We start from the raw sequence: 72,089 nt of genomic DNA, 5'->3' as shown, positions 1-72,089 counted from the left end.
GGATAGTCATATCGGTAGATTCCTTTGAGTACTCTCAGGGGAGAGGTTGGGGATGCCGACGGTACTCACCTGGGACTCTCCTGTCAATTGCAGAGCTTTTACTTTACCGCTATTCTTTTGTTTTCGCAGTTTTGCAGAAATCTTTGAGTGTTCTTGTATTATTTCTTTCTTTTTTATTTGTAACATGGAATAGGATATGGTTGTATGTGGCCAGATATCTAAATGTTCTAATTAAAATATCATATCTTTATATTGATATTTTATCTTCACCATCGTTTTACTGAGAGGAACTAAATATGGTATTACCATATTACTATAAGCATTTTTTGCTAACTTCTCTTGCCGAAAGTACGTTTTTCATATTTATAAATATTGTATACACTGCTTTATTTACATTGATGTCAAAAACATTTAACAATAATAGCCGGCTAGCTGAATGTCTAACGGCTACCGTAAGACGTCAGCAAGTCCCAAGGGATAACAAACAGTCGGCAAAATATCTTCAATAAATCCATCAAAAGAGACGACTGTAGACGGTAGCAAAATCTTGTTATTTGCATACAAATTTAATAACAATAACATGCTTTGTTCGCTCTCAAAATTAGCAAGAAATTTTTAACTCTTTCTCGACTGTCACGCGTTGCTAAAAGGATTATTTTCTTTGTTTTGTTTTTTTTTTCGTAAGTCCTTTTAAAATGACATATTTGAAATTTGCACTGACGCTCATTCCTTTCTTATCTTTATTGTTTTATTTCATATCTTAGTAAGTAATTATTTAGGTTACTTATGAAAGTACTGATAAGATAGCATTTTTGTTAGGATCTAAATTTAAATATAATCATTTCCATTGGATTGTTTTAAAATTTGTGCCTTTTGGCGAAGAGATAGGTACTGGGAGGGTTGGTGTAATACTAATTGTTAAATAATTCCAAATCGATAGGAAAGTAAAACTATATTTTTTCATGTCTCTGACATTTTATTTAAAGCCAGTTTCAAATAAAAGAACTTCATATTCTATCAGTGCACTCTCCGCAACATGTTCCATTTGTACAAATAAAATTAAAAAAGTCAAAGACACAGTAACGCGGCTTTGTATCGGAATGATAAAACTGTGCTGTAGATATTTCGAGCTCGTGTAAGGAATAAGTAGGAGATTCACGTTGCGTGCGGCCACACAATGAGCCGACGACGTTGATTGATGACTTCGCATTGAACGAATACATTACGATTTTTGCTTTCGTTTCATTCGATATGAATCGCGCAAGGTTATGATATCGACGCCATGGTTACGGATCATCAGTAAATGAACGGAGACGATATCGACTCTATTGTTATACTGCGCGCAGAATATTGACTTTGAAAATTACATACATTCTTTATTCACAGAGCCTTTGCTTTAACGTCTTGTTTGATCTAAAGTATACCTCAGAAGGACATACTGCCGGTTTTAATGTTTTTTTTTTATTAAAACAAAATATTTGAACAGCTCCATGCAAGTATACATATATAATACCTTTCTTAGATAAGCAATAAGTATATTACTAAGGGTATGGAAATAAATATACTAAATTTTCAATACGATGCTAAATTTATTGGTTTTTGTATTCACATTTTCCTATTGTTGTTACAAAACTGTTGTTTTTAGTTTTTAAACTTAATTTTTACAATTTGTACCTAAACCTAAGTCATTGTCTAGATCACATACGTAAGTTTGATTAAAAAAATACCATAATTTAATGTACAATTAATAAGGATGCAGTTTATAAATATCTGAAATACTTAAGCACTCTTAGCTAATATTTTACTAACATTTTATTAACTATTGGTATCGATTGCGAACAAAGAATTGTTGATAAAATTAGTAGTACCCATAAAAATTACACATAAAATTTTACAATGAAACCATTACAAGACTATAGCTTCTATAACATTCCTATAAAAATAATTTAATTAATGTTTTTAATGAAATAATTTTGAACATTACATTTTAGATTGTCTACAATTATTTTACACACTTATTTATTGGTAACTAAGATAAATACACGTCAACCAAGCATGTTGACAAAGCAATGAAACTTTAGGCCTAAAGTAACAGTTTATAAGGACAATGACATGTAGGAAACGTACAAATCCAAAACATCTAAACCTACACTAAAATAATCACACTTTTTGACATTGTAAAGTTTTCCACTTAGTTACGCAAACATCAAATAATGACTGGTAGATCTATACTTATTCTTAAGTAATTAAAAATTAATCTTAAATAATACAAATTAAATCACTTTATTACACATTATCGACACAAGGGAATGGTAAGAATCGCGGAAAATTCATTAGTGAAAATATAGTATTCTTTTCTATACATTTATAAGGATTATAAGGCGGTCAGTCCGTAGTCAGATTTGATGACTGGTGGGTTAGAGCTCATGCCGGTACCACAGCCGGAGTTACCCACTGGGGATCCGTGAGCTGAGAGATTGGCCACCATACTGGGGTCCATGCCCGCGTGCATGCCCATCATGTGCAAATGATGTGGCGTCATCGGATGTCCCGGAGTCATTTGACTACCTGGATGAGTCATCGGACTTATCGCCGGGTCGTGCGATAGGTTCTGCGCGCCAACACAATGTAAGTCATTCATAATATTATCAGTAACATTCTCTATGCTATCTGGTCGACCATTGTTATTCGACTTTTTCTTATCATTGTTATTAGTGTTCTTACTAGATCTACTCTTTGGTGTGGCTCCTTTAGTCGTCGTGGTGGTCACCCCGGCTGGATTTGTTTTTCTTCTAACGTTTTTGGTATTAGGCAATTTGTTATCCTTCTTCCATTTCATCCGTCTGTTTTGAAACCATATTTTGATTTGCCTTTCAGACAAGACTAGAGTGTGGGCTATTTCTATCCTTCTTCTTCGTGTCAAATATCGATTATAGTGAAATTCTTTCTCGAGTTCTAATATTTGGTGTCTTGTGTATGCTGTTCGTTGTCTTTTCGGTTCCATCCCGGGTTGAAATGTGCCATTCGCTGTTAAACAAAAAAAACAATATTAACTTCATTTATTGGCATACTTGAACAATGAGGAAATATACAGAATTAGGAATGATGACTCGGAAATATAAAACATTAATAGTTATAATAGTTTAGTTCGTTTAGTAATAAATATTTCGGAAGAAAATTAGATGATTTATAAAAGAACTAAATGAACAACTTCAACTTGACATCACAAAACAAAACACTATCAACGCCACGTAATAAAGTTCTAGAAACATTTTCACAACAAAATAAGACTCCATAACATATAACTAGACGTAAACTACAAGATTGCTTTAATAGAACGCTGAATAAGGTAGCTTGCGTGCTAGGGACGGTGGGTACTTGAATAATTTATGCAGTAACAACCTCGCGGGGCACGTTGCGTTAATTAATGTGCATAATAATTACACGTGTACGAAGCTCGAGCTTCCTTTTTTGTTGTGATTAATTGCCGCTAGTAAATTAGCTGTTTGTATTAACAATATGGCCGCTGGTTGAGTTTAGATAAAAAGCCAGCCAACCTGTGTTAGTTACACTTTATTCAAGCTATTTCGTTGATCTTTAACTTCTACTTGATTATATTTCAACTATTTTGTACTAAAATCATAACAAGTATTATGGAACTATTTAAACTTAAAGCTCCACAAGTTCTATATTTTACGTATTAGTAAGCTTTCAAAGGAGATAAACATTGTATATTTGTTTGGTTTGTTAAAAATATCTAAACATGAATATTATATAATGTTACCGATGTAGTAAACTTATGATCCTGACAACGGACGAACATATGTGAGTGTTTTAGTCGTTTTCATAATTTTACGATAATGTCTCAAGAAAGTTTAAATAATTTAATAACGATGAACTAGATAAAAATTTAATTATAGTAGCAAATACAATCATAGCTTTTGGTCTAAAATCACCGCTAATATAAAACAATAATTTGTAACAATAATGACACATGAATACAGATATAACAATTGAATACGGCCTAAAAATATAGTAAGTACATTTATTTTTTGCGAACATAATATAAATCACATATTAAAAAATGGCAAAGAGAAAACATCCATCTATTGTCGTAATAATTGTTACGTGTTCGAATGTTATTGTGTTTTATTCAAAAAATGAAACCTATTTGTACGACCTTACGTGATAAATGCTAGGAATTCTCTGTCGTACATTGTAAAGGCTATAGTAATTCCAAAGTAATTTCTTAATTTCCGTCAAAGGAAATTGCTTTTCGAGCAAAGACCGAGTTCAAGGGCCACCTGAAAAGGTTCTATTCAATTACTAACATGACTAGAGTTTTACTTTTAATTTTTCACAGGTTAATAATTATATTTGAAATTGAATGGCAAATAAAAAAAAATTAGCACAAAAAAATGCATTGAAGGCTTTTAAATATTGTAGTTTTTCTTATTTTTTTTAAATCCGTTCATGAATAAAAATGTACGTATACTAATTACTAGTATAACAAACATTTGTATCTGAAACATGAATATGAAATAAAATCTGATAATATATCAATACTCTATTTCCATTTCGATTTATTAAGGTCTCGCAAATGAACGGACGTCAAGAATTTTAGTATCATGCATGTCAAAGCACTGCATAATCTATCCACGTGCCTTCTAATAAAGAGCAAGAGGTATGCAAGAATCTAACTGATATTATAAATGCGAATGTTTAGATGGATGGATGGTTAGATATTGGTTAGAAGGTAGGTATGTACCTCTAGAACGGCCGTAAGGATCTTGCTGAAGTTTGGAATAGATGTACAATATGGCCAGGAAGAACACAGACTACTAATTACTTTTTTAATTTCGCAAGAACTAGTATACATTTCATGTTAAAAAGATGACCGTATTTAATATATTAACTACATCTATATATACTACATATAAGCGTTTGCAGAAAAGAGATAGAGACTAAGTATTGGGTCCGTCGGGGAATTTCTTAGAGAATGTCCGCGGTTCGGGCGAGCCCGGTATGTGCGGTCGGCTGAGATTTCTAGTGGTCGCACTGACTCGCCCGTCACATTGATCCGGGTGCTCAGCTCTATGTACAAATATAACCTATAGTAGAGCTTGTATATATTACATTTAGAATGGATTCAAAGTAATGTGAAAATGAAAACACCATTTATGTTAGTTTTTTCTGGGAAATATGCAAATCGAATCTAATCAATATCCCTTGAAATAATATCAGCGAAATTCCATCCATTTATACTTAAATTTAAAAAAGAAAAGTATCTATTAAATCCACATTATTGATAACTACAGCCATCGCATCTATTTTTATGGATCATTTTTTTTATTTAAATCTTAATTATAAAATACATTCGTAGCAGAATTCGCTTACTAAACACGATATAGCGATATATCGCTACCGTTACAACGTTCCATCTTCACTTCGTTAGGCTCGCTATCACATCATCGAGACGATGACAATCTGAATTGAATTACGGACTACCTGAGAGCCGCGAGCAACGTGTGGTCTCGCCAGCGATCTGTTAATCTCGGGACCATCGCGCGCATGCGCTATCGCCGCGCGGTGGTCCCGCCTCATTACGTATCTCCTCCCTACTACACTATTATGTGGGATTGAAAAATATTCACTCAGTGACATATAGCGATAACGTATCGCACACTTCGCATCCATATTAAATTGCCTCAATATATTTTGAAAGCACAAAGAATACTCACAAGACGAGTCTGCACTGAACGGCTTTTTTAACAGATAACTTGAATTGTATTCGTTTGGATTCATCATATAAATAATATTTTATATTTAAAACGTCTAACGCTGTGTATACACATTTATCAATCATAAGTAAATCTTTCAGTATAACTTAGATATCGGTATTTCATCGCCAAACAGTTTGTCTATGCTATAACCTGCCAAAAACTACTCGTATAATCGAATTTAATATATTAATAAAAAGATAAGTTAAACGTTCTTGTATATCCTTCGAAACAGACTGTATAAAGATGTGAACTTTAACAGCATGTAATATTGTAGTTTTTATAATTGTAAGACATTGTGACAGAGTCGACCTGAGGACTAAATTCCAAGTCGCGACCTTCAGGTCACGTTCATAATAGACCGAACACAATGTGCATAATTTACGTACGAAGCTATTGACAACGCTGTCAACGGCGCAAGACTAATGTCGATTAACACGACACAATAACATTAATGCGGTCTCTTCAAAAACTACGCATAGCAGCTAATAGCTTTTTTACTGAACATGTTGCTATGCTTTTTATAGAATTACTAGGTTGAATGTTTGTCATTTTCACGTAGTTTAATATTATGTAAATACCACCAAGTGAAAGCACCTCTGGACATAAATCTAGTTTGCTCTTATTGAATCTATGGCAGGGCAAATTTTACAGATCATATTTGAGTTCTATCAGTTCAACTTGATAGGTGAGAGAGTTAAAATATGATTAAAACTCAATAAATCGAAACGGACTTCAAACATATGTGAATTGAAATCGGTTATTATGAAAAATCGATAGTTTACATTGATTTTTATTAATATCCCTAATATTTTTAAGTAAAAAGGGTTCACTGACAAAACATTTTAACGACTTTGGATGGTCATTACAATGAAAATATAATGGAAATTTGTAAAAAATTAAGTTATTGTTAAGTTCTAACTTAAGGAAAATAAATAATATTTATTATTCACAGTTACAAGGCTACGTTGTTGAATTTTAATTTAGTGTCAAATGTAATCTTGTAAATTGGCCCTACAATAATTTGTTTAACTAAATCCTGATAAAAATATTTAAAACGTAAAATGTTGAGCGGTTTTTACTTATAAAAAAACAAATTTACTTGGTTGTTGAGAAAGCAAAGTTCTAGGTTTATTGAAAGTACTAGGTTTATTAAAATCAAAAATGAATATTGGCACACATTGACTTTTTTTAAGTTATGAAGTTTAACACATTGAATTTAATACTTTAAATATGCGGAAGAATCAAGATCTACTATTATTCGCGCTACTAGCTACTTCACCAGCAAACACTTTCAATGTAACGAAGGCATTATTATTATAAAAATAACATTTTTATCTATGACTACAAGGTAAAGGAAATCCGAATAAAATAAGATGGATTAAATATGTGAAGGCTGATTAAGATGTATGGAGTAGTACATACTGGGCCTTCCTTCCATTTTTTCTCACTAGAAAATTAAGACGCATTTTACCATTTTTAAAGTTCCATTTACTAATAAAAGAATTCTAAAAAAGTCAAGTTGATTAAAATTGTGGTATAAGTTTGGGTTCGGTTTATCTTATTTGTATAAAAGAAGTAATAACTGTTTATTTTATTTTTACACTACTTTTCGAAATATGCACTCTCCTTTATAAGTCTCTGCGTTGACGACGATTTTATTGCGAAGGACAAAAATTGCTATAATAGATAAAAAAAAAACCATTTGAAATATTTATAACTTATTAATAAACAGTAAACTTACAAATTACAAACTATTTGCACTCATATTCGACAAAAACTTACAGTGTAAAATCTTAAGGGCTCTAAACCCCTATTCGTAATCAATAATCTCTGCGGCGAATTCCCGACCGCAAAAATCTATTTAAAGTCTATTAAAATAAATGTCCCTCATTAACATAAGTGTTAGCTCTATTGTATAACAAAAGTTGTGGCGTCCCCGCAGGATTTTAGTAATGGTACCCCATTAGTAAACTGTCACAACACATCAAAAGACATCCTTAAAGGATCTCGAGTATCCGTAAACATTGTGTTATTAATTGCTGGCAATTTGTTAATTCTTTCATTTTGAACCGCGAACATTCAACGTATAACGCACACCCAACTCGTTTCGACAATGCAAGATCAACCGTCAAAGAGAAGTTAATGTTATGATATCGATCACGAACCTTTTTTTTCTTTTTAAATACTTTCTTATTGAACGTTTTGAATTGTGGCTTTTATATGGAGTACCACTTGAAGACAATTAGTGGATTTGTTCTGCGCTTTTGAAGGTATTACAATGTGATGTTAAATATATTGTACCTTAATATCCAATAAATTGTGAGTGAAATTAAATTTTACACCATTTTTCTTTAATTTTAAAGAAACATGAGTCAAGATATGACCAGCACTGGTTGTAAAAGATAGAAAGAAGAATCTGTAGAGTGAGAATAATATTATTATATTAAAATTTACATTCATTAAATGACAAACAGTGGGTTTCTGAGTCGGAAATCCCCATTTAAATATATTCTTATCTCTGTTTTCGTTAAAGATGACGATACATTTGTTATAGAGATTTTGATGTCAGAAACCCACGGTAACCAATTAAGTAAGCATCAGTTAACTCGACTGTGAACAATTCATTTTTTCCTACTAATAATAATGTGTAAAAAGTCAATGAAAATGAGTTTTCCTTACGGAAGTCTATCAACAGCATTAAGTATAGATAAAAACAGTTTTTTTTTACATTTTATAATAAATATTCCTCGCATATTCCGTATTGTGCCACTGCCGAAGCTCGTATATAACGTAATTATTATCTTTTTTTGTTCTGAAAGAGTTAGATGTATGACAAAATGTATTTGTATACTTTGATGCATGTATGTATACAAATACATTTGTCATCCATCTCGTCACAGCAGAATCCATACTCGTTTATCCTGTACTTGTAACCATTGGTTTCGAGAACAAAATCTCTGTATAATACCTATCGACATCCTTCTCATTATCTTTGTCAGAACTGTTAGGAAGAAAATCCGACACTGTGCCGGTGTACTGGCGCAACTAGCCTTATTAAAATGTTGATGTTTATGTCACCTCAATAATCATTCTTACACTTGACTTTGTAACGAAAGCACGTCATTCACGGCCAAGGATTCTAACTAATAATGTTTAAAACAACAGAGGTTATAATATTTTAATAGAAGGATTTTTGTCTAAGAAACCAACGATCAGCCGTCTAACTTATGTTGTTGTTCCTTTAAAGCTTTCCTATTATTTACGACTATATTATGGAATACTCAAATTAACATTTGAAAGATATAGTAATCTTAGTTAATATAAAAAACGTAAAGTGAAAACCCGCGCGAATATGTATTTGTGAAACATGAAATTTACAAAATGGCGGACCGTTATACAAAAACAGGAGTATTTATGTATTACTATTATACCACAGTGTAGAGGGATATTGCTCAAATATGTGGGTATTAACATTTGATTCCACACTTTGTCCCCTTAACTCAACTCTGAGACCCTCTTTTATTGGGAGTACGGTTGGTTCGTTCTACTTATAATTTAATTATTGTTACCCCGATTGAAAATATGGCTGCCGTTTCATATAAATGCTTATAAAGACGCTCGAAGCGATTTATTCATACGTAAAAAATATTTAATCGGATTAAGATAACTCATAGAAATATTAAGGAATTCCATTATGGAAGATTTTCTTTTTTAATGTAACGAAAAAATTGAAAATTAAGAATGTTACTAGTCCTTCCGTCTACTATTTAAACATTGTTAGTATATTACGAGAATGGTCTCCTACGGTATATATCTAAATATCTTTCACCCGCGATTCCGTTCGCGCGGAATAAAAAAAACTGAGACAGTAGTCTATGTGTTCTTCCAGACTATGTCCTACATCCATCTATCCTTCCAAACATTCGCATTTATAATATTAATAGGATGTAATTTAAATTTAACAAGCCCCTTTTGTATTGCATCTTTAAATTTGAACATAAAATGTTGTTATTCTCGTAGATGTTTCTAGAACTTTTCTTTATATTTGTAATCTATATCTAGTGTTAACATCTTATAAACAGATAAATACTCACAAGCACCAGCAACGTGAATCTTTTTCATCCAGGGATATATAACTCTATCTGTATTGTCCGAACAAATAGAGGAGTCATCGTCATCTACCGGAGGGCTATCTAAGAGAAGTCTTTCATCATCCATCTCGGATACAGGTGATCCTTCGCGACCCAATGCGTGTAGTTTTCTACCGGCAGGCGCTGCTTCTTCGATATGCCTCTCCAGACGTAAGCCGAGCTCCGCAAGACCAGGTGCAGCTTCAGTACCATGGGAAACATAGCCATGATCCGCGTCTGATGGGTGTGACGGCTCCGGCGGTCTTGGCGGCGGAGCGACTGGTGGATGCTGGGGTAATGGATGATAGTAACCACCGTATCCATACCCTGTTCCAATCTGAACTGGCGCATATTGGTGTTGGTAACCGTATTGTAAGTGCTGATGTTGGTAGTACTCTCCTGGTGGTATGTAGTCCGCTTGGCTGTATTCTTCGGAAGGCGGGAATTTTGGATCTGGCTGCGGCTGGTATCCACCGTTCATGAGGAATGAGCTCATCGTGGTATCCGCGCCGCGCATCACCGGGTTACCGCTCGCGACAATATGGCCGACATTCAAACGTCGTACGATCTTATCATTTTCTTAATTAACATGCCTGGAAAATTTATCCTTTTTTATTCTAATTATAACGATCAAGAGAAACTATGTGTAGGTAAAACTTTGTTATAAACAAGTAAGGAAATTATTTCCAGAATTAATTATTGATCGACAAGTCTACGATCTAGTTTGCATTTATCTAAGAATTTATTGTGATATTTCTTCCAGTAAGATAGTATCTGCTTTTGTGATTTAAGAACATAGAATAATCTTTACTTTTCAGTCATATTAATGTTGCAAATATTATCTTAAAATACAGACTAGGCTTTAGTTTTCTTGATCTATGTTGTTTGATCTTTATTACTGTTTCGAAAGTAAAATAAGATACAGTACAAATACAGTAATTACCATTTAAAAATGTCTTTAAAAACTCAATAAACACGCATTACAATCACTTACAGGTCTTTAAAGTTCACCAATAATAACCACTGTCACATAACGTCAATGTAAGCTTACGCGAAAATTTCACAAGAATATTTTATATTTATTAAAATTATTGCAAAGTCATTTGATTTATCACTTTTTGATAATAAACAATAGAGGCAAAGGCGCGCAAAGTCCCAACATTTTGAGACAATATACACTGCCCAACACGCCAGCGCAGTCTGTCACTTTAACGACTGGCTATACGTGTTCATCAATTTTTACATACCACCTTCCATTTTTAAGGCGGAGCTGCCTTACTACCTCTTTTATATTAGCATGCAGTACAATATAAACTCTATTGCAACAGCTTACGGTTTAATTTTACATCTTAGCTGTTTTTAAAGTCTCTACAATTGATGTGTGTTGTCTCTTTTTCGCTCGCTTGTTAGCGTAGAGGAGAGAAAGAGATAAGAATATCGAATATAGCAGCGCAAAGGTCCTAGAACGGCTGCAGCCATCTTTATTACTCGTAAGAGCTTTTCCGTTTACGTAGAAGAGAATAAAGTTCGACGCGAACTTATTGCGTAGAAGATTAAAGAGCCGTTTCAATAATAATATCGAATAAACATGGAGTGTATTTGTCGTGGCTTACCGCTTTAAATATTTATTACTAATTTTCCAAATTTCTACTCCAAGACATTCTTAGTATTCTTATTATGATTACTACGATGTTTTACCAGGGCAAGAAGAAATTATACACCGTTGTTTGTTGTGAGATATAATTTTGTAGAACAAAAATAGGCTCAGATGTAGTAGCCCTTCTCTGGTATTTTTTATCTTTATTGTACACAGTGTAAAATATAATTTGTGATTTTTTTAATTTACTTAAAGTTAATTTTTTTTATTCCTTGTTCTTTCTTGTTACATAGATTTTATTGATACGAACTATGGCAGAAACATTACTAAACTTAATTTAACTGTTTGTAAATAATTATATTTTCTGCTTACCTATAATTGAATACAAAGTATGATGTTACTTTCATTTTACTCTCCTTAGCAATTGGTCTAGTTCTACACAATCTCTATTGTTTTTAGCAAAGAACAAAAGAAGTCTGTAATCCCAGATCTTATCATAATACAATCACTAATTTGAAAAGAAAAAGATCTTATAATAATAATAAAACATGTCATACGTAATAATCCTCGAGACGAGCCGACCATCTCCATGGAGAATCGTCTAACTAAGCCAACAAGAACAAAGGTACAGTCACGCTCAAAGTATCATGCAGCTTTAGCCGCTAATACAACACTAAGGAGCTCCGACAAGGGTACCGACAAATAAACGAAAATGTTTGGTGATTTTATTGAATTAGACGATCACAATGCTACCTATCACGGTCATCTGCCGGTTGTGCTGAGTCACGGCATCGGCTTCCAACCGGCTGCGGCCACAAAAGGTGGGAACATCCGATCAATGGGTGTCCGATCAATAGGTAAACAGACTCAGATCTGAGATATTGTACCGAAGCGGTTCGAATTTTAGAACAGACGAACAGACAGTAATTACAAAAAAAATAGTTTTTAATAGGATAAGGAGGAAAACAGTAAGTGATTATTTTTCTTCTCTTTCTACAAAAACTGTATATGCGTTGCACCTTTAAAATAATGAATTAGTTACGTTTTCTTCCTAAAGAACTCTAAATAATATTAGTTTAGAAATTAACACTTGCGAATCCATAGGTAGTGAAGTCAGCGTCAGGTTGAGTGAAGGCATAAATCAGCAGTTCAAACTGTTATGAACAGTCCTCACACCACTGCTTAGAGCAGATGCAGAAATTTTTGGAGGATCTCTTTTCGCACGAACGGTAACAATTTTATTAATATGTTTGCTGTTAAAATGAGTTATGAAAAATATCTCACATTTTATTCTATAAATTTAAGGCTACTAAATGGAATTTCCTCCAACGTCTTAAGCTATTTAAATCAAAGTCATTCAATGAAGACATTGCTATCACGACGACGGACGAAGTTTCTTTGATAAAGTTTCTTGTGCCCTCGGCCTGCTGCTTCCTCGCTAACCGGCTGCTCGTTCCGGCCCGCGCAAACTTAATCCAACTTTAATGAACAATACGACAGGCCCTTTATCAAACTTCGCGTTTTACAATTCAATGAAATTTAAACCTTATCACCTTTAGAACTGTACCTATTTTCAATGCACATTTTTACGCACTTCGAATGTTATTATTACGGGATTGTTAAAAAACCTATTTAGCTGCCTTGATCGTATTATTTGTTTCTTGTTTTGCTATGAAACTCAGCTTTAAATTCAGTCAATTCACTTGGAAGTTTTCATCGCAAAATTTCCCGTTTCTCGTTTGTTTTGAATTTCTTATTTTATGTATCCTGATTCAAATATTCAAATATTTTCAACTATGTACCTTTTAGTATATAGTTAAGCCTTTCTATATATGGATCATACTACGTAATTTTCAGCCTTATTTGGGAATTAAGTTCAGGTTGGTGAATCCTAGAATATTTTGAAGTATAATATTCAAACTAAAGCTAAGCCTTTGCCTACACTGTGGCATACGCCATATCTTATTGATATTTCTACCTGCCTAAGAATGCAATATAGATAAAAAAACTTATTCGCTCAAACTTATTTGGAATTTCTAAATATCCATCGTGAAGGGAATCGTATAGCCAATTTGGTGTAATAGCGGGTTCGTTGTTTCCTATCTTTGTAGGGCCGAGAGCCGACGTTTTTTGCAATATCGCCCCTCCCATATCGAGGGTTGGGTATGTTAAATTTATGTGATTACTTTCAAACATATATTGTATTTATATACGATAATATTTTAAGAAAATTCTCTTAATGCCAAGTAAGATTTTTTTGATATTTTGAAATTTACTTGCCTTATAAATGTTACATTTTAGAAATAGGTAGATACTGTCTTAATGTAAATTAATTTTATCACTTTAGCTTTTAACGTAGAGTTAGCAAAAACAAACGACTGTTTATGTATACAGTTTGTTATGTTGAATAGTTCTGAACATAAACTTATACAGTATTATATCCGTTATCATTCCTATAGTTACCTAACATAATGATATATCTCCAATATTGTAAGAAGCTTTCCAAAGCCACGCGTAAGTTTGTGACGTGAAACGTCATCGTATGTCAGACTTGTGACAGCTGACAGCGCGCCCCCCGCTATTTCCATTTCACCACCCCCTCCCCGCTACCTCCCCGTTCTTCCCTGATCAAATGACGTCAGCTGATGCCTCATACGTTCCAGTTTTGAGTTCATGACTCCCAAATGCTTAGTCAAATACACTGTAAATGTATCTTCATACGTTAAACAAAAGATGTGTTCCAATATTTGATATTCCTTTTTGCCTATTTCGGGCTTATCTATAGAAAATTATATTTACGTAGATATAGGCTTCGTTAAGTATCCTTCGAAAATTAAGGGAAAGTGACATAAAAGCGTTAATACACTTTTATTTCAAAGTTTGTCATTTGGCAATGATGATTCTCTAGTATATTTTGATTCAAATTTTTTAAATATCTCACTACACAAACATAATAACTTAAAAAACAAGTTTCGTTAATTTAAGAACGCTTTACTAAAGATTGCCTTAACATTTTAACAAAAGCGAATAAATCCATATTTTGCCATTCTTTACTTATGTATATATGTCGCACGAGGACGTCAAATGTTACAGCGTTGAGGGGAAACGTTTGGTATTCTTGATTACATCATGATAAAACACCATATCTTTAACAAAATATCAATGAATTTCAAATCTTGAACGTGAGCAATAAAGTCTATTATTTTTTGTATGACTGTATGTCGCTTATGTCGTTTTCCGGTTGAGTGAGCAGATGTTTCATTAATCAGAGAAGTCTCGACATGCAGCGGCGGCGCTGGCGTCGCGGTACAATTTTTTTCCTCGTGCGCCCTTACTCTGCTAGTGGACGCGATTTCCTGAGAATCTCTGTAGAAGCTGGGTGGTCGTCTCGTAACTATACATGAAAATAATGTTTTCTTTTATATCTGCTATCATTGATTTTCTTACATTAAGTGGAAAGTTTTATGAAATTATTTTTTACAAATATTTTTATTAGAGTCATAAGAAAAAAATGCATCCTCAAATCTTTACCACCATGAGATGATAAATAAGAAACTTGTTAAATTGAAAAAGAATTTACACTAATCTAAGTGCTGAACAATTAGTAATTAAATATAGACTGTCTTTTACCTTAGTTGGTTAGAAGTTTTAAAGCTTTTTATCAAAGTAACTATTGCTTTTTGTGTATTGGCATTAACAATATTGATATCTCACTCTCGTAAATGCTAAATAAATAACTTTATATAAACTAGAGCACAAAAACAAAAATATTATAATAGTTTATATCTAAGAGTACTGATATCTGCTCAGTGGACCAATGAAAGGGGGGAGCGGGCCGATGAAACGACAGGGGACTCGAGGCATTTACATTCCAATGCATAATTTATGTTATATACGGGAGTTAACGGGAGACATCTCCGAGTCGGGATAAACATTCCCCTTTATCTCCTCCCCTCAGTCACTCTTTGCACTCCATCCCGCGAATAATCCCAATGGGACTGAGGATTCAGCGAGCTTTTTTTAACTCATCGTTTCACTACACTTGTACTAGTTGCGATTTCCCAACTCCCACACATATAGTAAAAATAGGCTAAAAAAGTGTCAAATGTAACTAGAGAGCGTCGGTGGCTCAGACGTATAAGTACTTGACTCGCAATCTGCAGGTCCTGAGTTCGAATCCCGACATGTACGAATGTGTTTTTCGATTTCCGATTTACATATTTACATTTATCCGACGTTCTTACGGTGAAAGAAAACATCGTGATGCAACCTGCACATATCTGAGAATAAATTCAAAGATATGTGTGAAGTCAACCAACCCACACTTGGTCAGCGTGGTTCACTATGTCCCAATCACCCTTAACTTAGAATAGGTTCCGAGCCCCTTGGTGGGGACGAATGACCTGATGATGATGGTGATATAACTAAGCTGATTAAGTTAGATTATTTCATAAATTATACAAATGGACATCAAAAAATAAAAGATCCATGGGTTACTATTATTATAAACTCCATTAGCACAGAATTGTGTCGCATTAATGACGTCAGCTTTTGTAAGCTTAGAGAAGGCTTGTTTTAGTATATATGTCCTTATATGGTCAATTCATTCAATATTGTACTGCAATGATTATAATCATTAAGCCTCTATTAATTGTATCTTGCTCTTAGTTATTGTATATTAACATATTACTTATAAAATATTTGTATAATCATTCTGTTTAGATACAGCCATTTAATAAAGATCACAATACCATTCACAACTCGTGTTCAATTTCACGCGCCTATCGTACGTATAACAACTTTCTAACAATCATCTGACAGACATACTGATCGATCGCCCGGAAAATTGCATCGGATCAGCGTAAATATTTTGACGCGCTCTGATATTCTTATTACGAAACAATCGCTTTCCAAATAACAGAGAGAACTCAAAGTTTTCTAAGGGGATCGTTCGCATTCGCGTTAGACGTTTTGATAGATCGCCCCCAAGGGCCTGAGCTCGTCTCAACGGCTGTACCAACAATTGACCGGCCGCAGGCTGAATCGACATCTGGGAGCTACTGAATCTCTTCTTTAATATTCATTCAATTTACAAATATCATTATCATTGTAATTTTTATTACTTGTGTAAACATAACTGTGTCAAAACTGTTGGGCGTAAAATAAAATATCATCTCTACAGTCCTAAAATTTTCATTCATAATTCTTACTTAAAAGAAATGCTATATTTGATAAACTTATTTTCTAATTTTAAAAAGCAACTGTTATAAGATTCTTGTATGCCGCATATGTATTCATTCAATAATTTATGTATCAATTAACGATAACCAGAGCTTACGGCACGTTAAGAGATATGACGATCCTCGTTTTGATAAGTTTTTATTCGTTCGCATAGTCACAATCATGGCCACATATAAAAAAACAATAAAACCTTTGTGCATTCAATTTTTTAAATAAAGAACAATCTTGAAATGCATAACCCAGTCAGTCGCAGAAGTGCATCAGCGGAGTGCGGTCGCAAAAACCGGCAGAGCTCCGGGCTGGGGCTCGGGATGACTAATGATGTGGCGAAAGCGGCTGGGTATTCGGAAAAATACCGCTCGCTGCCGACCGTAGACAATGATTGAAATTCTGTTGATAATTGAGAATCGAACAAGGACAGCTTCAAAAGGGCCGCGAGATACGTGTTAAGAATTTTTAAATTCGGAATTTAAAACCGTAATTTGTTTTTCCGCCAAAATAAAGAATATTAACCGACAAAAATAATTAAATTCTAAAAACAACAGACGTACATATTTTCTTAGATATTAGTATGAACAGAATAAAACCGATTTTGCGACGCAAAAAAATAGACGTTAAAAACTATTATGTAATTTTAATATAAAAAAAAACATAGAGATACTACCTCGTTGACAAATAATAAATATATTTTAAATATTAAATAAGTATTCACTAATGGAAATATAATTATTAACCTCAGCTATTCAGATTTATTAGTTTTTGTTTTGACATTGACTTTTGTTAGATTTTAACAATTAACTTAATGGCAATTAGTGTCAAGGGTTCAATTACGTATTGTTTGACTATCAGTCATACGTAGTCCTTACTAATTACTATCAAATATGGTCGGTATTTTTTGAAACTTACGTAATATAATGACTTTGAGTGGACGAAGTATAGAGATAACACGGAAAATAGGATTATCTGTTTGTATGTTTATAACTTAACCTTTATATTACCATATTAAGAATATTATACTCTGTCAGGTTTTTGAGTTGCGCTTCCCTTTAAGTACTGAGTAGGACCCGCTGTTTTTTTTAAGTATAAAGTGACCAAGTGGCCTGAATTCGCCTGAATAGAGCTGAAAGCTACCCATAAACATCAGTATTTGCAGACACAGAGAGGATATTTCCTCCTTTTCCTTATTACCTATGCATTCCTGTCTTTGCTTATAAGAAAAGGGTAGGAAGGAAACCAACATGCTGTCTTTATGTTATGTTTTCCATTATAGCTGCTTAATGTAAAATTTTGTCACTACTGTGTGGGCTTTGACGTTGAGGCATTAACATAAAGATTTAAGATCTAACTGTAACTTTTTACAAAATTTAATTTACTTTTATATGTAGTATTTGAAACGAACCTTCATCCAATATAACCCGGACGAACAAAGACCGGTAGGTACCTAAGACGATCCTTCGCGCCATCCGAGAAAAATAGTAGGGAATCCATTAATAACTGTCACCGCGGCTCCTTGTTAAATGCATACAATACTTGAAGCTTTTTAAAAGACTTACAAAGGAGACTTGGCTAAATTAAAAGTTTTTCGATATAGCCGCGGACGCGACATTGCACGGAACTAGAGGACGGATAATTATTGTATGGCGCATATGGTACTGTCGGCAAAACATGTCGTGTGAAACACAAACTCTCTCTGCCAGCTTCAGTTTTATTTTTGAGCTGGTTAGATTATTAATATTTTCTTCCCATAATCATTAATTGCAACACGACATTTGGTAAATATATTTTTGAAGTATTCAAATTTTCATTTGATTGGTCTTGGCGAGTAGTTTGTCTTTCAGTGGCAACCAGGGTCTGATGATGGAGCTGAAAAGTAGTCTTAGGAAGTTTGTAATGATTTGTTTTCGTTTTAGCGCAATCATGTAAAATATTGTTTTTAAAAACGTTATTTTACTCTCTATTATTTATGCTAACATATCATAAACAGACTTTTATGTTAAACTATTTTTGCTAACCCTACGTCGGTACGTAAACTAACGCAGGTTTGTAAAGAATCGTTTAAAGAGGGAAAAAATCAAAATTAATGATATTTGTGGCAGTCGGCTGTAGACTGGTAGGCAGTGTGACTGAATGCTCAGACCTAACGCACGCTATTCTGTTATTTTTCTTTACCTAAGATTGTATTTGCTTCCATAATACAACGACTAAAGTAACAATAGCCTTATGTATATCTGATATCAACGGAAATTATTAAATTTAAAAAATGAACATTACTTCGTTGTCAAAAAAGAAAACCCTGTTTTTTCCTTTATATAAAATTTCTTAATATATCTAATATTAAAATTAGTGTATCTTTGTCTATTTGAAGTTATGTATTGTCTCTTTTCACATGACTTCACACATGGCTAAAATATTTTCCATGATATAAATTACGTAACATTTATAATATTTTTAGCCAGTTTTTGTCACCGATTTATAACTACGTAACAATTGAATTTGTACATTTCCTTGTACTTTGGCGATGTTTTTGATATATCGGGATGAGATCCTGTAAGGCGGCGTAATCACCTCCAATCATAGTGAGATAAAATCAGCTCAGGTGTACGTGATGCCGTCAATGTTTTGACGAAGGTCTCTGGAAGTGTGAGGCAGTACCAAAAATTACACATAAGGCATTATGTATTTTCCAATTATTTGTGTACAGAACACTTTAAAATTTGCGTACAAGGTTTTTTAAAAAGACAAAGGCATTTGGCATAATTAATCTGAAATTAAAAAAGCAAATTACATAAACAGTCTTGAATATGGCATATTATACATAAATACAATTGATGTTAAAAAAAGTTATAATGCTTATATACGTCTTAAATAACATTTTTTAGTGTCAAATATCGATTTAAGAATTTTAATTAGTAAAATATGAAGTGGCTGGGACTGGTTGCAATCAGAACGGGACCTCGTGACCCATTTTAAAGTTTATACGTACGATCGGGACGCAAACGAGGGGAGTGATAAATGAACAACATCAATCAGATGAATTTAAGAGTTGCAAATTTTCACTCGCGCCCCGGACTTATCATTCTTAAGATCCCAGTTTGTTTTCGATGATAAATTCCTGACTTTATTTGACCTGGATGTATTATAATATGGTATTAATTTAACATTTTAATGAAATTTCTTCTATGTGTAAGCTGCCAATAGCACCTTCGTATTACACCATCGGTAAAAGATAAAGAGAAAATATACAATCTTAATAATATTATAAATGTGAATGTTTGGATTGATGTTTGTTGGAAGATATCTCCAGAATCGCTGCATGGATCTCGCTGAAATTTCGCATAGATGAAGAACATACTTTGGAAAAATACATAGGTTACCCGTTAAGTTTTTTTTTTAATTTTGTGCGGATGGAGTCGAGAGCAACGGCTAGTTGTATGATAAATACACTTTGAGTTAACATGATGATATTTTAAAAGAATTTTTGAAAATACGTTTTTACTTTGCTAATTGATGCTAGTGTAAGTTGACCTAATATCTAAGTAACCAAAGTTTCACGATAGGTTCCCAATATTTACTATTAATTTCCACTATAATCTAATATTGACATTTATATTAAAATCAATTAAATTACAATCAACGTTGTTTGTTAAGATCGTTGTAAACAGGGAGAGACGAAGTGTGACATTAATAACACCTTATCACCGGCGACAACTGCTATCGCCTATCCGCTACCGTGGACACACTTTTAATATTACTTGTATCTATAACTTAGGGACATCATATAGAGCTGTTCACGATTAATTTATTATTATATTCAGATACAAAATTTTCATGAAAACATACGACTAAAAAAATAATATTTAGTAATAAAACAAGTAACGTATACAATTGTTTCTTTTGACTTTGAAAATGATATTGGAATAAGATAGAAATCTTTTCAGATAACCTAATTAAAGATGTTAACTTACTAGCTGTCCCCTGCGACACCGTCCGGGCGAGATTAAAAAAATTTAGTAGCCTATGTGTTCTAGACTATGTTCTACATCTATGCCAAATTTGAGAGAGATAAGTTTAGCCGCTCCGAAGATACCTTCAAACAAACATCCATCCATTATTACATCTAAACATTCGCATTTTTAATATTAGTAAGATTTACTATAATAAATATTTTTAACGTGTTTGATGGAAAAGCTCTTTCTTGTAAAAGCTGTGTATTTATTGTTAAAAAAAAATTGTCAGAAATATAATTAGCTCTTAATGATGTACACTCATGTTATGAGTTATGTATGTGTCGGTAAAACCATTTAAGTATCAGATTTGAGGAACCGTTTCTTCAAATTATCTGGTCTGCATCAGCTCATTACACTTTATTCACGATTGTACTGTGGCTTAGATTAGAAACTATTTTAGGTAAGTATCAAAAATATCTCTGTCGTAAACTATTAATCAATGTTCGATAAGGCAACTCAAAATGGGCGGTCCGCGAGTTCAGGTGATTTATTTAGTAAGTGTAAACTGGACAGTTTATTAAGAGCTTCTGCGCAACGTCTGTTGTTTACCTTTTTCATAAAATATTGAGAATTTAAAGGATCATTTTTTAATGGTTTAAACTTTTTTTGCAATAATATTTTTTTATTGTAAGCATTTTAATATTTTCTCTAATTTCGGCTTCTGTACCTATTGGTGCATACGGGCAGTGTTTTTTTAATGATATACCTAACCTATATTGGTCTTGTATAACATAGAAGAAACTTTGAATAACATACAAATCCTTTAACTTCAAGCTTTCAAAGCTTCATGTTTGTTTTCAATGTTAAGTGTAGCACGCCCTCTGTTGCTTTGAAAGAGACAACATTTACGCAGTGAAAAAAACACCGCCATCTGTCGTCGAGTAGCAAAATCAAGAAAATATTTTCTAAATGGAAAACGTCTAATAAATTTAAAAGAGGACGTTGTTTGACGATCGTTTCCGTTTGCTTTTGTATTTTTTGGTGTTGACCTCCTTCAAAAACGAATTTATTTTGTTCGTCATAAATATGAAACATATTGTGTTAGGTTTAAGGTATATTCATGATATATTGTAAAAATAAAAATTCGTAGATAGGGTTGTTGGTTATGTTACCTGTGTTTTATGGAACACGTCTATATGTTTTATAGTTTATCTTGCAATATTTGCATTAATAGACATATCAGCATCATTAACATCGTCTCAGCCACATTTTGCCCACTGCTAAGTGTAGGCCACCCTCAAAGTTCGCCACAATGATCAATAGATACTTCCCCATAAGTTATTGTTCTGACCATTATAAATACAAGGAAAACTAAGTCTAAAATACTCTTATCTCTCATTAGCTGACTTTAAAAAGGAGGAGGTTATCAATTCGTCTGTATGTTTTTTTAGCATTACGTTCCATTTCTAATACCCTAGTATTAACTTTGTTAGACAACAATTACTGTACCAAACTGCTTATTATTGTAATGCATTTTTTGATATTTATTATTGTGATGCATAAAATGAAATTAAGATCCTTGAAACCTACAGTAATTTATTTTTGGTTATAAATGCTGTATGAAGTTTGAACAATGTTTTAAAAGATGAAATAAATCAAACCACATATATTTTTATTATAATCTGTATTACACAAATAAAGCAACTTGAAGTAAGTTGGTTATCTTATTTTTTAATTATAAATATGCTTATAACATTACTATGAAGTACTAGCTAAGTTAATAAGCAAGAGTGCAAATCGTAAGCTTTCATTTCTTACAACGAAGTTGAGCGCTACCTGCGTTGCAATGATATAAATTTCCTCATAATCTTTCGTGTCTCCAATCTACTTTCAACTTTATTCTTATTGTCATTGTGCATTCAATTCAATTCCTCTTTCTCACACAAAGGCTGCTACTGGTTACAACTTTTTTAAGTTTCCAAATGTTTATAGATAGCGTTAGTCCATCTGATAAGCCAATTGTATAATTGGCATAATTCATTTGTAAATGGTATTCGTATGGAAGAAAAGAAATAACAATCATTTACTTTTCATTTTGCAAAAAGGGTAAAATAATACCAATATTCAGTTTGTACCAGGTTTTATTTCGTGACAAAGATACCCTGCTCCTGGGGGGAACAAGGTTATGTGGGGATTTACTCCGTAAAAGCCACCGAGTGGCTATCGTCTACTGCCACTGATGAGGCTCCGGCATCTCCTGTGGAACACACTGGTGCGGGTGATAATGATACCGAAGCACTAAAGTCCAATAGTGGGTAGTCTGCGACATTTACATATGTGTAGGTAACTGCGTCATAAATCCTTTAAAAGCTGCAATGTTTGTGTCGAGAGAAACATTGTAGTTGGCTTTAAAACTTTTATTTTATAGAATGTTCTTTGTTATACATCATCATAATTGGTTAAATTTTCTGGTAGAAAAACATCAATCAATTTTTTTTTTTATTAAAACGTCAACTTATAAATTCATAATATTGATTCTGCATTTAAATTTTCGAATGACTAGTTACGATACAATCACAATATAGTTATCCCTCTTCCTCTATCACTTTTAATTACGTGAACTATTTTAATACCTGTTTTCTAACCGTGGATTTCTGAGACCAAAATCCCCGTTTGAATCATATTGTTATATCGAGAGATAAGAGATAAGAGATCTTCGTATTAGAAACCCACGGTAAAACAACTGTCAAAATAAAATTATTGCAAAACAACTATAAATTCGAGTACAAAGTATAGCAGAATCTTCTAAGTGTTCTTTCTTCGCTGTATCTTCGTTGTAGTGGTTTTGAGTTAGTAGCGAGGTCTTCCAGCCGTGAGATACCTGTAGAGACGAGCTTCTGATAACTATAAACTACAAAAGCCCGGATCTACAGGGTAGATCACGAATGTGCCATTTATTTCTTCTCTCTTCTTTAACAGCAAGTCTTCTTTATTCTTATCATCTAGCCTCTCTATCAGCCTTCCCGTTGACTCGGTTTTCCACAGCAGTTGCAGCTTCACGATTACCTGTAACTGAAAGATACTACTTAAATACTCGTTACTAGGTTTTTAATTATCCTTTCAACTTAGCCCTTAGCGTTTGCTTATAATGCTTTTAATTTTGATGTTTGCTTACACTATTAGTTGAAAATTATTTGTAATATAAAAACACTCATATAATTTATTGTAACGTAATTAAACAATATTTGGAATTATCATTTAATTCAAATGAGTTAATGTATAATAATAATAAAATATCTTTTCATTTTTATTCAAGTTATATACAAAGATAGAAAATGATCTCGAATAAATCCTGTATTTCGCACACAAAGACGTCCACAAATCAAATGAATCGTGGAGCAAGACGGCTAAGGAACCGCACAAAAAAAGAATAATCTCAGTATTTTCCCGCAAATCATTCCGACCATTGTGTACCGATAATGTAGAGAAAAGCGCGGTCGTATAAAAAGGTTCACTTAATTGCGCGGGGAGGGAACGCTGAAAGACGAACGGCCATTGTTTCCCCGTTGGGCTTTTGTACCAGCTCGATCGCCTGACTAAATTGATGAGTCATGATCACGTAAGCGATTGATATTTAGACCCCAAACTCGCGAATTAATAATAAATGACGTACGATCTATGACGCTTAATTTAATGGCGACTATGACGCCTGTAATTTCGACGTTATTCAAATTATTTGTGAAGTGAAATAATTAAAACGATTTTTTTCATAATCACCTAACTGCAGGTTCAAGGAACATCTTATCTTAACGAAATTGCCTTTTTAAATTAAAAATTTAATGTATTTGTCTGTAATAAACATAGGTATACTGGAACATTTACGTAATATTTATGCATGGCACCTAAATATTGTTTCATTTCAAATAATTAATAGGTATAATTAAAGCCTTATTACTAAAGTACTAAAGTATAAATTCGCGTGTAATTACGTTAAATGACGACTCACATTGTTCAAGTACAAATGTAATTAATTACGTCATTGCGCTAATTTATAAGCACATACACAGTTTAAGCATCGCTTAATTGAATCACATTAATAAATCCCGTATTGTTATAGAATTAAACTCGAAATCTACAAGCAATTAGTTGAAATAGATAAATGGAGCATTACTGGTGCGGGGGATGAACTAAATCCTCGACTCATCCCCCCATTTACCACCCCCAGGCTTTGTATAGTGTCGTCCTGCTATCATTAATCTTGCACGCCGTCAAACAAGATTCTCTGGGTAAGAACAATTTTAGAGTTGTTACATGTCGATGTTGGTACCTATCGATATCGATGTTTTAAAATATCGAAGTAATGACGTCACCAGGCACAAAATTAGAAAATAAGGAAGTAAGGAGTTTACTTAAATAATTACTTTGAATGTTAGTAATTACGATTTCAACGTACGGTCTAATGTATTAGAGACTAGTATAATGGACATACCAAAACCTATGTAACGATCTAGTTAAAAGTTTAGATAAATAGATATAGCTGCCTTATTGACTCAAAATGTTTAAAGTACTTATTAGAATTGAATCTGTACAAATGTCGTGTTCACTACACTTAAGTAAATTCTAAAGTGTAAAATTGAAAAAGAGTATAATCATCTGAGACTTAAGTTCAAAAGATTTATTTGCTGCGATCTGAAAAACATCGTGAATTTTATCGACATCGGGTAATCCCTAGCTGTCAGTGATGGATTTCCGCGGAACGTATATAAAAGATTTCGCCACAACTCAACGACTAACACGCGAAGATTCTATTCTCTATTGAAGCCACTTTGAAATATTACGTATAATAAAGATAGAGATATCTCATTCCACTCAAACAGAGCGCTTGAAAGATGTGGCGAGGTCTTTCCTTTTATATAAAATACTTCACGATTTTTATATACTTTATTGTTAAAGTAGCCATATTTTACTTAGGAATTAAACTCCTGAATAGAATTTTAAACGCGTTAATGTCTTTAGGACAATAATCTTCAAAATTTATTTTTACAGCGTAATCAAATCTAGTTAATATAAGCCATATTGTTCCTTTAGTCTTCTTGATATAGGTCTTTATTATAATTTTTATATTCAACAACCAAATAATTGAATAGAACAAATGAAATACTTCTTTAAAGTATGTCAACGCAAATGCAGTTCCTCTGTTGTTGCAATGTCCATGTGTGTCGGGGCAACAGAAGGCGACGAACAGCTCGGTGCCCCCTTATCCTTTAAAAAAAGATGTAAAAATAATACTTACCTTAAAGATGTTTTCTTTGCTTACCAATTTAATCATATTCGTTGTTTTCCCCCGGGTCGCTCCTGAAATGTTCAATCGCAAATGTTACATTACAATATGGCGACTGAAACAAATATAACTTTTATTTCAGCCGTCCCATATTTTACGCGAAAGCAATATATCTTCGGTTCCGTCTGAGCGGTGCACATAAATTTTATAAAGCTTGAACAAGTTTAATAAAATACCGAAGCGAACGAGCGCTGTGAAATTAAAATGTTGCCGATGTCGGATAAATAAATATGTGAAAGTTTTTACAATATTCAGATGAAATATGAGTTAACGTTAACGATAAATATTAAAATATTTAATTATTCAAACTTTCGTGAGATATTATAATAAACTTATTTAAAAACGGTTAAACACTCACGTATATTCGTCCGGTGGTGGCACCGACTCTTTTCGAGCCCATCGGGGGCCCTTCATCAGGGTGAGTGGGACTATTGAAATATTGTTTACTAATGTTCTTTTTATGTAAAATTATTATTATATTTATTTGAAAAACAAAAAGAAGTGTATCCCTTTAATGTAAATTTCTAAAATATCCAACGTCATGATAAAATAGAACCGATATTACTAAGATTATTGACATAGATCTTAAGTGATTGGAATAATCATCATCATCAGCTCACTATATGTCCCCATTGAGGGGCTCGGAGCCTGCCCTAAGTTATTGGACTAATCGCTGAGCTTTACTTGCCAGTCCTAGATTTAAATAAAGAATTAATGATAAGGAATTATATTTTAACTTAGACAATTTGAAGGCCTAAAATGAAAACGTACAAGTCGCATTAAGCTATCTATAATATCCCGTTTCCGTAGTAAATAGTTCATACATTCGGGCCTACATTAAGCTGACCATTTACAAAACTTTCCTCTTAATAATTCACCTAACGAGCTAACTTTAGACTTTAGCTTAAGATATAAGTTTGTGTGGTGATTTAAATTTTGTTTCGTTTCTTTAGTGTTAATTCTAAAAAAATAATGGCAATAGTTGAAATTATTTCCGACCTGTATAGTGTTGGTTGCCATGTGTAATACTTTGTTGAAAGCGATATTGTATTAAGGAGGTCCTACTATATATAAAACCAGTTACTGTAAATGGCTGGCTTATATAAAGCGAGCATGGTATATAGCGAGTGACATAATCTGTTTTATATTAGCTAAATGGAGTTTGGAATATATGAATATTAGTGAGATCTAAATGCTTAGGGCTGTAGTCGCTTGGCTGCGATCCAGTATTACACGAGATTTATGTACAACACGTTTTGCATATTACGATCGATACAGGGCGTGGTCATAAACGCGTTTGCAGTAAAATCTTTTACTGCCCGTAAATATTTTTGGTACACATCATTGTGATACTGTTGTAAACTTTGAGTTTCCACTAAAAGCAACCGTAGATAACATGTCTTTTATCTCAGATTATTCAAGAAGTAAGAAAGAGATGGCAACATGTTTCTGAAAGTATTTTTTAGTATTGCCTATACTATACTTGTATTCTTAAATATAAAAGGGGAAAAATTACTATCTCTTGAACAAGATTTTTTCAGTTTACGATTTAATTTTATAATCATGGAAAGATAACCTTTTTATTTATGACATACTTTGGATGGATGGATGGGTATAAAGTGTGAAGAGATGTACCTTTATCTATTAATACGAATACTAAAAATCGAAAAAGCCCGAAATGCTGTCCCATCGCATTCTATCATCTCTATTTCATCAAGCAAGAAAAATAACGAGAAAATTGTCAAAAACGTTGCTATTTTTGTTTACCGTGCTTTAAAAGACGTGTAAATTAGCTGATAACTGCATTACAACTCTTAGCCGTTAATTAAAAGATCTAAAAAGTTCAACCAGCAAAGAAAACTTGGAAATAATTTCATTTAACAAAGAGAATGGCACAAGTGTCGGACACGGGGTGAAAATTAATGTTAAAAAAAGCAAACGTAGAACTCGACTATAACATCGTTGGTTATAATAAAAATGTTAAATTGCAAATAAAAAGAAAAAATAAAATGTATTTAAGTTAACTTTTTATACGTAAGTGCCAGTTGGAATGTCTGAAAATGCTATTATCTATTTTAATTTATTATAGCAGTACAGTTGCGTTACAAATTGCGCAAGTTTTCCCGTAATTACAGTTCTGGAAGCGACTGTACCGATGTAATGTATTTTGTAGTACATAGTCCAGGCTGTTTCAACTTAATTTAGCGCCAGACTGCAGTATATGTGCAGTGTGCCAACATTAACTACACCCATTAGATGCAACATTAAACATTGTTGTATAAACTCTAGTGGGTTTACAGCTGTAATAAAACGTTCAACTAATTAAACTTTATATACTCGTAGTAAGGTAATTGTGAATTTCTACTACTACTAAAAATAATGTCTAAAACATACTAGATTAATATATTTATTAGGGTTCTTAAAAAGTATATGCGGGATCACAATTCGTTGTGTAACAAAACACAACTGGTGTATGAGTTTGAAAGTCAACCTCTACTAATAGAGAAGCAAAGTTTTTTGTCTGTTCATGGTGTCTTTATTATTCCTAAACAATGAACATTTGAACATTTCATGTTTACAACAATTACTTTAAGTTTTCGAGTCTTAGACAAGATATGAGTTTTTTTCATAGTGCGCAGTTTTAATTAGCTTAAGAGCAAAGGAAATGTATTTAAAATGTAAATGTAAAAGCAAGTTGAGATAGTTCAATGTAATGTAGCAATTTAAATGTAGTCTGAGCTCCAGCATTTAGACGTCAGCTTTTGTTACTTGAAGCTATTAGGATAAATTGCATTTGCATATCGTCCATTTCCCTTATTTGAAACTAAAACAGAAAGGAAAGAGAAATGGAATCGAGAAGAGAGATCGCGAATTAATCTGCGATGTTTTAAATAATAATAAAACGTTTGTTAATTAAACTAATAACTTGAAAAATCAAAAAATCTTTTTCTTATTTCGAATTAAATCGGGTATGTGGTCTCGTTTTTAAAAGTAAACTGGCACTAAAGTATCATTTTAATTTTATCACCCAAGCGAATTGTTGATGAAATTCTCGACGTAAATCAAAGTAATTATATCAAATAGTCTCTAAGTAAAATCCCATAAGCTCTGTAATAATTACTAGCTTTCCGAGTTTGGTTTATTACATTTTAATCCGCGTGTTGAAACAAAATGGCGGCGCGATGTGCGAAGGGTTGGGTCGTGAAGCTGAGCATAAATCTAGTGAAGCGACATCTATATCTCCAGAGAGCTAACATTAATTTGTATACCAAAATGGCGGCGCGTTGTGCGAGGGGTTGGGACGTGAGTCGCAGCTTAAATCCAGAAAAGCGACATATATAACTCTAGAAAGCTAACTAACGTATTGTGTATCGGGCAAGAACAAATTATTAACAAGAATTGATGTTGAAACCTAATGTGGAAAAATAAAATGCAAGAAACTATATTTAAATACCCATTGTTGTTGGCAAGATTATTGGATTTCTGTAATAAAATTCGAAAAGTTTGAGAAGATGCCAATAGCTAATATCCAAAATCCCCCTAAAATATGACATGCTCGCTATATATGCAAATCAATAAAATAAATTTGTATTTCTCATTTTTACCTAGTTCCTAGCTTCAGCGACAAGACACTAAATCATAACAAAGTCAATTTAACAATTTGTTTCGATTATTAAATTCCTACTTAGGTCAATAAAGAAACATTATAATATGTTAGATGTCTACTGCATTTCATTAAAAATATCGAAGTTACACTAAACAGCAAACTCTAGCCTCGCGTCTTAATTGCCTTAAAACAAAAACTTATTGTAAAAATAAGAAGGTAACTGCGCCCGTATTTCTGCAAGAACTAATTTAATTAAACTTTTTTTGTTTTTTCCTAAGTTATTTCAGCTGTTCGTGTGCAGCGAAGAATGTAATGAATGACTTTCGTGTTATTGCTCATTTTGTTCAGAAATACCCATTAATACTGATTTGTTGGTTTTGTGTTAAAGAAATAAGTCACGAGTACTTTCTACTCCGAATTATCTGAGAAAAATACCCATTTACCATGTTTTTCTATCTCCTATATGTTTTACAAAATTCAAGACGTGCGAGTAACTAATGGCTCCTGAAACACAGGGCAACATTGTTCAAGAGTAACATAGTTCAAGAGCCATTGCCCTATGTTCTACCCAAAATACAAATTATATAAAAATTTGTGTCGCAATACAGCTTTTATTATTTTTATTTTTAAAAAGTTATAATGGTTTCAAGGGTGTATGGTACCCAAATAAAGTTATTTTCTTAAAAAGTTGTCTTTTAATAAAGGATAAATGAATATAGTTATTTACTTCTTTTAAATAGACGTTGGAAACTTGATAAGATAATGTTCATAATTTACGACTTAAATAAATCAAATGTTCAAAGATTAAAGACTAATTTTCATTTAAGTTATAACAAATGGAATTGGAGATAAAGGGCATCTTGAATTTAGTCGGGTAATAAAAGTTTGTAGGCGAGACTTAAGCAGGATAATCATTAGTTATTCATTTTCATTTTCGTCGTTGGCCCCCTAATGTTGACTCAAATTTTACGTTCTCGGGGTGATAAAATTTTAACTTGCCATCGAGTAATAAACTTGGGTTATGATATTTCGGATTATTTTTGGGTATGAGTACTGCGCAAAATTTCTAAAGGAAATTACCATCTTCCTAACAGTATTTATGCTTAACTATGATAATAAGTTTTAACTATTATGTTTATTAGGGTACCGTAACTATTAATATCGTGGAGAAGTTAAAATTTCCACAACGGTTTTAAATTAAAACATGAATTTTACACCATATGCCAGGTATATTACGTCTCAAGTACATAATATCAAGATATATCTAACATTGGTTAAATCATTATGAAAAAAAAGATTTACCACTGTATTTGTAAAAAATAATCTTCGTTTAAAATATTTCTAAAAATATTCTAAACAGACGAAATTCAAAATTTTTCAAATATAACAATTAATATTTTCAGACTCAGATTTAGTTAAGGCCATTTTTATCTCAAAATATGTAATAATAAAAAAAACAAACGTAAATATACGTAAATTAAGAAAAATGTACACAAATATTTCTATCATATTTTTATTGACAAGAATTGAAGCAATGTTTCACTTAATCTCCTAATGAGCGCATCGTTTTCCTCGCTAAGGAAAATTGATTTATCTTATTGTTAGCCTCTATGGCTCTCTATAAGCAAAAACATCCCCTGAGGCTTATTTACGCCAGTGTAGTAAATTGGTTGAAATACGTCAGGCGTCGCTGGAGAGTTAACTACTTACCTTGAATGAAAGAGAAGGATGGAACTGTTTAAGTTATGTGAGAGAGAGGGATGGTTGTATTGGTATGAGAATTAATCTTGGCCCGACGGCCTGGTGTAATGAATTGCTGACAAAACTGCCAGTTCATTATCGTAAAAATGATTTGCACGGAAATAGTAAAATTTATGTTAATTAGAATAATTTCGAGTATTAATATCAGCTTACAAGCTTACTTAATTATGACTAGTCTTTTTTTCGCATATTAAGAACAAATTTAATTTAAAGTATTTAGGATTTTATTAATTGTATAATAAGATAAATCCGAATAGTTAGGAAATATGAAGTACGAAAGTCTTGTTGAAAGGCAAAAGAATTAGACGCCAAAGTTAACAGATGCAACATCTTTTTGCAAATACCAAGGATCAATACATTCACGAAAGAGTTCGGGATGGTGCAAAATCTCGAACATCGTTGTGTTAAATGCAGCCAATAGATGGCGCTATTTCATCCCTGACAATTCGATTCAGTTAGGTGGGGTCAGATTCTAGATGGCGCTGTTCATAAGATCCAGTCAGTCGGGTTTTTCGATTTCTTTTTTTTATTAAAGGTTACGTTATTGTTACTGTTAAAGTATTCTTTGGTATATATTAAAACAAATGTTACATGTGTCACGTAACATTTATACTCTATATATTATTTAATGTTAAAAATCTATGATTTGAAATTCAGCCATTAGGTGGCGCTATTTCTTATTTGAGAGCCTACCAATCGGAGATTTTTTATTTTTTTAAATTAAATTTTAGGTTATTCAGGTTAAATTTTATAATGTATCATGGAATTGAAGGTGTCTTTTACTTTTATTGAAGTTAACTTTAAATAATGAAGATTGTAACATTTTCTTTGTCCCATAAATCGATTACCTCATAAATTATAAAGTCATCGTACTACGCTTTTAAGAGAAGGAAAAAAATGAGAAAAGTTGGTTTATGTAACGAAAACCGATGTTATTTTTTCAATTTTATACCCTTTGCGTCATTTTTGTTCTGTATTAATGCAGTCTAAAACATAAATTAATTCGCAAATAAAAATAAATTAAAAAATATAAATAGGAACAAAGACGCATGTATTATTTTTTCCGGTACATAAATAAAATACCAGAAAAAAATTTAATTTCGCTTTTAAATCATAAAACAGAAATATTGCATATAAAAAAGCTCAGAAATAATAAAATTCATACATTACCCATAAGACTGCTTTGCACCCGAAGCCACCCACCGGCCGCACCTTGTCTGTGAAAGCACATTTCAATATTAATTCCCGTTCATAACATAATTCTACACTGTTAAAATATCAAACGTAAATTGAGAGTAGCATAAGAGGAGTGAAAACAGTATTGATACGACACGTCAATACTGTTTGCGCATGTCAGGCGGCGCGGAACGGCTAGACACGAGGCGCAGAAGGGAGTTATCGACGCAATAAAATTTTGATAAAATGTTCCCCGTGTTTCAAAAAACGAGGTGTTTTATTAAAAATAAGCGTTGCTAGCACTTACCTTGTTAAAATCTTCGTCCTCTTGCCTTTGCTCAGATATCTTGAATTTGGAATTAAAATTTTCTGCAGAGTGAGGACTAGAGGTGTCGTTTTCGGCCACGGCTCGATCGCGTCTAACTTTGCGGCGAGCCGCGCCCTAACACGCTACTTGTACTGGATCTCTACCCCTATACCGAGTATCGGGTGGCGAGATCGATCTTTCGCTTAAACCTTAACTTTGCACACATTCTGCAAAAGAAACTAGACCATATCGCTACGAGTTAGGGTTTGAAATTGGTTGGCTGCCACGAGACTTGAGCTATTTTGATGTCTGCCGATAGCGTTTTGGTACCCGGGGATGCTGCGCAGAATAGAAGCGCAAAATATGAAAGGAGACTGCGAGGCGCTGACGGTGGGGAGCGGCGTGAAGAGATAGGGGATATTTGAATAGACGTCGCCAGCTCTCTCGCACTGCCGTCGCGTCACCGCGCCGCCGGGCTAGGGGTGCAGGGTGCAGGGTGCGGGGTGCGGGGTGTGGGGTGCGGGGTGCGTGGTGTATGGTGCGGGGTGCGGGGTGCGGGGTGTAGGGTGCGGGGTGTAGGGTGCGGGGGGCAGGGTGCAGGGTGCAGGGTTCGGGGTGTAGGGTGCGGGGTGTGGGGTGCGTGGTGCGGGGTGTAGGGTGCGGGGTGCAGAGCGAGCGAAGCTCGATACTGTCGGACACGCTTCGCGGTACAAATCAGCAATGTACGGCGCTACAAATGTGCAGAATCCATTGCTGCTTTTATCGAAATTTCTACTTACTCGAACCTCATAGCAAAAAACGAGAGAAACGAAAGAGCGTGAGATAATTGAATCTACCCTCATTACATTATCTGCGAAGCAAGATGTTTCCAAGGAAATTGTATTCAATTTTTTTTGTTTATTGTTACCATGTACACAGCTCTGTACAATTCGATGTTAATTGTAGATTGACAACGGGAAGCCGTTTTGCTAAAAACTTACTTTCATAGCTAATTTGGTATGTCTGCTACATTAATGCAACTCATTTAATTTGTCAGAAATTACCTCAAATGTTCGTCTACATAAATGCTGTTAACATTTAGTTTAAAGTTTTCAAAAATATTTAGTGAAAATTTAACAAAAGGAAGAAAAAATAGATAAGAAGAAGTTGCGAAAAACTAATTTGCACAGCCTCAACTAGAGCAAGAAAGATTTATGAACGAGTAATAAAAACTATGCAATATCCTTGGCTATATAAGAAGAGACATATCTGGGAAATTTACTAACCAACGTAGCAAGCATAACTAAAGCCGGGTTATATCCCGTAGGATTAATACACGAGTCAGGATCGCACCTAGAGCACGTCTAACCGACGTAAATTCATTATGTAGCAGTCACTCATAACAACATATTGTCAGGATTAACTGACGGTCAGGCCAGAGCCTTGATAAATCTCTAACGCCGTCAAAAAACCCAGAGAACACAGAATAGGTAACCGTAGGAAGTTACATTAAATTTGAAACATGAAAATTATTAAGTAATCCAATTGCTGTTTTCATTTAAATTAGAAAATCGTTGTTTTTAGAGTCTTGTCTCAGTAGTATCACATTAAGTTATTTCAAAGTTAAAATATTTTTTCTCTAGTTGTAAATAATTTTAGTCAATTATGAGGTAGTTATCGCTTACCACATAAATACAGCTCACAATTTGATTAGCAAAAGTAATTCCTCACAACGAACTGTTTTTCAGTTTCTGGTGAACATTGCTGGGGACCAACCCGCACTTGGCCAGCGTGGTTGACTATGGCCTAATCACCCTTAACTTAGGGTAGGCTCCGAGCCCCTCGGTGGGGACGTATAGTGAGCTGATGGTGATTGCTGGGGACAAAAATTATGTTTTGTGAGAAACTTAATAATGATATTTTAGCAACATATTTATCTACAAATATAAATTCCTATAAGTTTGACTTATAAGCACTAGTTCTTAAATAAAATATCTCCAATAAACTGAGATTTGAGGTGAGGTTGCCATGATTTTAATCTAGCTCGCCTACTTTTTTTTGTTAAAGACCGGTATCTTTTTAAACAGTATTTATATACTGTTGAAGCATATGTCAATTGCAAGGTTTAAATGCATAATTTAGTCATTATTCGATTACGAATGTTCTAGCAAATATAGGTAGTTAGTACACGACCAGACTAACATATGACTTGGCTCAGCAGCTCGCTCATAGAGCCAGTGTCGAATATTACTATCGTAAGAGAACCACAAAGGTTATAGTTGACCACAAATTATGATGCCAGTATCGATGTGAAGTTTCTAGGTGGTTAACAACTAAACTGGCCTAACACTTAACGATAACAAATTGCTTTCTCTGTTTTTTTCACAGAACATGTAGGAAATCCATCTGCCGTTGTCCTTTGTTTAAGTTGAAATATTTCCTTTTGTACTAAGAGTCTAAAACTAAAATAATAATGCGATAGTAACGAAACATGTATTTGTAAAGTTCTCCACATCGTTTAGAAGTTTACACAACTGTAAGTTTTATTATTAACATGTTAATTACACTGTGTCGCAGTTTGTTGGTATGATTCCAAGTCTAGTGTACTTATTCTGGAAACTTGATGAAATAGACTGCCTTTTGTTTTATTCAAGTTATAGGCAACTTATAAGGACTTCTTCACGTCTTACTTTCTAAAAGTAAAAATAGTCTAAAAATCTGAATATCTGATACTCTGAAAATATCGTATAACCTAATTATTGGCCACAATCCAACTGTACCTTACAGTTATTTCATAAATTTTTAGAACTTTTAAACCTTACTTATATTAACAATGGACAATAAAATTAAAGACGTCAATGTTTATGTATTATTTCTTTGATCGAGATGAGTACACATAATAAGGATTCCTATTTCATAATAGAAGCTTCATTTTTCTATAATATTTGTATATAATACTAGCTTTCTTCGAGTTGCCAGAATAGTACCGTAACTGGAATTGCAAGCGTAATCCCCGTCGTCGATGCAAGTTGGTACTGTAGCCTGTCTTGCTTTAATTTTGTATGAAGTGCACCAACTATACACTATCCACTGTTGAAATTAAATGTGGTTGCAGAAACAGCGGCCATTTTCTTCAAGTTTGCTGCATTGAAATGTTTGTATTCTCGTTTAAAATTTTAAGGCTTTATTTAACTGAGTAATTGGAGTGTTACTACGTAGAATAATTATCAGATAATTCTAAATTAAAATATATTAGTCCCAAATACTTGTTAATAGAATTGTTCTTAAATTGCACCAGGAATAGGTCAACTATAAAAAAATTTGCCATAATGCATACTGTAATTGTTTTCCCATTCAAAATACGGATATTTCCTAAGATTTCTATAGTATTTTCTAACCGCGTAGGTTTGTGACACTGAAATCTGTAAACATATTGTAATTCCTGTCTTTTATCTTTGAGAAAACAGAAACAATATGTTTTAAACGGGGATTTAAATCTGAGAAACCCACGGGAACTCAGTAAATTTTCGATGCTTAAGTACAAGTCTCCTAGATAGAGCTTCCATCCGATATATTGATTCTGTAGCAAGGCCATCCAGTCCCATTATACATATTTCATCGGGCAACCGTACCCGGCCATTAGGCAGCTAACATGTACCAAGAGCGTCGTTACGCTACCAACCTGATAAATCTTACAATTGCCAGAGTTTAACTTCGACTGTTAAGCTAAGCAATACATGGATATGTGCTAAACAATTTGCTATTTTCCCTTTAATTGTACACATGACTAATGCGGCCCTAATGCTTTGAGTCCAGGTCCACCTTTAAGCCCAAGCATCAATGATTGTTGAAATTTCCTTTAAACCCGGAGAGTGTGTTGCGGTCCCGGGGTTGTGTGACCAGTATGCGGTGCTTTTTTGGACTCTTTTATAAAACATTATCATCCTTTTGATATCGATTCGGTTTTGAAGTTTTAATTTATCTTGTCCTTGCTTTTGATATAAAATTTATTGTGAAAATTTTACCCAGTTCACGAAGATTCATAACTTCTCTTGAAAGCAAGCTTACGAAGCATATTTAAGTAACTGATCATTACATATTACTATAAATTCAAGATCCTTATTTTACTTACAGTTTGATTGTCTACAATTTAGGATTAAAAAGACATGAAGAACTATGTATATATTATACATAAAACAGAGTCGTGTTAGTCATATCATTTATAAATCAAGACCTGCTGGACCAACTTTTTTGATTTATATGTTTTTGGATTTAAAAAAGTATAACATAACTCAAGAACGGATATAGTCATGTTTAAATTGGAATTTTTTTTATGTCATTATAAAATCCTACTCATTTGTCGCCTCTTAGGCGGAATGAAATTCGCCGGGTAAAAACTTCTTAGGCTATTATCAAAATTAATAAATTCCAGCTTGATACCTTGACGCGTTCCTGAGAAAAATGGTCTTAACAGACAGACGGGTGGACCACGAAGTGATCCTATAAGGGTTCCGTTTTCTTCCTTTCGAGGTACAGAACTTTAAAAAAGATGTTAATCTTTTCACGTATTTCCTGTGAGCTTCTTCTTATTTGTTCTTCTAATATTGAAGTCTACATCGAGTGAAAACAAAGAAATTCGAAAATATAATGTAGATTTTAACCTTCAAACAGCGCCGCTTCTGCTTACAAAAGTACAAATTATTAAAATAAGATTATTCATTTCAAACGATGTTCATAACAATAAAATTTAGATCACAACGAGCGCAGCGCAGGCCATCCGTTAATTAAGTTTGTGAATAAAAACCTCCCAGAGTACACAGCGCGCCTCGTAAAGCCAGACCAGACCAAATTTAACTCGGAATTTATAACGTCATTAAATTGATGCAGAAATAGCGCACTGGCAAACGTCAGCCACCGTTTGCAAAAAAAAAGTCAAACAGGTTAATTTTTAATAGAAATCAGTCTTAGTTTTATATGTACTTTATTACATTATCTCTATAGTAATAGCTGGATAAGTCGGCTTGCAGCTTTTGCTTCGTTCCGACTTAAAAGTGTTGATGTTAGACACTGACAGTTAAATCTATCTCTTATTAGATCAAATCCTCACCACCATTTTGCCAAAATGGCCAAAATCAAATACGCACAAAATATAACTACGTATAGCCTCTCCATATTTACAGGAGTGCTTATAGCTCTGAATGATTCGACAAAAACTATTAGTCAGATTGCGAAAATCGTCAAATAAAGTTAATTCTCCTTTTGTGAACATTGTTATATTTTGGCGGAAAAATGTTATTTTTTCTCTCTTGTGTTAATTCCAACAAACAGAAGTACACATACAACATAACACTTTACTCATGAAATGATTAGGAAATCAAGAAATCTTGACACAAAAAGCAATAAAGGAGTCCAATAAAAACCACACATTCGCGTACATCAAGTTAGTTATATTTAAGAAACAATAATTGTCATAGAGGCACGTAATGATAACGTTTATATTCTGCAAACCGTACAAAAGCTACAAATCAAAGCGATAATAATTATACGGCAGCCATTTGTAGCCATAAGGGCGGGAAAACAGAGGTGTCTGATAAAAGCATAACCTGGCCATAGTTGCCTTTGTTAGTGGTCTGAAACAATTGGACCTTGTAGTTTTCGATTGCAATCGCTAATTGTTTCGTTGACAAATAAGCCATTAATCTAGCTTTCTGGCTACGAGGGACAAAAACATTCCTAAAGCGATGTACGAAAATGATCTCCAAACAAAATCCATTTCCATTTCAAATTCGTAAATAGGGAGAATAAATTTTGTTGAAGCAAGGTCTCATAGAATACAAGCTTAAAAGGATACACCTTGTTCAGTTATGACATAGCAATATTAGTATTAAGAATGAATAAATTTAATATCACCAACATTTGAAGGAATTACAAGAATACATGAATTAAAAAACATTAAATGCATTTACCGTGAGTTTTTTACACCAAAATCTCCGTTTAAAATATATTGCTATCTCTTTTTTTTTCAAATATAATGACAGAGATGACGATATGTTTTGTACAGAGATTTCGGTTAGAGATACAAAACAGCTGCATTAAGGGAATCAACTATCTTGATATTAATCTTAAGTATTATTTTAAATAGACTCATCGAACTATTGTTTGTCATATTTGAATTGTTGAAAGTTATATATTATTAAACAAATAATAGCACAAAGTAAATGAAATTTATGGAAAGCTGCAAATGAAACGATTTAATATAAATAAATTGCATAAACGTCATGTTGTGTCTATTCCAACTTACAGGATATTGGAAACACCATTCCGGGCGAGGGATCTGTCACCTTTCTCTATATTGGTCCACTTTCGCGCACCCTTTTTATCTTTCCTCGACCCTTCCAAACTGTTGCGGCCATCATCGCCTCTATCCCCATCCTTTAATATTGTTACATAATATTTTTAGGATCAAACGACGTCGGTGTTATTGTAAATCTCAGTTAACAATACACCCATAGACTTTCGGAGTTAGACTGGAACGTGACATGGTAATTTTGGTGTCAATATTCAGTTTCACAAATTTAGAATAAAACACGAAGAGAAGTATTTTGCTTAGTAATTAAAAAAGTAAATAATGTTAAATCTAATGATTTTTTTCGATCGAATCTATTTCGGAATGTATTTTTCGTATATTAATTTTGGTGGTTTGTTGTTATATAGTGGATAAAATTCTCAACGACATTATATATTATCTTTAGATTCCGATCTCTAGATAATAAAAATTATTTCGAAACTGATTTCGACGCTGACGTCTAATTAAACTGATGATAAAACGAAAACATGTTTTCGCACAAATTGCCTAAACCTTTTCCCCTAATCTTGTTCAAGTGAAGTACTTACTCGATCGTTCTCACTTGCTACAAATCTTCATGTCTTACAATCACGACACCGCAACTTCGTTACAGCGAATGGTGTACTTTTATGACGGTATCTGACGTTCGGTCCAAATAGGAAATTGTTGCCGGTCCCAAGACACCCACCATGTCGCGAGAAATGTACACGAATAATTCAGTTTTTTCATCCCCCTCCAAGGGCTATATTATTTCATTACAAATGACGCAAAATATATGTAAATGTTAATGAAAATCAAACTAAATTGCAACGTATTAAAGTCGAAATAACATCCGAGATAACATTATGGATACGTTTAATAATACGTAACGTAACATCCCTTGTTTTTATTCCCGCAGCGGGATTCGAGGAGCTTTTTGTTAAGTGTTCCGTCAGTTCGGAATGACGAAACGAGGGAATTCTGTTTTTTGACTTGTTGTGTTTCTGAAAGAATTATGGGGCGATATTCATTTACTGGGTACAAGTTTTTTCGCAGTATTATATAGTAAGGAACCGCTACCATTCTGAACGAATTTCGAGATTCAAGTAAATTAATATTTGGAGGTAGAAATAAGTTCTTTCTCGTACATATTAAACAATAATAGGACTTCTCAACAAGCTTGATTAAGGCTAGATCAAAATACGAGATTTATTTATTCTACCATGTTTCCATATTTATGGAACTTACGCGCGATATGGTTTTCTATTTAAATATTAAAACCAATAAGTTACATTTTCAAATCCTCGCATTAATTCGATTCGGATCTAAAAATCGGATGTCGAAATGGCCAGGAACCTGTGATAAATTTGCCATTCGTTCGAGCGAACGTATCGGAGACCCAACGGCTAACTGCAGTCAATAAAGATATAAAATTACTATCAAAAGCTAGATTTTATTTGTTCATCATAAAATAATATTTATTATTGACATATCGCACAAAATTATATGATTATAAAAATCATATAATTACATTAAAAACTACAATCTTAATATTCCGTTACAAAAGACATAAACGCTCCTATTGAAAAAAAGACTTATTTTATTTTCTCTGATTCTTTGTCTTTTCGATCGTCTGTTTAATGCAACGTCTCAAAAAAAAATATCAATAACTCGATTGTTTTTGCGGGGTTAAGAACAAAAACAATTTTTTTTTAAATGTTTTCCGTCAAAAATTAATACATTATTGTCTTATGTATTTGTACTTAAAACCTGTTCCCAAAGACACAATTTCCTTTCAAAGATTCGTTCCTTGTGCGTACCGCAAAGGATTGGAACAAGTTGCCAGCCTCTGTTTTTCCGTCCAAATATGATATTGGGATCTTCAAAAGTAGAGTGAATAGGCACATACTAAGCTAGCGCGTACCATCTTTCGACCAAATCTCCACTTCACCAGGTGGATTCGTGGTCAAGCGCTAGCTTATAAAACGTAAAAAAAACAAGCTACTAGGATAATCTTACTAATATATAAATGGGAAATTTTAGGTGGATGGATGTTTGTTACAAGGTATCTTTGGAACTGAACGGATCTTGTTGGAATTTGGCACAGATGCAGAACACAGCCTGAAAGAACACATAGGCTACTTAGTAAGCTTTTTTAATTCGCGCGAACGTAGTTACAGGCGTTAGCTAGTATATCATATAATGTATTTGTAGTTAAAAACCGTTCTAAAAGAGACAATCTATAGGATAATTTCTGGATAAAAATGTTCGTTCTATGTTCAATAAAATTTCCAAACACATAAATTTGAAAAATAAATGGCTCGATAAACAAGTGCTAGCAGAATGCCGATATTTTCTATTCAACTATCCATTTATTACGGCTTATCGGAAAACCTTCTTTAATAAAATCTTTTTGCAATGTGAGTTTATAAAATACGATTTTAAGCTTACTCTTTTCAGCCATTTATTTAAAGGCAGTGAAATTGTTTAGTTAAACTCGAACATTTTTGTCGCCATGGTTGTATAACGAAATCTTCTATGACTAATTCTTTCTGATGTACCCAAATCCCAAAAAGCTGCGGAATAAATTTAATTCAGTTTCACAGATTCTTAAATAATAGGTATTTAAAAATTATGAATTTGTTAAAAGGAATTACAGGGTGAAATTTTCATATGGCAACTTCGCACTGTGTAAAATAATTTTAATATCAAAATTTTCGTATTAAAACCTTATCTCGTAAAGCCGAGGTAATCACATTCACCGCAAATCGGTAATCGCTTAACGGGCATGTCGTTATAATAGAACTCTAAAAGATTTATAATTCCAAAGATTCGTGGAAAATTCACAACGAAAATCTGACCTGCCATACGACGTATCGTAGCTGTGATGGGTTTAACCGCCAGAAAGAGATGGAAGATTTTATATAACATGTTAGATAGAGAAGGAGAAAGCTTTCGGTGCCTCATATTGATCTTTCACCCGCCATTTTGGACCGTGCCATTTTCGCTCCGGGCGTCACATGTATACAAGAAAAAAATGATAGGCTTTTATTCGCCTGTCGTTTTTGCGTTTTAATGAAATTATTTCAACACAATAAGAATGTATAGGCCGGGTTTGATGTAAATTAGCATTTAAGATGTTGTGAGAACAATATCTGGCACTTTATGAGGCATCGTATGTCGTGAATATGGTCAATTTCGTTAAAGCTGATATCGTGGGGATTGAGGTTATTTTCTTCACTTATATTCAGTCTTTGTACTCCCTCTGATATTTTTATGATAATCTTAATGAAATTGATGTTAGTATATAACACGATGTATATAGCGTCTAGCAGAAGATGTGTTTCAGCCGATAACAATGGGTAACAAAATGAGACGCGTCTATACTAAATGTAATTGATTAAATCTACACTGATAGAAATCACATAAAAAGTCCTTCATCGGCAGCTTTTTTCTTTGTTACATGAAGTTCAAAGTCCTTCGTGAAATATAAGTGACATCTTATATTTTACAAGTACAAGGAATATTGTGTACCTTTTCAATATCATAACAACAACAAATAAGATAATAAATGTAAACATATTTTAATGTTACGTGTATATCGGAACGAGGCGAATATACGACCTCGTATATTCGCCTCGTTCCGCGAAACGTTAAGGTGATTATACACTAGAGCATTTTCATTAGCATTTCTATGTAATATAACGTTCTTAAGAATAGTATAACACGAATTAAAAGCACAGTTTTCAAAGCACGTCTGGTTCATGAAAGAGTGATACACAAGAACATATCATAGAGTGGCGTTTTGTTCTGTTACAAGTTAATACTCTAGTCTATAGCTACCTTTAGAATTCATTTACTTTTACATGAACATAAGCGTTCAAAATCCAACAATGTTTCTGTATACGGAACATGAAATTTCAATTAAATTTTTCCCTTTTAAAGTGGCATCCGACATCCCCGTTTATGTGTTTAGGATTCGGGTAATATTTAGCGTAGTACGATTATTTATATCAGTTGTAGACGACAAAATCGCACGGATTGTTTGTTCACATTTGCGCTTTCATGCATTTCAGATTTGTAATTAACTTTACAAATATCCAATGTAATAAAATCTCTCTAGGTTAATTTATTTTAGCTTTACAAATACAGACGAATCTGGATAAGCAAGAGTCATTGTCTGATCTCAACACTCGCGTATAATTTTCGATACAATATAGTTGATTAGAAATGAACAATTTCTGAGTCTACAAATCTACTGATATCATTTTGGCGTATTAATGCTATTTATAATTATGCTATTTACTTCTTAGGAAAGAAATCACACGTATAACTTCGAAGCGACACGTTATTTACCTCTCAAATTGCGCTTAAAATTTTGTGTTAACATTAATATAATTGTACATTCAATCATGTATATAGTATCGAAACATAGCTAAATCATTCGACAGAAAACTAATTTATTTAGTGTTAGGAAATACTGTTATGTAATTTACCTTGCTGCATAAATTCCGAACACAAATTGTGTTTAGTTTGATTAATTTATGTATTGTTCAGGAAAATGTAACATGCATCGTATCTATGATATATTGTAATAAACTATTTATATTGAATAATTGAAACAGATATTGTTTGGATAATTTATGTGTTAAATTATAATACATAAACAGTTATGTATAATATAATGCGTCATAGTTAGCTAAATTATCCCTGACCATGGCGCACGTAATTCAAACTTAATTGTTTGTATCATAGTAGCATAGCATTAATGGTAATGATTATGATTAATTATTTGCTTTTATGACCTAAGTGTAATTCGCATAGTATTTTAAAGCGCCGAAAGTTCAGGGTATACCACATCTATGATGGGTTATATTACGACTATATCTCGTTTCCATCCGTTAACAAATAAGGTAATCCGATGAACGTAAAATTCCATACATAGCGGCTATTACGAATTTCACTTTTTTGCGCCAGAATTGTGGTATTAAACGATGTGATAATTCAAAAGAAGAGTAGCTTACGATATAGTTATATGACAAGTTTTTTTACCAGAAAATTTAAGGCATTTACAATGTTTAATATAACTATGGTTGTGACAACGTTGAATTCATATCAAATGCTAAATTTCACCATAGTTTCCATCCAGTACGGACGCGATAAAATCCTAACGCAGACAATTTAATAGGACTCGGAGTCTGCGAGACATTGTATAAAGGAAAGACGATCGATCGAGACTCAGCCAACTGAGACTAATTAAATTGGAAATGATAATGCAGTTTTCTTTTTGCAGTCTTGTTGAATCGATCGAAGACGAACTCTGGTAAAGTCTGATGTTATCTTCGGAGGTTACAGCAATTCTTTTGTTTTCCAATTAAATTGCTATCGTTCATACTTAGCTTATTTACTACTTGTGAATGGACCCCGCTAAGATGTAGAACATAGTCTAGAAGAACACATAAGCTACTTGTTAACTTTCTCTTTAATTCCGCACGGACGGAGTCGCGGGCAACAGCTAGTATTTCACAAATGTTCTGTCGCCAGTGACTCCATCAGCGCTGAGTTAATATTTTTTTTTTTTATAAAATAAGGGGGCAAACGAGCAACGGAAACACCAAGGTGTTCAATGACGCCCATGGACGTTAGCAATATCAGAGGACCCGGATATGCGTTGCCGGCCTTTGAGATGTTGATACGCTATATATTCATCCAGGCTATGTTCTACGTCTATGCTAAATTTCAGCGAGATCCAAGAAGCCGTTCGGGAAATACCTTCTATCAAACATCCATCCATGCAAATATTAGCATTACTTTTTGATATATGAATCAAACTGAAATAAAATTAACTCAAATCATACGGTATGCAGTAAATAACATGTTCTTTGTACAAATACAGACATCATAAATATTATTATCGACAAGGTAAGTAATATATTGAATGCAGTTGGAAAATATCGTGAATCGGACAAAGGATTTCATGGAAAAATTGAATCGTCGAATCGACGCTATCAGAAGCGTGCTGTGCGCTTTTACTGCAAGAAGGAAAAATCATTTTATAAGTCTTTATTTCTTTCATTTGTGCACTATATTTATAATTAGATTATAATAGTGCAATACTAAAAGTCATATAGTACAGAGAAAATTAGTTATGTATCATGCAAACATAATGTGATACTTGTAGGTACTTAATTTTATGAAAGAATCGAGCTTAACTGCCGCACGTAAAATCATTTGTAACTAAAAGGAAATCTGTTAATGTAGCTTAATTATTATAAATCTACACTAATTACCTATTTGAATACACTGCATCACCAACGCTTACCAAACGCCACGTTTCACCAACACTTTGAAACCCTTCATATGGTTCAAAATGTGAATAACTTTAATATAAACCCATAACATCAAGGTGTATATAGGTGTTGCAATTAACACTTCCCCAAAACAATTGCCAGTCATTATTGACCTCTCTGTCTGCATACATAACAATGCTAGAATTCTATTACGATCGGTCATTTTATAAAAGCTAGACGAACATGCTAGATTGCAGAGCAAAGGGACGAGCCCTCGTGATAATTGTCAGTAGCTGGGGGCAATGACCTTTGTCAACGTGTGGGTAGACAGACACCGCCTACCACCTACTGTGTATATAGTCTGATTGCTAACTTAAAGTAATTAATACAATATGGTCAAAATCTGTAAAAGAGTAATTTGTAGATATATGCGTAAATATTTTTCTTTTGTTCAATCATGGTTTTGGCCTGAATTTCTAAGGTTTATGAATACACGTAAATATTGTCAACTAGCTGTCGCCCGCAACTTCGTCTACGCGGAATTAAAAAACAAATTATGTTTACGTGTTCTTCCAGACTATGTTCTATATGTGTGTTAAATTTCATCAAGATGTGTTCAGCCGTTCTGGAGATACTTTAAAAGAAATATCCATCCATCTAAATATTGGCATTTATATTTATATGCTACAATGTCCGAAAAGGCAAAAAAATATCTATTATAATAGAAAGAAATTAATGATATATATGAAAACACGCAATCATAGGTTTTCTCTGTTAAATCACCCGTAGAAAAGAATATTGCTATCTCTATATTTTTAAGGAGATTGAGAGGACTTTACATATTCTGTGTGTATATAAACAAATAATCTTCAATTATATAAAATTAGATTTTAAATTTTGAAACGTCAACATTTTTAAATCGGCCATTTTGCGACTGCAATACGAAGCGGCGCTCACATAGTTGCAGCAATGGGGTCGCAATATCACGATACAGTAATAAAAGTCGATAAGGGGCCGGTCGCATATCAACTTCTGGCATGAGTTCAGAATTGCAGCTTCTAACGGGAACATTCGTGCCATCTGTCTAGTAAAGTCTGTAACATTTTTAATATAATGTTCCCTTGTTATACAACGAAGTACGAATATTATAACGTGTTAAACGAATTCAAAAGAGAACGATGACTGAATACTAAAGAAATAACGTATAAACGATGAGTGTAATAGCACAAGACGTAATAGCTTTTGTGAACGATGAACGAATAAAAGTATTTGAAAGTGCAATATGTTTGAAATGTGCATGTGAGGAACGAAACTTTTAATACATTTTAAAGCTTAGTATTAGATTTATTAGATGCTCGCATATTTTGTACATTATTTATTTCATATGCGCATTTATGAGAACGGGCGAGGGTTTGTTTCAATGTCGTATTAATAGGTAGACTACACTATATCTATAATATACTTATATATTGTAATTTGTCCTGGTTGCGCAACATCCGAGAGTGGACAGGGGTTGCGAGTGCCGCCTTACTTTTTCGCCTTGTAAGAGACAAAGGAAAATATGAAGAACTGATCGCCAACCATCGCTAGTCGGAGAGGCACCTCAAGAAGAAGAAGAAGAATTAATGTAAAATCTTATTAATATTATAAATGCGACAGTTGAGATGGATCGTTGGACGGATGTTAGTTAGAAGGTATCTCCAAAACAGATGCATGTATGCATGATGTAGAACGTAATCAGGAAAATACGTAGGCCACTTATGGAGGTTTTCTTTTAATTTCGTACCGAATCGTGGACAACATTGTCTAAAATTGATATGGTTTATATATTCGCTGATTTGTAATAATTTTGGTCTATAAAACTGGGATATAAACTTGACTTGTGTTAAAATAATAGCAAATGTGACGTAAATTCCATTTAAAGTTCCACGTATCCGCGTGCATAATACAACCATCTAGGCCGCCATTACCGGCTGTGTAGATGGCACTAAGTTTCCCCAGTTCCAAGTTCCGCGGCAGAATTTGGCACCAAACTACACGAGAACAATTTAAATGTTGCAAATTTGTTACTCGGAAATTAATTCCTTATACAATTCACGACGTACAGCTTTTCGTTATTATTCACAGTTTTTGCTCGGTTGAAGCTTTTGTGGTTTTACTTTTGTGGGTGCAAAAAAGCTTTTTAGTATAAACTTAATGGAGATTTGCTTTCAATGAAAGTGTTCAAAGAAAACGCCAGCTAGAAAAATGTTATTTATGTTTCTGAATCTGGATCAAATTCTCTGAATAAAAAATATCGTCCTCTTTGTCACTGAGTTTGACAAAATAGAGATAGCAATATGTTTTAAACGTTGACTATTGTCTCAGACAGACACGCTTAATGATGTGCTTAAACTATTTTTTTTTAATAAAAATAAATTACACAAATATCGGTCACCTCACCGATGGTCCTTCACATACATTCATTATAAATCAGCCATAACAATTATATACCTTTTTTAAATAATTTAACAAATAAAATCCAAGGTTACGTTGCCATTAACGAAAGGTTTCAGTTTGCATTTTTAATTTAGAAGATAAAAATAAACACGTGTTTTCTTTCTCTATAAAATTTTACATAATACATGGAACGTTCTAGACGAGACGTTGAAAATATTGATTTTACGAACAGTACGAAAAACCTCATACAAATGTAAATGCTGAATTCAGCTTCAGCATTAAAGTGTTCTAACATTCCCACAGATGGCGTTAGTAATTAACAACCAATAATATTAATTAAAGTAAATTAATTTTAAAATATCACTCTTACTGTTTTATTAAATAACGAATAAAATATTAATAACATTTTAAATTGTTGACTTAAATAAAACTAGCGCCATCTGTTATCAACATTGGAAATTAAAACATGTAAGCCTTCGAAGGTTTTAGAATTTTGTCTGACTACAACTCAATTCTGAAAACATCTTCATTCCATGATAATCTCTGAGATGGCGTACAAATATAAATGATAATAAAAAAATTAAGTACTATGATACCTTAGGAAATTGTGGAAGTTGATGCAAATCCTATTTGTTGATTTGTTATACTTCTTGTCCATCTTTACTTGTTTACACGATGAATATATTATTTTTATTAATACACTTTAATATGAACAACAAACATCACCATGACGCCGCTTACAACAAACTGCTGACGGTCGGTAGACCATCTCCAGTACTATATCTGAACAACTTTTCCCTGTTGGCGGGAACAGATGCATTTTATCTTGCGTCTCTTTCCCACGTGCTAATCAACATATAGCACCATCTCACGGGTGTCGATTAACGTGAAACCATTACGCTGAGAACAAAAAAGGGTCCCCTTTGAGTAAATCGTAATATATCATCGCTTTGACGTTATGAGCTTAGGGACTTTGGTGCGACTAGTTTGCTTTTGTACAAAAGAAGTTAAAATTTATTGCTGTAACGGTTGCGATATTCTTTCAAATGAATTTTGCTGATGTCATATTCAATATTCACAGTTACTGCAAAGGAGTTATGACAAAAACCATGAAGATTATTAAAATTTAATCTAATATATAATATTTCTTGCTAAATGTAGTTACCCATAGTTCAGCGCTTACAAAACGTAGCTTACGGTCCTACATTCAAATACTCGTTACGATAATTTACGAACGAACAGTTCTGTGCTTATTCTGATCTACAATTATTTACGTATCGTTTATCACAATTCATCCTTCATGTACAAAATCAATTCAAAAACATACCTAGTAAATTTTGTCGTTTCTAATTGTTAAAATATTTTGCATATACAACTTAGTGTACTATAAGTTATAGGTTTAAATAAATCCTTGTATACGTCAAATAACGTTATTCCACAGAGTTGTCGAGTTTATTCAATGTGTTAGATTGTAATAAAAATAAGCCACAAACGTATCGAGCTCTCACGGCGCAAACGCATTAATCAAAACACGACAATGGCACGGACGCATCAACTGAATCCAAGTGCACCCGACTGACGGCTATAATACACAAAGTCGAACCCAAAAACATATCCTAATAAAAAGATAATCAAAAAATTACTCATTTATTCAATAAAAAAGTTCCGGTCCCAACAACATATGTCAGGTTAAGCAAGCTAACCTTCAGGTAACTGAACAGTCTGTGCAGTAAAAACTGTAAGTGGTTTAGACGGCTAATATTTTGGTCAGTTAATTATCTAACCCGTGTGTTTCCACTACAGGAACACCTCCTTTTAAGTCTGTTTTTACATGACAGTGGAAACACACCTTAACTATTTCATTTGTCAATAACAATCAAAATCAGCGCTGGCGTACAACTGGCATAATGTAAACGTTAACTGGCGCCAGTGAACGCTTACAGTCCATGCCAGGACAGCTAACTGTCCTACTGTACCAGGCATCATTCGCTTACTTATCAAGGATTGAAATACATACGTACATGGTCAATGAATTAAATAAGCGAATTATTTAAAACTACAATAAATTTTAGTGTCGTAGTTTTTATAAGATTAAATATTATCTTAACGAGTTTAGTATCAGGTCGGCGTGGACGTATGAAGGGACCTACATTACCTTCGCATTGTCTACGTCAATTATTGTGGTTTCGTCATATCGCTACCTAGTTTAAAATATAAGTACATATCAACCTTAATACTAAAGACTGCTTTATGTATTTTAGATCAAGTTCTCAAAAGAGAAGAGTAAAAAGAAGGTCTAACCATCAATCGCTATACCAAGATTCGAATCTCGTATGAGACAAAGTTTGTTTTAATATTCCAACTTATTGTGCAAGATATCACATACTTAGATTTAGGGGTTACTTTTTATTTTAGTTGCGGTATTACTGTTATAAAACTTATTGAGCTCTATTTACAAGGTCTAATTTTTATGTCTCTATACTTTTTCAGAGATTTACAGCGTTCCGTTTGTGAAAAAAATTACCTATTCTAACTATTGTCAACAAATCCGATATTTCTACTTTTGTATTAGATGTGACATGCCTTTTAGCTATTGGAGATATATTTTAAAGTTTTATCTTGACTTCGTTTATTATCGGGGACCCGGTATGTCCGACTTATCAGTTGCACACAAACAAAACAGCACAGACAGAATGCGACACACTAACGTACACAGTCATTACCAAATTAACGACATTCAGGTGAACAAAATGCATTTAGTAAACAAAAGTTTTACGACACGGTCGCCTCAGTGCAATATGTTGGTGTACAAATGATATTACCAATATCAAAGTGATTAAAGATAAAGTGAAAGCTAAGTATTAAAATTAAAAATGTCTTCGTGTACCCCATCACCTTCGAGCTTACATTCAGAAGAATCGCGAGATTCAACTTCATCCGATTTCTCATCAACGATTCCAGCACATTACAATTCCAACGCGGACGTAGAAGACCCCCAGAAAGCTTTCAAAGGAGGTCTTACATCGCATGGAGTTGAAGATATATTAGGTGAAGGAGTTAACTATGGTGCCACAGAGAATGTATTCCCGGATTGCAAGTCAGAAGTATTAAATGTTATATCAAACACATTCTCTCAAGATTATAACTCAAGAGACTCAACTGGTTTTAGTATCCATGATATTCTTGGTTTACATCAATCTTACAATGCTGCTAACTCACAAGAGGATTTGGAACAGAGATATGATTATCAAATACCAAATTATGAAAACATAAGCAACAGTTCCCATAACAATTACGGCTCTGGACCTGAAGAAGTAAACTCCGATGATTGTATGAACAAAAATGACTTATTCTTAGCCCCTAATGTACAAATTGAAAGCCAAGTTACGTACGACAGAAACTATTTAGCTAATGAAGCTATGCGATGTCACCATACTAGCGGTTTAGACAATGTTGTAAAAGATACTACAAGTGACATAAATGAATCAAGTTTCCCGAACCAGGTAAATATGCGTAAACAAAATTGTACCTTAACGTCATTCGAATAACGAGTAGAATCAAATGGCAAACTTATCATGAAGAAATATTGTCAAAACTGTGATTTACCACAAAATAACCGGATTTTTAATGACCTTTTAATTTGGTCACTGATAGGAGTGATTATAGCCTATACGGCTTGACACCTTATTTCATTCTAAAACTTTATCGTAGTTGGTCGCATTTTTAACGATAGTGTTTAAAACAAAGCTATGTATTATTTCAGAATTGGAACAAAACAGCTTCAGCTTTAAATAATCCTGTCATAAGTGGTCCTTCATCTTTATCAAACGGTAAGTTATTCATTTTATTTATTTATAAAATTATGAGAAAGTGCGATCACTGTTTTCTCCAAAGGGCATTAAATCCTACATCATAATATAGTCTAGCTTCTTTTTATCTATTAAAACCAAACCTCATACCTCAAGTTCATATTGTTTAAAAATGTACATCGCAATTTAGGGATTTCTCCGTGGGACACTTATGCTGGCTTTTTGGGAAAGCTTACATTCACGTAGAGTTAGATGATGTAATATACAGATTATATAAATAATAAATAAATGTACTTTTTCAGGTATGTCTTCAGACGCTACATCTTATCAAAAAGTCTTTACTAAACGAGCCCGGACTGCTTACACGAGTTCACAATTAGTTGAATTAGAGAATGAGTTCCACCAAAACCGCTACCTTTGCCGACCAAGACGAATCGAGCTCGCAAATTATCTCCAACTATCGGAACGTCAAATTAAAATATGGTTTCAAAACAGAAGAATGAAGTATAAGAAAGACAATAAGCATAATAAACCTTCCTCATCCGTGGACGATAACAGCCCATCGAGTTCCAAAGAAATGTCTCCGAGTCAAGATCATAAGTTAAGTCATGGAAGAAGTTGTGGAGGTCACGACCGGCACAGGCGACTACTCACGGACAGTCATGCGACTCATAAATATGTGATCCCAAATGACACATCCAGGCCTTCAGAGTACTCTTCTATTAACAGCTTGAAGACTGTAATTAAAGGCCCGCAGAGTTCTATTGAGTTGCCATCGTATACACCGAACCTATCGTATACATCTTATTACTGCGCAGGCACAAGTAGGCCGGCTTACTCACCGATGTCTGAAGTTTATCGGTACCCGAACGATGATTCATTGCAACCGAATTCGAATGCACTATCACTACCGTCGGATAGTTACGTACCGAACGGAGTTAACTTGAAGTTAAGCGAAGATATGACAAGGTACCCGTCTGGTTCGGCGTATTATAATGCTTTATCCAGCGGTGTCGCAATGCATGCGTCTACTACAGACGCGTATACCTTTAATGCTCCAATACCGACTACGATTAATCCGACTTACGAAGAAAATGTGCAATCAAGGCCCGCAAACGCGTCGTTCGCGCAAGACGCTTATTTTTCATACTTGGCCACTTCTGATGCTAACAGTCAACCTAGTACTACAAGTAATAGTAAATTTTCTTCTTATATAAGTTTGTAAGATAACGTTATTTACAAGAAAATTTAATTTAACGTAACAATTCTAAATTGGAAGATCTCGATTTATGGTAACTTCATTCAAGAAGGTTGACTATAGTATAAAGTGGCAATATGCAAATTACCATTGCCAATTATCATCCTACCTCATTGTATTATACGGTTCTAAAATTTATCTTATAATTTAAGTAACATATTAATGTAAATATAAAAAAATAATTTAATAATTTAGTTCATTTTACAAACAAATGAATAACTACTTATTTTTATACTATTTACTTAACATGCACTTTTATACATTTTTTTTGTTAATGTTGAATACATTATAATTGATCATTGTTACATGTAATTCTTAAAATTATTAAAAGTTTTAAATACAATATAATTTTTTATTTATTTTTTAATATTACCTAAAACGACTTGAGGAAAACAAATAAAAAAAATTACAAACACTAAATTAAAACAATTGAATCTAAAATATATTGTAACATGCATTAATTAATAAATTAACTTAAATAGTAAATATTTATTTAGTTATTAATGCTTGAACATCGAATAAACGCCTTAAAGACTCTTCAGGTTCGTAAAGTTCCCATTTCGGGAAACATATACTTTCATCTGAATTTCCATGAAAGCTAACTGGTGATACTGGTTCGTAGTTTAAATTGTTGTAAGTAGTATTATTTTTTAATTCCATACAAGTGCCATCAACATCTACATCTGTTAAAAGCGAATCAACGACAGTTATCAATTCCTTCATGGCTCTATCATCCAAAGTGACGTAACCAAATTCGTCAGGTTCATTTATTCTGGATTGTACGTAATCTAAATTAAAATTGTTCTCTGTTTCTTCTCCGGAAGAATCAGAAATTACTGGTGATTCTTTTTTTAAACCAGATAATCGACGACGGTTTTTAAACCATAATTTTATAACGCGTTCGTTAAGGTTTATCCTTTCTCTTAACATTTGTCTTTCTTGTTTATTTACGTATGGCTTCTTGTTAAAGATCTTCTCTAATGCTAATATCTGTTGCGTTGTGAATACAGGTCTTCGTTTACGTTTTATTATCAAGTTTTCTGGACGCCGGTCTGGAATAAAAGTAAAACGTTAAATACATATTAAGGACTAAAAAAATTATTTATTTAACAACCTTTAAACTTTATATACTTACAAATTATAGACTCACGATATTTTCTACCAGACGTCCGATGATTAAGACAGCAACCAGAATAGTCTCTTGTAGGATTTGTCTAGAAATTAATTGAGATGTTTTTAATACTTGTAATACTCGTATATTTATATAAAAGATAAAAATACATTTTTTTTAATTTATCGTCACATTTATTAAAAACTTTTCCGCAAATTTTGTAGAAAAAAACAAAATAAAGGATACGTTTTACGACAACGGGTGACGTTTTTTTATGCGCGTCATCTTCTGTTGTAAGTCGTCACACAATTAAGTTATCTTTGAATATTAAATTGTTAATCTAAGATTAATTTTTCATAAAAACATCTCTAAAAACAACTACGTTTCAAATTTTAATTTAAAATATGTTACTATCCTTTTATGCGTCGAAATGTATAGGATACCTACAAAGTACACAAGAAATATAACATGGACAAGACTAAATAAAAAAATATTAATTAACTTACATCATAATATGTTGGTATCCTTGATGAAGTTGTACTAAACACATAATTTGTGTAATTTGTAGCACAAATATTAGTAGAAACCATATCGGGGTTCCCTTGGCGTTGTGATCGGAACATGTCTTCAATATGCACTGGATACTAATGATATGAATAACAAAATGTTTAACCCTTTTATACCTGTATTAAAATCAAAACTCATTAACAAAAACAACCCCGCTTTAAGATATTTTTAAATTTGATTAGTAATTAACAAATGAATACTAATTACTGTGTTTACATATCTTGTTTCCATACAGAAGTCATTCTCCTGTCGTATTTAGTTATTTTTCAAAACAAAATATCTCTTGAAGATAATTTTTATAATCCTAAAATTAGTGATAGCTATATTAGTTTGTACCGTGACAATAATTTTTAAGTCAAAAGTTTCAAATGAAACCATAAATTTTAAAAATAATATTCAATATGGCTTATCCATACTACACTTTATTATCATACCGTAAACAACTACCGTCGTTCTTTTCTAATTTATTGTAGAATTATAAACATAAAATAGCGGGTACTAGAAAAACATTTGTATCGAGTGCACCATTTTATTACCAGTGATCGCAGTTACGGTTTAAATTTTGTCGATTCGGTGTTTAATTATAAAAATTATTTATAATCAATTGAATTAATACATCTTATAATGTTTCAAGAGGAATTTGTGACAACCCTGACACCTTTAAATAACATGAATGAGGTAAATATATTAATTATTTTAAATTGCTAAATGAACATATGAAAAGTTGTATGACGAAATATTTAAAGAAAGACATTAGTAGTTTAAACGATCCATGATAGTAAATTTCCTAAAATCGTAAATCGATAGTGAAATTAACCATCATGGGCAGTGATCTAATTACTATTTTGTTATTACTTAACTTCTAATTGTAATGAAATGTATTTATTCCAAGCAATATCAACCAAATAGTTTTTAACCTGTTTTTTTTATATTTTAGCTTTATCACTGGCAAAATAAGCCTTTTATTGAAGTTTCACCATATCAACATGAGCACAAAAGTAATAAAGGTTTGTTATCTTCTTGAATTACTTTCTACAGATCACCTAAACAAACAATTTTCACAATTTGATTGTAATTTGAAATAAAAATAATTTTTAAATTTATAAAAATCTTGACAAGGTTTTAAACTTTTGTCATATTTATCTTTATTAAATTAATATTTATAATTTCCAGGACCGAATATAACAAAGAAAATACGTAAAAACAAAAGAAAACGAACAACATTTACTACGGAGCAGTTAAAAGTTTTAGAGAAAACATTTGCCAGCTCTAAATATCTCGACGGTGAGCGTCGTCGAGACTTATCTAAAGTACTAGGACTTGCTGAGAAATGCTTAAAGGTCTGGTTTCAAAATAAGAGAATGAAAGAGAAAAGAGAAGCTTCTGAATCGAGCGATTCATTGAGCGAACAGTACACTGATTCGATGTCACCAGAGTCACAGGGAAGTCCAGAATTAAATACACAAAGTACATTTGTTAATTATAATACAAATAATATAGATTATTCTTACAACATTTCACAGAACGTTCAAGATAGTTCCGAACAAAATCATTCAACTTTTAAGTTAGAATTAAGTCAAGCTAACTTAGATAATAACTTTATACATACTTCATTATATGATAATTATGGATATCCAGCACAATATTATCCTTATTTAAAAACAGATAATTACAATAAAGAACCAAATGGATACTATCAATATTGTCCACCACAAACTTGGTCCAGTGATGGTTTTGATTTAAGTTATTTACATATCTAATATATTATATATTACATAATTATTAATTTAATAATATATAGGATTGTTACGTTATAGATATATTTATTGACATTTATCTTTCCGGGTTATATAGACCCGGAAATTAGAATATATTTTAAAATAATTTATTTGTAATAAAAAATATTAACGTTTTTGAAAATGATCACAGCATAAAAAATTTATCTCTTATTAACAATCTTTTTTTTTTGTAGGTTCACCAAAACCTTTTTCAAATATTTAACTTGTACAATAAATATTTATTTAAATGAGACGAATGTTTTGATGTGTTGATTAATTTTTATTTGTATCGTTTTCATTAAGTCGATGTCAAGTTATTTTGAACGAATAATGTAACAATCATTCTCTTTAGCTTTTAATTAGTACGTAATTATTACATTTTGTGTTTAACATTAAATTATTAAAAATTATAATTAATTTAATAACTTTTAAAAATATGTATAATTCTTCAAAGTATATCTCATAAGATTTTTTTCAGTTACAAAGATTTCCATTCAATTCTTAAGTAACAACAAATCGTTAAAAAAATGCAACATTTTTTTTAATAATTGTATTAATATTATCAAACTAAATTCTTAAATTGATTTGTATTCTGAAATAATTAAGTTATAAATATAATTATTTTTAAAAAGTATTACAATTTAGGGTTGTCAAAACCTTATTTTTAATAACATTTTATTTCCAGTGAATTATCAGAAGAAATTAAGAACATTAAATAAATGAGAAAAAAATTTAACATTTATTATTATATTATATACAATAGTTTAATAATGCGGAAAAATGTACATGTAATTGTTAAGATATTAAAGAGATTATATTTGAGATCCTAGAAATTTAAGTAAAGAGCAAGTTATTTTTAAGTTATTTTGTAAAATTAGATATAAAAATAATGTTAACTATCCATTTTGTACACCTATAGAGTTTATACACTGTTTTATAATTTCATATTTCTTTCTAATTATTTGTTTTCTTATTTGGATTCTATAAATTACATTTTTTTCTATTTTAAAAATATATTTCGTTATCTCTATTGTATTATTTTATATCTTTAAAAACCTCAGTTATTACTAATTTCTGTTAAATATCTGAGCCCAGAATAAACTTAAAATAAAAAGCAGATGTTTAATACATAGTTTATTTTATAAAAATACATATATTTATATTTATAATGATATAATATGTATGTAAAAGTTGAATAAAATGTACAATTTATAAAACTCCTTAAATATACTTAAATTGTTTTAAAATAAGATAACATTGTAAAAAGTTTTTATTAAACTATTTTTTCAATAAAATAAAATAACCCGAAAATAACTTCTATTTCAATTACAATTCAACAGCAAATAAAAAAGACAATAAAATAAAAATTTTAATATTAAATGGGGGATCTAAACTGAACAGGCGGTTTATGAAAAGGCACCGCTATGACATATTGCGGTGGAATTTCATGTGAAAATGCTATTGTATTTGATTGAGGATTCATATGACAATTACACGAACATTGATTTTTTTGCATATTATTTGATTTTGGAAGTGGATGGGATATTGTATGTGGGTTAGGAAGGAAGGCGAAATCACACATAGACATGTCCGCTGGGCCCATTGGTTTCCATATTAAGTTTCCAGATGATGGATATTGTTGACTATGTTGTTGAGGATATAAAGGAATGTATCCGGAAGGAATTTGTGTAATTGTTTGCTGTTTGACAATAGATGGCGCTGTCCGAGGAACAGAACCGTGGGTTTTTCGCTCCATTCCTTGGGTATTTAACTTACGCTTCTTAACTTCGCTGTGTTTTGGATGGAGAGTTTTATTTTTGACTGCCTTTTTCATAGAGTTAGTGTGTATATAGTTTTTATATTTTTTTAGCAACTCTATTGATACTTCAGGGTTGCGTTTAACTTCGTTGCTGCTGCTTGTTATCATACTGTTTTGAAAATTATGTGATGTTATATCGTCATGTGTTGATTTACTCTCAATTTCCACGCTCTTGGTTGTATTGGAAACTTGTTTATGATTTTTCTTGAGTAAATTATCAATAGCGGAATCGTTTAAACTTGTTTTTGACTTCGGTTGCGGTAAGACGGAATGTGAACATAGATTGTTATTTGATTGCAATGTCTCCATATTACTTAATTGATCATTAACAAAACCATTATGTCCCGTTTTATTATTATGTTGGTATTGTGTGACAGGTCGATGTGCAATATCTTTCTTCTCTTTCATCCTACGGTTTTGAAACCATACCTTTACAGCTCTCTCGGGTATATTCAATTTGTTTGCGATCTCTTTACGGCTTACGACACCAACATACGGTGATTTTAGAAATTCATTTTCTAAATACATTATTTGGTTCGTCGTAAATGCGCTCCTGATCCTTTTAACCTTTTTAAAAATGTTGTTATGATGACCCAAGCTCTGTAAAGACATAAAACATATATTAATTAAAACTTCATGTCTATTTTTGTACTATATACATAGATGTGAGTTACAAAAATGACTTAAAACATTAAATTATAAAGAAACGAGGTTTAAAACTACATAAAAGTCTTCTACATTTAATTAATTACAAGATTAAACTTCACAAGACACTTTAACACAAATACACTAAATAAAATAAATATTATAAAAATACTTACATTTTTGTTAAGTTCCGTTTTAAACGAATGATTTAATATTTTACGGATTTCCATATTCATTGTTTATTGTAGAATTTAATAATTATCTTTTCTATTTCGACTTTAAAATAAATTTACACTTGCATTAATCGAAAAACAGTACGATATGGTCAAAATATTTGACACAACTAAGAATAAAAAAATAATTAAGTGTTATTTATACGACTATTGTAAGAGCGTTAATTAATAACTTTATAATTACATAAACTCAGTTTGATAATTAATTAATTACTGTTCGAAAATATATTATTGGTTAGTATCATTATTGTATGTTATCTGTACTTAATTAAATGTTTATTGATCATTACAGAATCATAGTATGTTCACTTATTTGATAATGTACATTAGCTGCTTAAACTTAGTTTGCAGTTTTAATATCAATAACAAATATTTTTAAAATAGATTTTTAACGTGTCGTCCTTGTCATAAGCTTTGACTAAACAGAGATAAGTATATGTCTTAAACGGAGATTTTGGTCTCAGAATTCCACGGTGAGTATATATTCGTCGTATTATAAATCTGTGGTCAAGCTTCGAATTCTGACAATATTTGCGACTTTATGATCTTATTTCATAATGTCGAAGTAATAAATTAAATGACATATTTCCTGTCAAAATAGTTTGCGTTGCACAGCTTATTTGGAGAATTAAAAACGACAACGACGACTTTATTTGACAAATTAATTCCAAGCGGCTTATTAAGTACTTACTTGAACATTGCGGAATTGGTCCTTAATGTAGCTTAACGAACTTATATATGTAGGAATTATCTGATATATTTCCTGTCAAAATAGTTTGCATTGCACAGTTTTTGGAGAATTAAAAACGACAACGAAAACTTTATTTGACAAATTCCAAGTTACTTATTCAGTACTTACTTGAACATTGCGGAATTGGCCCTTAATGTAGCTTAACGAACTTATATATGTATAATAGGAATTAGCACTTAGTTTATATGTTACACAGTAATCAAATCAAACAACCAAATAAACCGTAACACAAATGTTTAATACAACACTTTTTGTTGCAAATCATACGTAAGCGCAGGCTATCTCTCTCCGTGTTATTTTTAAGTATGTATAGTAAAATCACATTAATTTCCCTATCTATCAAAGAAATCAAATTTTTATAAGAAACCAGGTATGATGTTGAACAGAAAGTCCCTTATGATATGATTAAGTAACTAATTTCTGAATTTACAATCTATATATCATTATTGTATTATATTCTAATGTATTTCATGGCATTTAGTTACAAAGAAATATTAAAATAAGAATATATGTATATAACATAAGAGGAAATAAATAAATAAAATATTAAATAAAAAAATATTTATTATAACTAATGCAATTTTTAACAATAAAGTAACAAAGAATCTAATGAATTGTCTTAAATCTATGATATAAATTAATATATTAAAAAACGAATAATTTACTAAAATATATTATTAAAAGGAGTCCCTTTAGGAGTATATTAAATTAGATAGATTAGTTTCTAAATGCAATTTCCACTGAGCGGCTGACCACGCGTGACAGCTTTAGGGTGAGTAGCGTGCCCTATTTTCACTAGTGCGACAGCCAACTGCTATACAAAACGCGATCTTTTTAATCGCGTAGTGTTTAAATGAAACAAGAGTGATTTTAAAGTATTCATCGCTCGAGAGACGCCTACGCCTTGTTTTAACGCTGTTAAAAAGCTACCTTGTGAATGCGCTCTAGACTGAAACGATTATGAGAGCGAGTTGTTTTAATTTTTATTTAATAAATAGAGTTATTGTGTTATTAAAATCAGTAAATTAGCCTAATAATTTACTAAAAAAAATTGAAATTTTTTATTAAATGAAATGAAAATATATAAAATTGTAGGTCTTTAATTTTACAACTAAAATAAGTAGTCATTATAAATTATATAAGCTATGTATATTTACAAAAACATTTTATTCAAATTACTCATAAATTTTCAATAATACAAAAATATCTTACATTTATTTAAACTTACAATAAAATAATGTTTAAAAACTTATTAAACTTATTATTAAACTATTTCAATAAAATTATAATAATGTTTAGTAATAAAATTATGTAGTAACAAATATCTAAGCTTCATCTTGAAAATTAATACTTTTAATCCAAGACAAATCCCAATTTTGTTCATTGATATCGCTTCTAACTGAATCAACAGCAGATATATCTGAATGCGCCGGAGATCCGTCCAGTGAATATGTTTCGTTAGATTCACACGGCTTAAATGATTCAGTTTTCAACAAATTCGGTGGGAGTGGTTCAAATTCCATATTGTTGTCTAAAACACTAACAGGATAGCTCTCTGGTACCATACGCTGAGGTTCTTGAGGCAAGTTCATTTGGTACATAGGTAACTGAGGCATTAAAGTAATAGGAGTTGGTGGATACTGATCCACATAGTAATTAGAACCTTGGTGGTAGACACCATGAGGAGTGTTGCATTGCAATGAAAATTGTTCATGGTTATGTACTGGCATGACTTTACTGATTATTTCTGGTGACGAATCAGTAGTACTTGGCTCTTCTGAATCATCGTAATTCTCAGCTCTATCCTTCTTTTCTTTCATTCTTCTATTCTGAAACCAGATCTTTATAGTGCGTTCATTCAGCACTAAAGTTTCCGCTAATTCAATACGACGTGCGCGATCTAAATATCTTGTTCGTGCGTATTCCTGTTCGAGTTCCATCATTTGGTGACTTGTGAAAGCTGTTCGTACACGTTTATGCTTCTTTACTCCGTTTGTGTTTTTCGGTGGTACCCAAACAGGCCGATTGTACCTTTCAGTCCCGTGAGAGTTCCAATTACGTTGGGGGATATTAGGGCCATTTCTCTGACAAGGAACCATTATTGTTGTATTCATGACACCCGGTAAAGGAGGTCTGATCAGGTTATTACCACATATTCCATTTGAGTTTAATACATCTCTTTGGCAAGGTGGTAGTAATGCATTATTAATATCTTGCCCGTTGTAATAAGATGTGGACGAGACGATGTTCATCTTTGAATTCATTAGACCACCGTTGCCATCAGTGAAGTTGGCCATCGGGTACACCTTATATTCGGGGGGCGGTGCGTCACACCATTGCGAATTCTGAAAAAAAAAGAGTATAAATTATAAAATTTACATAAGGTATTTTAAAGAAATCTATATGTACTTGAAATTTTTTGATGTTGTATGCTTGGCTATAGATGCAAGTTTTTATACCTCAAATTATAAAAACATAGCTTTAAATTAAATTATCAATATTAAACAATTACCGTTGTAGTAAGAACTGAATTATCCTGGGTCCACTGGAAGTCACTGGTGTTTGGGATGGGCGCGTATAGCCGGGTCGTCAGCGGGGACGACTGACCGGTCACTGTTGAAGATACAGACATAGTAAAGGTAACAAGCTAAGTTACTAATGAAGCGTTCACGGCGAAAGCCAGACTGTAAATAATTGTTTCGCTAATTGGGGTGCGATTTTATACTCCTTTTTTTCTATGATCAACTAATTAATAGTCGAATGAAAGAAAGCTCGGTGACTAAACAACTTAATTAGGTTGTTTATGAATCTCAGGAATCGTAATCAATGTTGACATCAATTCAATATTTTTCATTCGGAATATAAAAACAAGAAAATTTTAATACAACTAAATTTCAATCATTTGGTTTTTTTTTAATTAAAAAATTTGTTTCATAACTTCTAAAGTTTACCTAAGGGACAAACTCATATATCTGTTTTTGACATATGGTCATTTAAATATCGGTTGAAATATAAACATTCAGTTTCTTATTCAGTAATTTATATAACTTATAATTCTCACATATTAACTACATTTCTTCTATGTATTTGCAAAATGTATAAAAACACTCGGAAATGTCATACAAGCCAACACGCAATTGTCTGTTTAAAAATATATTGCGGTAACTTTTTGATATTTTTTTACATAGTTTATTTTTTTAAAGAAATGATTATATTTCACATATTAAAATATGTAATTACCTAGAACTAGTGCCTGGGAGATATGCGACCAAACTAAGATACGAATGGTGTATACTTTTAGTTTATAGGTCATTTTATCATTAATCTAATGAACATTTAAATATCATAAGTTGATGACACCACAATTTACTCTCTTGTGTTCTTTATTGTTTTAAATAATATGAATAAAAAGTTACTTGTTTTTCTTTATTTTTAATTTTTGTTGAAATCCGTATTTCGTGGCTTTTTGTGGCTTTTGATTTGATTTTAAATCATATAGTTATTTATATCATATTCGACTTTTTTCAATAATGAAGTAAATACATACTTACGAATATAATACAATATATGAGCTTAATAAAGATACTGTATATTAATTTTAATGGTCTTTAAAAACCATCTTCGTGACTAATAAATTTAAACGCCATCTATTGTCGGCAAGTTACACTATAAAGGTTTTGCACGGTGTCTACGAAAAGATTCCTCTCCTGCAAAAATAGTAACTTATTTTCACGTACGTTAAAGATAATATTTAAAATAAGGAATAATACTAATGTTTTAATTTCTTATTTTTGACTATTTCTCCTTCATTTATTATAGAAAATTCGATAGACAACTGAATATGGAAAACTCGTGTAAAATAGTATGGATTCAAGTAATTTTACGGCTACGTGGTAAGCTCATCCGTAACTTAACGTTTAAGCACACAACGTAGTTATCCAAGTAGATTATAGATGGCGCTACAGTAATTATACATTGAAGTTTTTATTCACAATTTCACTTTAAATCCACCATTTATGATAAAAATATTGTAATGGCCACTTTCCATTATAAAAAGTAAAAGTAGATTTGTACTCACTCTATTCATAAACAGAATAATATTGATTAAAAAATATTTCCGGCCAGTGTGTTTCTGTAGTAGATGATTACGGTGAAGAATCTTTTTTTGCCGTATAAGGCATTTTGGTGATATCTTAATGTGCATTGAACATACTTTTTATTATTAATTATTATTAATAGGATAGGAAAAGGATTGACATAAAATAAGCACATTTGTTATGACTCTGCCGCATTCTATTAATTTTCCGGAAATATGTAACTTTCTTTAGTTATATAAAGAGCTCATAAATATACAGAAATCATTGCCGGAGCAACTGTTGACGAATGTGAAATATTTGGGCAAAGAACTTTTACTGTGGCCTATGCTTCAGTTTGCTTATATTGAATAAACGTGAGTTGAATAGTGGTGCAGGGTTGTCACTCAAGCAAATTCAGAAATTCAATTAAAAAAACATTTTTTTCTTCACACTGTAAGTTAAAATGGCATAAAATTAAAATAAATTAATCATATATGAAATAACTATATGACCTACTATGTTATGAAATCTCAATTTAAACATGTAATTAAAAATGTCTTAAAAAATATGCAAAAACATAGTATTACTTTTTTAGCATTATATTTTTGTAGGCGGAGTCAAATTTGTGTAGAGAAGGGTGCAACAAGAAGCTGTCAATCAACTTAGACTAGGGGATTATCCCCAAATTCTTCTGCCGAATTTAACTCGAATATAAAAGTACATAAACTCGCAAAACAACTATGGTATCTATTATTACAAAACAATTGACATCCTAATTACGTTGTTTACATCCTTAATCTGTTTACGTAGGTCAGTTTCCATTGTTCGAAGGTAAAGACAACTGTATTTGTGAAACAGTATGAACGTAAACAACAAAAAAACAACAATAATTCCATAACGGTTCAATTTTATCATTGTTTACATTTCCTCAACTATAACAAGATTATAAAATTTGTTACAAACATATTAAAGTTTAAACAGTTCTAATATTTACGTGAATATTTTAATACAACAAAATGCAGCGTTTTTATAACAGCGATGGAATGGGACAGATAGATATAGATTATTTTAGTTTGAACTGTTTATGGATAGCTTTAGCTTTCTAACTTTTTTTAGTTTATACTATGCATATTCCTAAACGTTCATTCGTTCACGAATTTGTGTAACTCTTGTCTTTAATTTAACTCAGACCATGTTGCGAAAATATTTATTTAATTTATAGTTTATTTTCTGTATCCCGTGAGTGGCATCCCTGCGCGGCGTCGGGAGATCATCAATCATCGCGGCAAGACAATCACAACCGGTGGCACATCTGCCACGCCGCTGCGTCGCGCCTCCACCGCGTCGCCCGTCGCCCGTCGCCCCGACTGTAGACCATCCACTGACGTTCTCCCAATACCTATATTGTTTTGAAAATGCTAATCATAACGCTACTTTTTATTTAATGATATCGGTTTGACAAATCTTAAGTGGCCTATAAAGTCCGCGTAAATCTGCAGAACCGCAGATGCGTTACCGGCCTTAAACGGAACAATACTTACGCTCTCTTTTTGTATTTGATAATATTATATCGTAATAAACTTGACAACATTAGTTGGTTCTTTATCTCTTTGATTTTAAACTTGGAAAATTATTATTATCGATTACTTGAACGAATACTTCAATTGTTCAAAAACAGTTTAAACCGCTCAAAATCCATAATGTTCATATTACACATCAATTTACGAACAAGTTTAATGAAATCATTCGTAACTGTCTGGACAATAAGAAATCTGTTCGCAAAAAAATATATATTTAACGTCGCACTCCTTTATTGTATTTTCTTATAATATATTAGGTCCATTAAATCATATACAAATTACGTATTTTATTAAAACATACGCAGAGAACGCTGGCGCGTATTTTAATCCCGCCAACGTATTCACCTTGTTATTTTCTCGTAAAAAATCACTTTTCATATATCACTAGTGGAAAATTGTAATATCGCGGCGCCCCGACTCTTAATAAACATTTTTTTCGACGTCGTATGAAAATGACATTCCGGCGTCACGTGTGACATTGATGAAAAAATATAAAAGAAATGACGGGATCGACGAGAGACGTCGCGCGGCGAGACTCGGGCTTCCTGCAAGCAAGCTGCGAGCCCTATTTATATGTCGAAACAATTCAGTCCCAATTTACTACTCTGAAGGCAATTGTATTTTATTACAGCCAAAAGATATCTCTTGGATCTTTAAGAAAATTTTAAGCCATCTTAAGCTAGTGTCATGGCTCTAGGTATACATCCATACGAACAACAGAAGATAAATTTTTCGCAGTATATCATATTTTGCAACTATCGTACTTTATCATACTAATATTAAAAATGAGAAGGAGAAATGGAAATTTGTTTGAAGGATCTCCAAAACGGTTCTATAGATTTCGCTGAAATTTGCCATAGTCTGGTTGAACACATAGGATAATCAAGATTTTATTGAATAAAAAAATAACCTTGTTGAAATGTTAATCTAGTTTTATTTAATACCATTACTTCTTAAATTAGTAATTCGATACAAGAAATTTTTCCGTCAGTAACGTACTGACGAATTCAGGTTAGCCGTTGAAAATTATTTGGTCTATTGCGTGGAGGTTTAGTGTACATTGTTTGCAAGTTCTTTATAAATAAAACCCGCAGCTTCCCTACATTTCAGTATATTTGATCGCGTAATAAAGAGCCTTGTTCGTAGCAAAGTGCGGTGCCGCGATTGCCTTTGACAAATGAGTATCATTATTTGACAGACGCGCAGTGCGGGGGTGCGCGGGTCGGGGGCGCGGGGCGGCGTGTCAACATGCTGTTGTCTTTTGTTTTTATTAAATCCACCCCCTGGCTCAGCTCTATAAAATGTAACATACGGACAGAACCGGTGTGTGAATTGATTTGGATATAAGTACCGAGACAAGCGCGTAGCTCTTTGTGTGGTCTCAAAACCTGTGCATGTAGACTAAGATGATACGACCAAAGAAACTTGGTACCACTCATTGGCTAGGGCACAAAACATATAAGAATGACTTAGGGTCAAATAACTCGCAAATATGACATCCAATTAGTCTATCCATTATCGTCTACGATCTGTTTGTTGACTTCGTTATTCCTGACTCTTATCATATAAATATCTTTTTTTTCCTTTTAATAATAATTTATTCCCAAATATAATTATGTAATTCATCAACCATGAACTTTAATTAAAACGTTTTATTCAATGACGTCATGATCTATTACTTTCGTAATCTGGGATGGTTAGATATAATTATTATGACGCATTTAATTTCTAGTTATTTAATTTGACAAATAATTATCATTACAATATGAGTCGATTAAGCTTTGTAAATTACGCAATTAATCTAATATCCAACATAAGTTCACCTTAGTATTAAAATTATAATTAATATAATTACATTCCTTAATTTGCACTTTAATGATTACTCGATTACTATATTAGACAAATTAATTTTCGAATAATCGATTAGTATAAAATATTTATGTAAATGATTAAAACGTTAGTAATTTATATTTGACTAATTTGTCCAATATTATTAATTAATTCAATTATTACGATTACATCGTCAAGAAAGTTCATAATTTTTGGACAATACTGGTACAATACAAAGCCGGGATTTTTTTCAGATAAATTGAGCGGTGGTTGAATATATATTTATATTAAAAAAAAAGAGTCAAGTATTTATATTTCATGTGCTGACTGTCAATTTATTTAAGCTAACGCTATAAGTGTAGACTTGTAAATAGCTATATGTTAACTATCTTGTGTCTATTATTGTCACTTTCTAGCTGTAAGTCTACCATGTAAGTGAATAAATAAATAAACAATAAGTATTTATACGACTTAGATATGACCATTTTTTAATCTTATTGTTATGAATGCGAATGTTTAGATGGTTGGATGGATGGATCTGTTATAAGGCATCTCTAGAAGGGCTGAACAGATTTCGATGGAATTTGGCACAGATATAAAACATAGTCTGGAAGAACACATCTGCTAATTATGTTTTTTAAATCCGCGCAGACGTTGTCAAGATGATTAAGATCGGATACGGGCGTAGTTTTTAAATCTTCACTTAATATTTACTAATGTGATAAAGCCATCGGCTGTCTAGGGTCCACAATGTAAGTCGCAAGTTGTGCGTCCCGCGGTAAATCTCGCGCTACATAAATCAAACCGAGCCTGAAACGGCCCGCGACTGCACAGCTCAAGGGGTTCTTTTTAATGTTCTAATCTTTTTTTTTGCATCGTGCATTATTTGTATTAAATGCCATTAACCGCTGTGGTTGTAATATTAAAAAAAATAGCTTTTTTTATATCGTAAACCTACCTATACCTATGTTTTATATCTGTGTACCTATTTATTTATAGATACTAATACTAAATATTATATACTATACTTTTTTTTATTTAAATTAAACAGTAATTATTTGGGTTAGTTATTAACATAGATAACAGCTTTTAACATAAATATATCAAAAAATACCACATAGAGTAATAAATGAGTAATTATTTTACTGCTCATTTTTTTTAATTGTTTGACTTTTAAGGCTATATACAAATTGCCTATGCTATTACCCTTTATTTTTTTATTTAAATGTTATTGCAATTTTTAAGTACAGATAATTAATTTATTTATAAAATTTTATTACAAGTTAAGTTATTTTATTAACTGTACATTTTACAAAATGTAAAATAAATTTGTTTGATCATCTCCTTAGAGTTCCCGTATCGATGATTAGTATCCTTGTAAAACGTCGGGCGAAGAGAGCTTGTGATAAATAGTCGAACGCTGGCGATAGGCCAACCTCGCGGAATAATCAAATTTTGTACTCGACGGTGGCTCCGAGTCTCGTGCAGCCACTGCCGTGTCTTTTATGGATTTTATTCCCCCCTAACAAGATGCTCGAGGCTTCCTCGCGGTTGCTTGAATTAAATTGTCGTTGATAAAGTCCTCAGCGCTTTTGTTATTTCCTGTTTGAGCTACGCAGATAACGAAATGTGAAAAGGGTTTTTATCGCTTTCCTATCAAATTATATGTATTTGTTTTCACTCTTAAAATACTTATAATAAATTTAGTACAACATGAATAATGTTATGTCCAGTTTTACATATACTTTTTATCAGTGTTTAGTTGACAGTTTATTTAAACAGTTTACTGCGCCACTGTTCGGTTAACAATCTTTATAAATACAGCGAGCCCATTGCCTATTCATGACCGGGCAGAATTTAGCACCCTCTCCCCTCCTCTGCCCGCCGTCTCGCCCCCGTATCAAACAAGCCCCTTCATGTCAAATACTCCGCGCCCCGCGTCTGTCAAACTCTTCGCCAGCGTTTGACAGGGATCCTCCCTAGCTCGCGGGGAGGTGGAGTGCCACCTTGTATATGTTTTAGTAATGGATTATGCACTCTAAAATGTGTGTGATAGGGTTGTATATTGGATGGTTAACAAGCATACACCCCCGCGGGCCACGCGGCTGTCACGAGTCTAGGTGCAGGCGCCATGTCGAATGATGGATGACGTCAGGGAAGGTCGGCAGCATCACGCGTCATTCATGTGAATACAGGCGTAAGGGATACGTTTTTCGCGCGACGATATAATATCGGTGATATGCAAATTTGCCGTCGGGGTCGTGTCGATGTGACGTACGTATAGACAATGCCCGATAGCTGCGGTCCAGCATCGATGCTGAATAATTTCGTTTACTTTACCGTTGACCATTTATTCCGATAACCATTTATTGTATGCGATAATTGAAAAAAGCTGTCAATTTGTGATATTTATGACAGTAATACCTACCTACGACAAATATAAGACACAACACCCAACAAAAAGTTTTACGACGGATCATTTTCTTTTATTAAAAAATACCGCTAAGTACTTGTAGCTCCTGCTGTAATGTAATCATTATTATGTGTGATTTCTCAATTGTCATCGACTTCATGGTGTTTATATTTATTAATCATGAGTTTAACGTTTCAATTCACTAGTACGTTCATTAATCTCTAAATTAAATTTGCGTCTGATATTAATAGTTGTAAGGGGCTGCCGCAACATAGACGTTTCACGAAACGTTTGTTCAGTGGCTTAACTTCGCGGCGTCGTCGCCGTCGCCCCACTCGACGCGAGTCTCGAGGTTCTAATGTAAACTTTATGAAAATTAAATATTTCACTCGCAGCGGCTCCGAGATGTTCGCCGAGTGGGGGATTACAACAAATTTGCATTATTTAATGGATACCGCGCGTGAGGATTTGTCACGAACTTCACTCGCTCACTTCGGCGTTCTGTTCTCTTGATTTTGATTGATCGTTTGTTTTACATCGAACGGTTACTTTGAATAAGTCGAGAAACTTTCGCGTCTCGTATTTAAAATAACTCAGCTTAAAGTTCGCATTAAACTGAAACTTTAAGGATCGCCAGTCGAATGCAGCTGCTTTTAAAGCGCACGCTGTTTTGGCATACTTTATTTTTCCCTTCTTTATTTTTTTCATGAATAAAACAACAGAATTTCTACATCCGTCGGATAACTTCTCCCACCCACCTTCGATTTATTCGTTGGATAAAGAAGAGTTCTTATAAAACTAAAGTTTTCTTTAATATTATTTTTCTGTTAGCTTCCGCCTTACTGCGTATGTTACTCATATCAAATTTATTTTGCTCGCGGCATTTTTGTGTTGAGCTCTCGCAAAGCTGCTAGTACTACTTCTATAATAGAAGAAATATCGGGAAAGAATTGATTAAACCTACAAAACATGAAAAGGCCTTTATACAGTTGTTTAGTTCTCAATTAGTCTCTTAATAGGTAGAGTTCTTAATTTGTTTGATTCCTACTTGCACATGATAATTTGTAGGTGAAACAACAATATCGTTTAATAATATTATGAAATAATGTGTTTAATGGTAAACGTACCAGAAACAATCAAACAATCATAGAATCGTCGGCAGGAGAAGGCCAATTCTGCGGTTACTCCGAATCGAACAGTCTATTACGTTCAAGGCGGTATTATCCTTGAATCATCTGTTTAGCAACGCTCTCGCAATAGTCCGTCGTCACGCCGCTGCACAGTCAGGCCTCATTTGTAATTCTAATGGTCTCACTGATGCCTGAGCAAAAATATTCACCATTACATTTGTATGAAATATTTTAATTTTCATTTCACTATGTCATGGTGTATAAATCAATAAATAAGTGCTCCCCTTACAAGACCGAGATTACGTCTGCATTATGCAAAATGAAAATTATGTTTCTACTTTTGTGGATATTAAAACTCACATACACCATACTGATGTTCTTAATAAACAACCACTAAAATATCAAAGTCGTTTAAAATGAGAAAATAATTACAGTTAACATTTTAATTATAAAACTAACTTACAAGCGCCATCTAGTGGCAGGCATAAAAACTAATTGGAAACAATACACATGACTTGTCCTTTCCAATTTCCATATGGATATAAGCGTTTAAAAATATGCATTTATAAAGTTACTGATTACTATTAGATATGCAAATAGATAAAAGGTTGTAAAGTCAATGAAGCTATAAGTCTGGGAGCAGACAATACGGTGCGCGTATCCGCCACACAATCGGCAATCTATCAAGCTTGGGGGCTTGACACTCGCTGGATAGAGACGATGCAATTTAAATTTAAATCCTTGAAGTTATCCGAACCGGCCCATGTCAATCTTATACTACACACGTTTACAAGTTCTACAATGATATTAAAACAAATGATATGGTAATTAATCGCTACAGCAAGAAGTATTTAGTGTTCTTAGGTAGTAAACCATAAATAACTCTTTTAAGTGCCTGTACCTAAATAGTTAAAGATACGTATAACCGATCTAGTGTTCGTTGGTTCTAATCCCAGCATTCGTCTTTTATATTCATTTACCTAGCACAAGTTTCGAGCTTACCTAGAGCCAAACTGTTTTGTTTAATCGAATTTTTAAACGACTAAATTTTATAGACACTTAACTTTAAAAAAAATATTTATATGGTGGTAAGTTTACATTTCATTACACTCAAAAAAAATCATGGATCCTGAGAAACAATACTTTTAGTATATAGTTTATAGTAT

The 72,089-nt window shown here is 32.7% G+C and overlaps 6 protein-coding genes and 1 long non-coding RNA gene across 8 annotated transcripts; 2 read left to right on the top strand and 5 right to left on the bottom strand.

The window, feature by feature from the left end:
* Nucleotides 1-1,645: 1,645 nt before the first annotated feature.
* On the bottom strand, nucleotides 1,646-11,083 carry Dfd (transcription factor deformed). Of its 2 annotated transcripts, none has more exons than XM_013318348.1 (3): nucleotides 10,857-11,083; nucleotides 9,878-10,506; nucleotides 1,646-3,027 (listed from the first exon to the last, which is right to left on the bottom strand). In XM_013318348.1, exons 2-3 carry the CDS (start codon nucleotides 10,428-10,430, stop codon nucleotides 2,375-2,377), a joined length of 1,206 nt encoding a protein of 401 aa, XP_013173802.1. In that variant the 5' UTR covers nucleotides 10,431-10,506; nucleotides 10,857-11,083; the 3' UTR covers nucleotides 1,646-2,374. The 2 variants fall into 2 exon arrangements, with proteins under 2 accessions (XP_013173802.1, XP_013173803.1); XM_013318349.1 differs by having other exon boundaries at nucleotides 10,908-11,083.
* A 14,904-nt stretch (nucleotides 11,084-25,987) lies between these two features.
* On the bottom strand, nucleotides 25,988-32,995 carry LOC106122456 (uncharacterized). Its single transcript, XR_001228105.1, has 3 exons — nucleotides 32,891-32,995; nucleotides 32,578-32,624; nucleotides 25,988-26,053 (listed from the first exon to the last, which is right to left on the bottom strand). It is a non-coding gene; the product is annotated as an uncharacterized LOC106122456 (long non-coding RNA).
* Nucleotides 32,996-50,657: 17,662 nt separating this feature from the next.
* On the top strand, nucleotides 50,658-53,110 carry zen (zerknullt). The gene is made up of 3 exons (XM_013318351.1): nucleotides 50,658-51,426; nucleotides 51,687-51,753; nucleotides 52,035-53,110. The coding sequence occupies exons 1-3, from the start codon at nucleotides 50,797-50,799 to the stop codon at nucleotides 52,955-52,957; spliced, it is 1,620 nt and encodes a 539-aa protein (XP_013173805.1). The 5' UTR covers nucleotides 50,658-50,796; the 3' UTR covers nucleotides 52,958-53,110.
* Nucleotides 53,111-53,479: 369 nt separating this feature from the next.
* On the bottom strand, nucleotides 53,480-54,691 carry LOC106122324 (pituitary homeobox 3-like). The gene is made up of 3 exons (XM_013318264.1): nucleotides 54,608-54,691; nucleotides 54,126-54,204; nucleotides 53,480-54,042 (listed from the first exon to the last, which is right to left on the bottom strand). Exons 1-3 carry the CDS (start codon nucleotides 54,689-54,691, stop codon nucleotides 53,480-53,482), a joined length of 726 nt encoding a protein of 241 aa, XP_013173718.1.
* Nucleotides 54,692-55,190: 499 nt separating this feature from the next.
* Nucleotides 55,191-56,428, top strand: LOC106122323 (homeobox protein Hox-A2a-like). The gene is made up of 3 exons (XM_013318263.1): nucleotides 55,191-55,346; nucleotides 55,606-55,675; nucleotides 55,842-56,428. Exons 1-3 carry the CDS (start codon nucleotides 55,293-55,295, stop codon nucleotides 56,426-56,428), a joined length of 711 nt encoding a protein of 236 aa, XP_013173717.1. The 5' UTR covers nucleotides 55,191-55,292.
* Nucleotides 56,429-57,821: 1,393 nt separating this feature from the next.
* Nucleotides 57,822-59,111, bottom strand: LOC106122322 (homeotic protein deformed-like). Its single transcript, XM_013318262.1, has 2 exons — nucleotides 59,087-59,111; nucleotides 57,822-58,865 (listed from the first exon to the last, which is right to left on the bottom strand). The coding sequence occupies exon 2, from the start codon at nucleotides 58,791-58,793 to the stop codon at nucleotides 57,822-57,824; it is 972 nt and encodes a 323-aa protein (XP_013173716.1). The 5' UTR covers nucleotides 58,794-58,865; nucleotides 59,087-59,111.
* Nucleotides 59,112-59,650: 539 nt separating this feature from the next.
* Nucleotides 59,651-62,567, bottom strand: LOC106122321 (homeobox protein SMOX-1-like). The gene is made up of 3 exons (XM_013318261.1): nucleotides 62,407-62,567; nucleotides 61,246-62,239; nucleotides 59,651-59,664 (listed from the first exon to the last, which is right to left on the bottom strand). The coding sequence occupies exons 1-3, from the start codon at nucleotides 62,524-62,526 to the stop codon at nucleotides 59,651-59,653; spliced, it is 1,128 nt and encodes a 375-aa protein (XP_013173715.1). The 5' UTR covers nucleotides 62,527-62,567.
* Between the last annotated feature and the right edge of the window lie 9,522 nt (nucleotides 62,568-72,089).

The sequence above is a fragment of the Papilio xuthus genome, unplaced genomic scaffold (genome assembly GCF_000836235.2).
Source record: "Papilio xuthus unplaced genomic scaffold, Pxut_1.1 DF826923.1, whole genome shotgun sequence".
NCBI lineage: Eukaryota > Metazoa > Arthropoda > Insecta > Lepidoptera > Papilionidae > Papilio > Papilio xuthus.
The sequence above is the reverse complement of the archived record's forward strand: the minus strand, read 5'-3'. Positions and strand labels throughout refer to the sequence as shown.

Excerpts from the sequence above, each read along its gene's own strand:
- zen (XM_013318351.1), top strand. The coding sequence starts at position 50,797 with ATGTCTTCGTGTACCCCATCACCTTCGAGCTTACATTCAGAAGAATCG. Across the intron at positions 51,427-51,686 it reads AATCAAGTTTCCCGAACCAG|AATTGGAACAAAACAGCTTC; the intron begins GTAAATATGCGT and ends GTATTATTTCAG. Across the intron at positions 51,754-52,034 it reads TCCTTCATCTTTATCAAACG|GTATGTCTTCAGACGCTACA; the intron begins GTAAGTTATTCA and ends GTACTTTTTCAG.
- LOC106122322 (XM_013318262.1), bottom strand. The coding sequence starts at position 58,793 with ATGTATTTAGAAAATGAATTTCTAAAATCACCGTATGTTGGTGTCGTA.
- Dfd (XM_013318348.1), bottom strand. The coding sequence starts at position 10,430 with ATGCGCGGCGCGGATACCACGATGAGCTCATTCCTCATGAACGGTGGA. Across the intron at positions 3,028-9,877 it reads GATTCACGTTGCTGGTGCTT|CGAATGGCACATTTCAACCC; the intron begins GTGAGTATTTAT and ends TTTGTTTAACAG.
- LOC106122321 (XM_013318261.1), bottom strand. The coding sequence starts at position 62,526 with ATGTCTGTATCTTCAACAGTGACCGGTCAGTCGTCCCCGCTGACGACC. Across the intron at positions 62,240-62,406 it reads ATTCAGTTCTTACTACAACG|AATTCGCAATGGTGTGACGC; the intron begins GTAATTGTTTAA and ends TTTTTTTTTCAG.
- LOC106122324 (XM_013318264.1), bottom strand. The coding sequence starts at position 54,691 with ATGGTTTCTACTAATATTTGTGCTACAAATTACACAAATTATGTGTTT. Across the intron at positions 54,205-54,607 it reads GGATACCAACATATTATGAT|ACAAATCCTACAAGAGACTA; the intron begins GTAAGTTAATTA and ends ATTAATTTCTAG. Across the intron at positions 54,043-54,125 it reads ATATCGTGAGTCTATAATTT|ACCGGCGTCCAGAAAACTTG; the intron begins GTAAGTATATAA and ends CTTTTATTCCAG.
- LOC106122323 (XM_013318263.1), top strand. The coding sequence starts at position 55,293 with ATGTTTCAAGAGGAATTTGTGACAACCCTGACACCTTTAAATAACATG. Across the intron at positions 55,347-55,605 it reads CTTTAAATAACATGAATGAG|CTTTATCACTGGCAAAATAA; the intron begins GTAAATATATTA and ends TTTATATTTTAG. Across the intron at positions 55,676-55,841 it reads TGAGCACAAAAGTAATAAAG|GACCGAATATAACAAAGAAA; the intron begins GTTTGTTATCTT and ends TATAATTTCCAG.